At 40.2% G+C, this 72,089-nt stretch overlaps 5 protein-coding genes across 5 annotated transcripts; 1 reads left to right on the top strand and 4 right to left on the bottom strand.

The window, feature by feature from the left end:
• Positions 1-13,408: 13,408 nt before the first annotated feature.
• On the top strand, positions 13,409-15,116 carry LOC121753028 (3-ketoacyl-CoA synthase 5-like). The gene has a single exon (XM_042148163.1). The coding sequence runs from the start codon at positions 13,542-13,544 to the stop codon at positions 14,997-14,999; it is 1,458 nt and encodes a 485-aa protein (XP_042004097.1). The 5' UTR covers positions 13,409-13,541; the 3' UTR covers positions 15,000-15,116.
• A 3,196-nt stretch (positions 15,117-18,312) lies between these two features.
• Positions 18,313-19,155, bottom strand: LOC121752578 (3-ketoacyl-CoA synthase 6-like). Its single transcript, XM_042147703.1, has one exon. It carries the CDS (start codon positions 19,153-19,155, stop codon positions 18,313-18,315), a length of 843 nt encoding a protein of 280 aa, XP_042003637.1.
• Positions 19,156-22,609: 3,454 nt separating this feature from the next.
• On the bottom strand, positions 22,610-24,375 carry LOC121751513 (3-ketoacyl-CoA synthase 6-like). The gene has a single exon (XM_042146260.1). The coding sequence runs from the start codon at positions 24,244-24,246 to the stop codon at positions 22,744-22,746; it is 1,503 nt and encodes a 500-aa protein (XP_042002194.1). The 5' UTR covers positions 24,247-24,375; the 3' UTR covers positions 22,610-22,743.
• A 9,714-nt stretch (positions 24,376-34,089) lies between these two features.
• Positions 34,090-38,937, bottom strand: LOC121750180 (alpha-xylosidase 1-like). Its single transcript, XM_042144660.1, has 3 exons — positions 38,564-38,937; positions 37,820-38,493; positions 34,090-36,172 (listed from the first exon to the last, which is right to left on the bottom strand). The coding sequence occupies exons 1-3, from the start codon at positions 38,884-38,886 to the stop codon at positions 34,302-34,304; spliced, it is 2,868 nt and encodes a 955-aa protein (XP_042000594.1). The 5' UTR covers positions 38,887-38,937; the 3' UTR covers positions 34,090-34,301.
• A 5,138-nt stretch (positions 38,938-44,075) lies between these two features.
• Positions 44,076-64,292, bottom strand: LOC121752577 (glutathione S-transferase T2-like). Its single transcript, XM_042147702.1, has 2 exons — positions 63,293-64,292; positions 44,076-44,179 (listed from the first exon to the last, which is right to left on the bottom strand). Exons 1-2 carry the CDS (start codon positions 64,290-64,292, stop codon positions 44,076-44,078), a joined length of 1,104 nt encoding a protein of 367 aa, XP_042003636.1.
• Positions 64,293-72,089: the final 7,797 nt, after the last annotated feature.

Below are 72,089 nucleotides of genomic sequence, written 5' to 3'. Positions count from 1 at the left end.
TCATAAGACCGAGGACAAGTACGATGAAATTTTTTCGCTAAGCTGTAAATACAGTGTTAGAAGCGAAAACAAAATTTCATTTTTCAAATCTTGTTCGGCATACAACTCAGCTACCCTACAAAATGGCGTTACGCTATTACAAAGGACTATTCTAATGTCCAGGGTTGCTGAAGTTAAGCCACCTATCTGCAAAATCCTCTGGAAGCCGAGTTCGGTTGTTCCGAGCAGATGAAGAATAAGCAGGTCGACGAGACGCTATCCTCGACCCAACACCTCTTCCGCGAGCCCCAGAAGCTCTAGCCCCTCGGCGATGAAGAGTCTCTGCAATAAGCATCTGCTGATCTTGCTCGCTCATAGTCACAACTCCTCGGCGAATTTCAGTCCGTCCCTGTCTTGACGATTCCGGTTGCTCCTGAGCCCGTTCTCGTCTTGACGTTTCCGGCTGTTCCGGAGTTCGTTGTTGACTTGGAGTAGGATTTTGAACAAGGGAACCAGAGGCTTGATCTGGAGTGCGAGCATCTGTTGGCGGGAAATGCCTAAGGAATCTCTCGATTGCGGGACGCCGGGAAAGAATGATGTCGTACCGAGAAGCCCAGCGCCGTAATGATTTCACAACTTGTTGGCAAGCCAAGCTCTCCAGCGCATTGTTCCTCCGGAGTACATGATATTCCTCCCACAGTTCGTCAACTCGACTCTGAACATCTGATATGGTCACTCCCCCGCGCACACGGATGTAATCCTCGTACGCAGTCCTCTCAGCAATGGTCGTATTCAGCTCGGCCTCCAGATCCTTCTTATCGGACTCTAAGTCCTTATTATCGGCCTCCAGCTTCACTAAACGAGCCAGAAGCTCGTCATTCTTCGTCTGATCGGCTATAGCTCTTTTCTCAGCTTCGTCTAAAGCCGAAGAGTACAGCCGTTTCCAGTGAAGTATCTCCATCTCCTTGAGTACAAAGCAGCTATATTAGTTCGGCAGCTGTACCGAGCAGATAGTAAAATACAACAGGAATAAAGGCGAGTACGAAAAGCTATACGAAGACAAGTGTAGAGAATTTTTCATTCACAAGGAAAATTTTTTACACTAGGAGGGCTTCAAGGCCATTTTACAAGGAAGAAACTAGACTAAGAGAAGGGAGACGAAATCATACTCCGCCAGCTTCGTCTCCGGATCCTCGGTCTGGTTCAACTTCTTTCTCCTGAGCTACCTCAGCCTCGGCCTCGCATCCTGCCGGCCTCGCCTCCGCCTCCTGATCGGCTTCCTTCTCCGGATGCCCGGCCCGCTCGACTTCGGCCTCCAGCTCCAGCGGCTCGGCCTCACCCTCTCCGTTGTAAGTCGAAGCGGGTGAAACGGGTCCCACGGAGGCAAAGATAGCCTCCAGGTTCTCGTCCCGATCAGCTCGACAACTCCGGACTCGGTCTGCAGAAAGCAGGACCGAGGATGAAGCGAGCTCCTCAAGGAGCGGCAGATTCTGAAGCCGAGCTGCTATCTCTCGGCTGTACAGAGGCAACACGACGTCGGCCCCCTGCTCGCCCTTATCGGTAATTAGCCTTACCAGACTACCGACAAAGGCCGAGAACTGGCTGCTCAAAAAGAGTCTCTCCGTGTAAACACGGAGAGCCTCCCCCTGGGCAGCCACGGCGGCAGCCTCCTTCTGAGCCTCCCGGTGCTTCGTCTGCTCTTGCAGGATGATGAGCTGGTTTTTGGCTGACCGGGCTTCATCCTGAGCCGAGATCCTAGCAGCTCGGGCCCTCTCAAATTTGGCCTCAGCCTGTTCGGCCAGACTACGAGCAAGATGCAACTTCTTCTGCATCTCCTCGTAGTCGTGGGATGCTTTGGAGAGCTCCACGGAGACGAGCTTGGCTCTCTGAAGATGAACAAGGAAAAAACTCAACAGAATGGCCATCAAAAAATGTGGAAAAGAAGCCAAGTCAGAAAGCTTACCTCCACAAAATTCGTCGGCCATTGAAAAGGCTCAGGGACGTGTTCCGGGATGTCTGCAACCACCTCGGAGATGACCAGGTCTTTCCCCGGCACTCTTGGGGACTCATGAAATTTCCCCTTCCCTTTAGCCGAACACGACTCCGGCTCTTTCGGATCCGAAGAAGAGGTTTTTTGCCTCTTCGGATCCTTCTCGGCTTCAGACGCCGAGCGAGGGGCTCTCTGCCTCTCCGGCTCCACAAGCTCGGAGGACTTTCGGATAGCCTTATTCAGCATGTACACTGCCAAAAAGCAAGAAAACAAGGTTAGTTTTCTTCGTTAAAGCAGCAGAGCATAAAGATAAAGAGAAATCCTCACCCTCGGCCTCTTCGTCCGAAGACGAGATGTCGAACACGACGTCGCCCTTGACGAGCTCAGACTCCGTGTATTGTTTCCTAACTATGGGAATCTTGTTGAGCTCGCCATCGAGCTCGTCCAACGGTTCAGGCCGAGGATGACGGATAACGGACTTCGGCCCTCTCCAGGGAAAACTAGGAGCTGCGGTCCTATCATAGTAGAAGAAGCGGTTTTGCCACTTCGGCCACTTCGTTTTACAAAAGGCCCTAAAGGGCTGTACAGGGATCAAGTAAAACCAAGACCCCTTCCTCTTAAATTGAAAGAATTTAAGGATCGCCTTCAAAGACAAATCCCTTCCTAAATTACGGAGTTCGGCAGCGAAGGCCGACAAGTGCCTCCAAGAATTCGGAGTCACCTGGCCTAAAGGAAGCTGAAAAAAATCTAGTAAATCTATAAAAGCAGAAGGGAGGGGGAAACGAAGCCCGCATTCTAAGCAGGCCTCGTACACGGTGGCGTAACCCTCCGGCGGGGAGTCAGCCCTATGATCACCGTCAGGTACCACCACCTTCCCCCCAGGAAAAAAGTATTTTTCGGGTAGGGATATCACAGTATCCTTACTCAAAATACTATGGAAATACTCTACGGTCTTCTCCCCGGACTCTTTCCGGCCAGAAGACCCCTTACCGCCTCTCCTACCGCTACCCGACTCCGAAGAAGAAGAAGAAGACATTTTTCTTACTTTTTGAAGGTGAAGAAAGTCTGAAGAAATTCTTGAAAGCGGAGAGAGAATTTTCGCAAAAAAGAGAGAGTGCAGAAGAAGCAGTCGCAAAAGTGCTTCAATGATGAAGAAAGGAGGTATTTATCAGATTCGGGAAAGATTTCGAAATCGTTGCGCTGTTTCGAATCCCACCTTTTCAGGATTCAACGGCCGGATTTTACTGTCGCATTTAATGCAGGCACGCGCAAGGCACGTCCCCTGACGTCAGCCTCCCCCTTACCATTATCCAGAATGCCGAAGTGACTCACCTCGCCGAAGTGATTCACTTCGCTTTTCGGGGGGGGGTAGTGATGGGGTACGAACTAAACCCTAATGGCAAGCCCAATAACAGTGACGGCCCATCAGCCCAGAGCCCAAGAAAGAGTATCTGTTCGGCACCAAAGAGTTCGGCACGACCAAAGAGTTCGGACTCAGCCTACAGCTCGGTAAAAGCCGACCAGTCAAGCTCTCCTCTCAGATCGGCAAGAGCTGATCGGTAAAGTCCAGCAGTTCGGTCTCAGCATTCGACCGAACTAGGAGTTAGTGGACTCATGAAAGGCCTCCACGACCTCCACTATGCCCACGATCTATTTAGTGGTACGAAGCAGTTATTGAGTCGTTATTGCTCACCCACGATCTTGTTAGTGGGGCTGCAAACCACGATCCTAGTTCAAGGTATAAATAGAACTTAGATCAGATAGAAAAGGGTTAAGCTCTCTAGAGATAAAATATCCGATAGCAAGTCTGTGTTGTAAGCTGTAATCCCAGATCAAGCAATACAATCTTGCCCTCCCTTCTTCCCGTGGACGTAGATTTACTTCAGTAAATCGAACCACGTAAATTCTTTGTGTCATAGTCTTTATTCTCTACCAGCATTTACTAACATCAGAAATTCGCGGTCTCATCACTGGCGCCGTCTGTGGGAAACGAAGAACAAAATTTGTGATAAAGCGAATTTTTGATCCATTTTTTCCACCCAAAAAATGCATACCAGATCGCAGAGTACCCGTATTCCTGCCCGTGAGAACCAGGAGGAAGCCAATCCATCCCATAGGTCTGGAAAACAGCCTAGGGATAAATCCACCACCAGTTCTCATGGCGAAGGAACAAGCCGCTCCAAAAATCGTCCCACTGAGTCTTCCCAGCAGCCCGATTTGAATGAGGCTGTCAAGCAGTTTTTGGCTGAAAAGCAGGAGGAATTCTTAACCTTCCTGCAAAAAAGCCAAAAGCAGCCGGAGACGAAAACGGCGGATTCCCCCTCTCCCTCCATACGAGATAGTCACTACCGCAGTAGTGTCATGTCTTCCAGGAGAAAGAATCCTCGGTACCGGAATCACAGGAGAACTCCATCTCCTCCATACCGAAGAAATGTCGGGTTCGCCATGTACGGAGCATTGAGGACTCCGTTCTCGGACGATATTACCCGAACTCCCCTACCACAGAACTACCGAACTCCGTCGATAACCTATGACGGACTCGTGGATCCTCATGATTTCTTGGGACGCTATCAATATAACACGGCGAACCAGGGTCTCAACGAGGTCCACATGTGCAAGCTGTTTCCCGAGCTGCTCATCGGGAACGCGAGAAGGTGGTTCGATAGCCTCCCCCAAGGTAGCATTAGATCTTACCGAGATCTAATGGATGCTTTCCACAGGAGGTTCTTTCAGAAAGCGGAAGCCCGGATCACTTCGGCTCAGCTGCTTTCTATACGTCAAGGTCGCGACGAAAAAATCAGCGACTTTATGACAAGATTCCACAAGGAATGCCTGCAAGTAGACGATCTCAACGATCTGCTTGTCATCTCGGCATTCCAAAATGGAATCCTGCCCGGAGCTCTCTACAGGAAGCTCGTTGAGTGCGGTCCGCAGACAGCTCAGGAAATGTGGGACATTGCTGACCAGTACTCCCGGGCCGATGAGGCAGACCGTCGCAAACGGTCGTTAGACAGCTCATCGACCCGAGGAGACAGAAGGAAGCCCGATCATAGCGATCAGGGGCATCCTCGCCGGACTCCATTTGAAAGAATTCAAAGGGCTCCGGTGCAAGACAGATTGGGACCTCGTCTCAATCCCGAGAAGCCGCCCGCTCAGTTCGTACCGCTGAACAAGCCGAGAGCGGAAATTTTCGAACTGCACTCTGACCTATTCAAAAAGCCAAAGCGGATGACGAAATCAGCCGCGCGCCGACCACAGGATAGCTACTGCTCCTACCATCAAGACCACGGTCACGATACTGAGGAGTGCAGAAACTTGGCTGCAGGTATCGATGTTCTTGTGAAGGCAGGGACATTGAAAAAATACCAAAGCAAGCAGCCAAAGAAGAATAAAAAGCAGAGTGGTGCGAACTGCGCTCCTCAGGATCCGAAAAGGCAGCCGGATCCCGAAGACGATGACGAGTCGCAATATGATGGAGTAATCCAGACTATTGACGCGCTCCCTGCCGGGAAGACCAAGTCGTCCCTAAAGTCAGAGCGCAGAGGCTCCAATCGAGAGGAGCCAACGCATAAAAGGCTGAAGCAGGACGAAGTGATTACGTTCTCGGCTGCTGATCCCGTCCCGGCCATCTCTCCTCACCAAGACGCCATTGTCATCCAAGCCGGAGTGGCAAACAAACTGATCCACAGGGTGTTTGTGGATACAGGAGCGTCGGTTAGCATTCTTTTTAAAGAGTGCTTTGACAAACTAGAAGTGGACCCAGCTCGGCTCAGTCCGGCTCCGCTTCCCCTGAAGAGCTTCGTCCAGGAGGACACCCGCCCTGAAGGTATTATCAGCCTTCCGATCACGGTGGGGAAAGCGCCTACTAGCTCCAGTACGATGATTGAGTTTTTCGTGGTGAAAGCTCGGTCCCCGTACAACATCATCCTGGGAAGAGACTGGCTCAACACAGTTCGGGCCGTTTGCTCCACTTATCACCTCACCATCAAGATCCCTACTAAAGGAGGGATAGCGGTCATCCGAGGTGACCAAAAGAGAGCAAAGGAATGTCTGCAAATTGCGCTTAGAAGTGCCGAGCAGTCAGATCGGCACCACCAAGCATAGCAATCACAGCAGCCGGAGTCAGAGGCGATGACCGAAGTCATACCGGAGCCGAACTCGATGACAGTTCAGCTGTACGAAGACGATCCATCCAGAACGGTTAAGATCGGCTTCGCGGGAACGCCTCTACTTCGGGAAAAAACCATCCAGCTCCTCAAGGAGTATAAAGACGTCTTTGCATGGTCTCCGTTGGACATGACCGGAGTGCCCCCCGAGGTAATCACTCATCGGTTAAATATTGATCCTTCGGTCCGGCCGATAAAACAGAAGCAAAGACTCTTTGCGGCAGAACGAAGTCAAGTCATCCATGACGAAGTCCGTCAATTATTGAAGGCGGATGTGTTATTCGAAGTGAAGTATCCTTCGTGGGTGGCCAATCCTGTCATGATCAAGAAAAAGGAAGGAGGATGGCGGATGTGCATAGATTTCACCGATCTAAATAAGCACTGTCCCAAAGATTGCTATCCCCTTCCGAACATAGATAAAAAAGTAGAAGCTTTGATAGGCTTTGAAATTTTTTGTTTTCTTGATCTGTACAAAGGATACCATCAAGTTTTAATGGATGAGATTGACGCTTCAAAAACGGCCTTCATTACTGATTTCGGCATTTTCGCTTATAAAAAGATGCCACTTGAGTCCGTCCTTTGAAACCCAACAACCCAGAAACTTTCCCGAATCTACCAAAAAGGTACACTTTTGGGGATTAAGTTTGAGGTTGGCTTTCTTGAGCACGTTGAGAGTGGACTTGGGGTTGTGCTCGTACTCCGAAGTGCTTTTGCTTTTGACGACTATATCGTCAACATACACTTCGACCTCCTTTCCAATCAGGTGCCGAAAAAGTTTGTCTACCATCCTTTGATAAGTGGCTCCGGCATTCTTTAAACCGAATGGCATCTTTTTATAAGCGAAAATGCCGAAATCAGTAATGAAGGCCGTTTTTGAAGCGTCAATCTCATCCATTAAAACTTGATGGTATCCTTTGTACAGATCAAGAAAACAAAAAATTTCAAAGCCTATCAAAGCTTCTACTTTTTTATCTATGTTCGGAAGGGGATAGCAATCTTTGGGACAGTGCTTATTTAGATCGGTGAAATCTATGCACATCCGCCATCCTCCTTCCTTTTTCTTGATCATGACAGGATTGGCCACCCACGAAGGATACTTCACTTCGAATAACACATCCGCCTTCAATAATTGACGGACTTCGTCATGGATGACTTGACTTCGTTCTGCCGCAAAGAGTCTTTGCTTCTGTTTTATCGGCCGGACCGAAGGATCAATATTTAACCGATGAGTGATTACCTCGGGGGGCACTCCGGTCATGTCCAACGGAGACCATGCAAAGACGTCTTTATACTCCTTGAGGAGCTGGATGGTTTTTTCCCGAAGTAGAGGCGTTCCCGCGAAGCCGATCTTAACCGTTCTGGATGGATCGTCTTCGTACAGCTGAACTGTCATCGAGTTCGGCTCCGGTATGACTTCGGTCATCGCCTCTGACTCCGGCTGCTGTGATTGCTATGCTTGGTGGTGCCGATCTGACTGTTCGGCACTTCTAAGCGCAATTTGCAGACATTCCTTTGCTCTCTTTTGGTCACCTCGGATGACCGCTATCCCTCCTTTAGTAGGGATCTTGATGGTGAGGTGATAAGTGGAGCAAACGGCCCGAACTGTGTTGAGCCAGTCTCTTCCCAGGATGATGTTGTACGGGGACCGAGCTTTCACCACGAAAAACTCAATCATCGTACTGGAGCTAGTAGGCGCTTTCCCCACCGTGATCGGAAGGCTGATAATACCTTCAGGGCGGGTGTCCTCCTGGGCGAAGCTCTTCAGGGGAAGCGGAGCCGGACTGAGCCGAGCTGGGTCCACTTCTAGTTTGTCAAAGCACTCTTTAAAAAGAATGCTAACCGACGCTCCTGTATCCACAAACACCCTGTGGATCAGTTTGTTTGCCACTCCGGCTTGGATGACAATGGCGTCTTGGTGAGGAGAGATGGCCGGGACGGGATCAGCAGCCGAGAACGTAATCACTTCGTCCTGCTTCAGCCTTTTATGCGTTGGCTCCTCTCGATTGGAGCCTCTGCGCTCTGACTTTAGGGACGACTTGGTCTTCCCGGCAGGGAGCGCGTCAATAGTCTGGATTACTCCATCATATTGCGGCTCGTCATCGTCTTCGGGATCCGGCTGCCTTTTCGGATCCTGAGGAGCGCAGTTCGCACCACTCTGCTTTTTATTCTTCTTTGGCTGCTTGCTTTGGTATTTTTTCAATGTCCCTGCCTTCACAAGAACATCGATACCTGCAGCCAAGTTTCTGCACTCCTCAGTATCGTGACCGTGGTCTTGATGGTAGGAGCAGTAGCTATCCTGTGGTCGGCGCGCGGCTGATTTCGTCATCCGCTTTGGCTTTTTGAATAGGTCAGAGTGCAGTTCGAAAATTTCCGCTCTCGGCTTGTTCAGCGGTACGAACTGAGCGGGCGGCTTCTCGGGATTGAGACGAGGTCCCAATCTGTCTTGCACCGGAGCCCTTTGAATTCTTTCAAATGGAGTCCGGCGAGGATGCCCCTGATCGCTATGATCGGGCTTCCTTCTGTCTCCTCGGGTCGATGAGCTGTCTAACGACCGTTTGCGACGGTCTGCCTCATCGGCCCGGGAGTACTGGTCCGCAATGTCCCACATTTCCTGAGCTGTCTGCGGACCGCACTCAACGAGCTTCCTGTAGAGAGCTCCGGGCAGGATTCCATTTTGGAATGCCGAGATGACAAGCAGATCGTTGAGATCGTCTACTTGCAGGCATTCCTTGTGGAATCTTGTCATAAAGTCGCTGATTTTTTCGTCGCGACCTTGACGTATAGAAAGCAGCTGAGCCGAAGTGATCCGGGCTTCCGCTTTCTGAAAGAACCTCCTGTGGAAAGCATCCATTAGATCTCGGTAAGATCTAATGCTACCTTGGGGGAGGCTATCGAACCACCTTCTCGCGTTCCCGATGAGCAGCTCGGGAAACAGCTTGCACATGTGGACCTCGTTGAGACCCTGGTTCGCCGTGTTATATTGATAGCGTCCCAAGAAATCATGAGGATCCACGAGTCCGTCATAGGTTATCGACGGAGTTCGGTAGTTCTGTGGTAGGGGAGTTCGGGTAATATCGTCCGAGAACGGAGTCCTCAATGCTCCGTACATGGCGAACCCGACATTTCTTCGGTATGGAGGAGATGGAGTTCTCCTGTGATTCCGGTACCGAGGATTCTTTCTCCTGGAAGACATGACACTACTGCGGTAGTGACTATCTCGTATGGAGGGAGAGGGAGAATCCGCCGTTTTCGCCTCCGGCTGCTTTTGGCTTCTCTGCAGGAAGGTTAAGAATTCCTCCTGCTTTTCAGCCAAAAACTGCTTGACAGCCTCATTCAAATCGGGCTGCTGGGAAGACTCAGTGGGACGATTTTTGGAGCGGCTTGTTCCTTCGCCATGAGAACTGGTGGTGGATTTATCCCTAGGCTGTTTTCCAGACCTATGGGATGGATTGGCTTCCTCCTGGTTCTCACGGGCAGGAATACGGGTACTCTGCGATCTGGTATGCATTTTTTGGGTGGAAAAAATGGATCAAAAATTCGCTTTATCACAAATTTTGTTCTTCGTTTCCCACAGACGGCGCCAGTGATGAGACCGCGAATTTCTGATGTTAGTAAATGCTGGTAGAGAATAAAGACTATGACACAAAGAATTTACGTGGTTCGATTTACTGAAGTAAATCTACGTCCACGGGAAGAAGGGAGGGCAAGATTGTATTGCTTGATCTGGGATTACAGCTTACAACACAGACTTGCTATCGGATATTTTATCTCTAGAGAGCTTAACCCTTTTCTATCTGATCTAAGTTCTATTTATACCTTGAACTAGGATCGTGGTTTGCAGCCCCACTAACAAGATCGTGGGTGAGCAATAACTGCTCAATAACTGCTTCGTACCACTAAATAGATCGTGGGCATAGTGGAGGTCGTGGAGGCCTTTCATGAGTCCACTAACTCCTAGTTCGGTCGAATGCTGAGACCGAACTGCTGGACTTTACCGATCAGCTCTTGCCGATCTGAGAGGAGAGCTTGACTGGTCGGCTTTTACCGAGCTGTAGGCTGAGTCCGAACTCTTTGGTCGTGCCGAACTCTTTGGTGCCGAACAGATACTCTTTCTTGGGCTCTGGGCTGATGGGCCGTCACTGTTATTGGGCTTGCCATTAGGGTTTAGTTCGTACCCCATCACGTCGCGCCGGCGTCCCGTCTCGACGGGGAAGAGACGCGAGACGCCGGCGAGACCCGTAGTGGATGGTCTAATTTGTCGTTATCACCTTTCCTCTTATTTTGTTGAGATGTTTCAGTCAAAATAGTATCTTTAGCGCTACAACGTGATTCAAGTTTCTCGAGTATGATATCTATTGATTACGATAGTGTCATGTTATGATATTGAGTATATGCAACTTGCATGAAGAACTTAGATTATCACTACAACGAATACATCTTATAAGCACCTAGAATTGCAGACGTAATATTTGCATTGGAAAATAGTTAAAATTTAGGACAAAGAAAAACAGTCTTATGTTAAGGAAATATTTGTCGGTTACACATCTTAATCTATTTACATCTCTTAATTTTAATTAAAACGCCAAAAATAATAGAACTACTTATTTAAAAAATTTAAATTAACATCCTTAAATGAATAAAAAATTCCTTTTAACCATCATGCTTTTGTAATATATTAATACTACTAACTTGTAGTGTCTAAATGATCATCGTACATCGTACTGTTAAGAGTATCCCTCCCTTAACGAATAACTTCTGTCGAATCACACACGAATACCATAAATTCGGAGCCTTCGTCGCGAAGGTCGGCGGCTGATTGCTAATCTGGCGAGGAGAGCTTTCTCCGTCGGTAGAGAGTTAGGTTTTCAAGAGTATTACACAAGTAATTTGGGCAATTAGTTCTTCATTGATGAAAAAGACGGAACAATGAATAGCCCTTTTATAATCTACGGACCTTAGGGTTGGTTCGACCTATCTTAAGCATCGGGAAAGAACCAACAAATAAAACCCGACGGAGCTTATAAAACGCTCGACTCAACATAAGTTTAAAATAATTATTTCTCAGTTTACAATTATATTTAATAATATTTTGAAAAAATGTTCTTTGACTTTATCTTACAATTTTAATGTTTGTTTACGCCTTTAGATACATTATTTTTTAGTCTTAAGTCCAATTATTTTTGTAAACTCTTTTGATAGTTATTTCATTTCAAATATTCGAAATTAATAATAAAAATGTATGTTTGATTGATCAAGTCGCCTCAAATTATACATTCACTTGATTCAAATTTATATGTTACTATTTGAATTTGAATGATATTTGAGATAGTAGCTAGAGGTGGTGGCTAACCAAGTTGTCCCACATTGAAAGTGAGATAAATGATAGAGGACTTGTACAGTATAAATATAGGATATATTCTACTCTACAATTCTAATCGGGTATTTATTCGGGTATTTGGGTATACCGATACCCGGTATACCCGATACCCGATATTTTGAAAATTTTACTACCCTATCCCGACCCCGATCCCGATTTTTGCGGGTAACGGGTATCCAATACCCGATGGGTATCGGGTCGGGTTGGGAAATACCCGATACCCGCTACCCGTTTCGACAGGCCTAGCGGCGAGTATGACCCCCCATCAGGCGCGATGCTGGAAGATCCCAACTAGTCGTGCGGCGCTGGCGGGGTTCGCGCGAGGATCCATCCTCGCGGCGATGAGAATCTCGCCCCCTCTGATTGTCACGCCGCCCACCCCGTGCCTGTCTCCCGCCACGAGTACCGAATTACTGCCTAAGGTTAGAACCCCGCGGCGGTAAATAATTCTCCCGATACGAACGGCACTTGCGATCATCGGAGTCGTCATCATCTTTAGAAAATTCGTCATCCTGTAATGAAGGACCCTCCAAGCTATCAACCCGACGATCTGAATTGTCCATACACATCTCCAACTGATCAAAACGCGACATAATCCGATCAAAAGCCTGCTTGAGAGGGTTTGCGGTCTCCTCCCCATGAGGTCGCCCTACATCGCGAATTATATAGCGCGGTGGTGGCCGCGATTGGCCAGCGGGCTCACGATTTCCACCCACAGGTTGGCGGCGAGAGGAACCGACCGCCAATTCTTGAGCGTTGCCCCCAGTTAGCGGCGGGCGAGGTGGGTTGTTTAAGTCCATCACATCCATGAGTACTGGATGAAAGCACCAGTTTGTTAAGAGTATCCCTCCCTTAACGAAGAACTTCTGTTGAATCACACACGAATACCACAAATCCGGCGCCTTCGTCGCGAAGGTCGCCGACTGATTGCTAATCTGGAGCGGATAGCTTTCTCCGTCGGCAGAGAGTTAGGTTTTCAAGAGTATTATGCAAGTAATTTGGGCAATTAGTTCTTTACTGATGAAAAAGACGGAACAATGAATAGCCCTTTTATAATCTATGGACCCTATGGTTGGTTCGACCTATCCTAAGCATCGGGAAAGAACCAACAAAGAAAACCCGACGGAGCTTACAAAACGCTCGACTCAACATAAGTTTAAAATAAATTAAATTACAATATTGTCTCAAAAATATATATAAAAAATAACTAGAAGAACTAATTGAATTATTCGCCTACTTGGCGACATAATTCAGCAGGCGGTTTGGAGGCTTGAGCCGGTCTCTTGGCCTTAAGTTCCGGCTCGTCGTCGCTGCTGCTACCGGTTCTTCCGTCTCCACTCCAGTCTCTTCTTCCACCGGTTCCTCCTCCTCGGCTGGCGCGTTCATCACCCCCTCGCCAGCCGCCTCCTCTGCTGTAGTCTCCGTCGACGGCGATGGTGTGTTCGTAACACGTACACACACAACTCTTAAATTAAAGATTACAACTCTAAGCGTAGATCCAGATGTCAAATTAAAACTGTAATAAAGAATTGAATCAAAGATTACCAAGCACATTGAAAACACTTTATCCTAATGACCTTTCTCTTTAGAGGACAATATCCCATGACTTATATGGAGTAGTAAAATACAGTTAGCACCTTAAATTAAATTAATAATTGAATCAGTGATATGCATGATTCGATTATCCACATGAGCACAACTTGTGAAAAAAAGCAAGTTCCTGTTGAGTCCATAAATGCAACTAAATCTATTGATGAATGAACCTGAGCCCTCCAACCGTGACCATCCATTTGTGGGGATCAAATCGATCTAACAGTTAAACGCAGCCCTGCATCAAAGTTAGTAGTTAGTACGTACTATTAATTCCCACTATTATGTGAGCAGTGCCAAATCATAACGACTACGATACCTAGCTACTCATCTTCGCAACTATATCCTACACTTCATTAATTATTAATCTCACCTTCCATCTCTCTCTTTAAATAACTCTTTAAACAACTAAATCTCCCTCCATCCATTTCCCACCGCCATGGCTCAATCGTTAAAATTATGCTACCAATTCTTGGTAAACAACTTCTTCATACTTCTCTTGATACCATCAACAATAGCTATTTCATTTAAAATTCTATTCACTAGTCCAGAAGAGATTATGAGTATGTATAATTCCATGCATTTGACCCCAATGGTCTTACTGTGTGCCTCATTCTTCGTCGTCTACATCCTGACCTTGTTTGTGATGTGGCGGCCGCGGCCCGTCTACCTAGTCGACTACGCTCTCTTCAAGCCCCCACGCAGCTACCGCGTCTCCTTCGCCGGCTTCATCGAGCACGTGCGGATGGGCCGCCTCTTCTCCGAGCTCAAAAGCGTCCATTTTCAGATGAAGATTCTAGAACGTTCCGGGCTCGGGGAGAATACGTGCCTTCCCCCAGCCCTGCATTACATCCCCCCGACGCCAACCATGGCCATGGCGAGGGAAGAAGCCGAGCTCATCATATTCTCAGCCATGGACTCTCTGCTGCAGAAAACCGGAATCAAGCCTAGAGACGTGGACATTTTGATCCTGAATTGCAGCTTGTTCTCTCCGACGCCTTCGCTCACGGCGATGGTGATCAACAAGTACAAAATGAGGAGCAACATCAGAAGCTTCAATCTCTCCGGGATGGGGTGCAGCGCCGGCTTGATCTCCATAGATCTAGCGAGAGATCTCCTCCAGCGCTACCCCAACTCCAACGCCGTCGTCATCAGCACAGAGATCCTCACCCCAAACTGCTACAAGGGGAAGGAGAGAGCCATGCTCCTCCCCAACTGCCTCTTCCGAATGGGCGGCGCCGCCCTGCTTTTGTCCAACCGCCGCGCCGATCGCTGCCGCGCCAAGTACCGTCTCGCTCACGTGGTGAGGACGCATAAAGGAGCCGATGACAAATCGTACGGATGCGTGTCGCAGGAGGAGGACTCGGAAGGCAACGTCGGAATTAAATTGAACATCGATCTAATGGCCGTCGCCGGAGAAGCGCTGAAATCGAATATCACGACGATCGGGCCACTCGTTCTCCCGGCGTCGGAGCAGATCCTATTCGCGCTCTCTCTCATCGGAAGGAAAATCATCAATTCGAAATGGAAGCCGTATATACCGGATTTTAAGCAGGCGTTTGAGCATTTCTGCATCCACGCCGGCGGAAGGGCGGTGATCGACGAGCTGCAGAAGAATCTCCGCCTGACAAACGAGCAGGTGGAGGCGTCGAGGATGACGCTGCATAGATTCGGAAACACTTCGTCGTCATCGCTGTGGTACGAATTGAGTTACATTGAATCGAAGGGGAGAATGAAGAAAGGGGATAGGGTTTGGCAGATCGCATTTGGGAGTGGATTTAAGTGCAACAGCGCGGTTTGGAAATGTAACCGGACGATCAAGTTACCGGTGGAGGGGCCGTGGGCGGATTGCATTGATAAATATCCTGTTCATATTCCTGAAGTTGTGAAGCTCTAGTATTTTCAGTTCGTCCTAATTATTATTTCACTCTTCTTTGTCATCTTAGTTTTTTTATTCTGTTTTATGTTGTGGTGCTGTAATTTACAAGCCAATAAACACATTATTTAATCTTCATTTGTTTAATAAGCTTACAATTTTAGGTATATTCATGGAATTTTACTTTTAAATGTATAATTGGTTGAAAAAAATTAATGACATGCAAATCTCATTAGCAGCATTTTTTTAGTACTCCAGTTAAATGTAACTAATAGAATGAGTTAATGGAATATTATATCTATATACTTAAATAATAAAAGTGAAATTAGATATTCAAAAAAAGATACACCATTTTAAAATTAACAAAATTAAGTTATGAGTAATTAATTACTATTTGGAGGAAGTAAACGTTACAGGTGTCCAAGGCATCATGAATATTACAGCGGAGGGATCGATGAAACCTAAGTTGCACGGAGAATTAAATGGAAATGATGACTGTTGTTAGGGGCAAAGTTGTAATAGCTAGAAAGACAACAACTGTGGAAACGGGTCAGGAATATATGGATTATCCTATTCATTATTGCTATATTATCGTGTTACTATGGTTGACGTGGTCGTCTATCTATTAAATAAGTATCACTATTACCCTAAGATGGATAATCATAATTGCATTAAACTGACAAAACATTATCTTGTTTAAATAAGTTCATAATTAGACTCAATTATATTTCCATAAATCATAATAATGTAATATTAAGTTTTTTATTTATTTTTACAAGGGTATTAAATTAAGAATTATCCTAATACTAAAATTACGACTTACAGTAGATTTTTGTCAACCGCACGGATTTTAAATAAAACAATTATATGTATAATTCTCATAATCATGTTTGTTAGTAGTATTATAGTTGACAATAAAATTAAAAACTTAACCCATACTTCATTATAAATAAAAAACACCAATATATGAATAAAATCTCACATTAAATTTCTAAGAGATTTTTTATAAACTAAAAATATAAATAAAAACATAGTAGGAGTAGTTGTTGGAATTCCACCTTTATTTTTAAAATCAAAATAAATATTGCTAACATGGACTGATGAAAGTGATGCTTAACTATAATAAGTAATTACATAAAAAGTATGCAGTGTATTTCTCAAACTCTGTATAATCATATACGTATGTAAGATTATATAAATAGCCAACGTACAATTTTGGCAATGGTATTTTGGTGGGAAATTGATTTATAGTAATTAGTTTGTCGCTTCTAATTTGATACGAAATCTAACTGCAGATTATATACATTCAAACTACATGCAATGTTTGGTATAGTTGTTTTTCAAAGCACTTACGCACGATTATATATTTTTTTTACAAAGGGAGCCATATAAATATGTATATGTGTTAAATCCCAAAGCAACCATTTAATAAATCTAATTAGAAGAGTCTTATTTTTAGTTATGATCAACGTCAACAAAACCTTTTGAAAAATCTAATTCGAATGAAAGAGACGCGATCAGAACTCCTTTTTTGTCTGATTAGAAGAAAAACGCCAAACCCTAAATTAACAAATAAAATAAAGAAACAAACAAAAGAAAGCTGCATCGTAAATTACCTAGAAAAGAACATCGACCTCACGTTAATTATGAAGTCAATGCATTAAGTGTGAAAACTAGGAAATTATTCCCTCCGTCTCATAATAATTGTCACTCTTTTTCATTTCGATCTGTTACACAATAATTGTCACACTTCATTTTTACCATAAATATCAAGTAGGTCACACATTCTACTAACCCACTTAACTCACATTTTATTATAAAATCAATATAAAAAATGAGTCTCACATTTCACTAACTTTTTCAACCAACTTTATTATAATATCAAGTAGGTCACATATTCCAACTAACTTTTCCAAATCGATGTTAAAAGAATTAAATTTAAAGTACAAAAATGCAAGGTAAAAAATTTTGTTCTCTATATCCATTCATCCAAAAATAGTCCAATTGTTGGGCGATACGGTTTTTTAATATGAAATTGATAAAGTATAAAATAGATAAAAAAAATTGGAAAATTTAAGTGAGAAAGAAAATTATGGATAAAATAGAAGGAAGAAATAAATAAATAAAAGTGAGTAATAATTTGGGGGTAATTATCTTTAGTTTGGGATTAATGAAAATTGAAAAAATGATATGGATGTAAGGACTAAGGAGTAAAGAGTACGGAGTATGAGTTAAAGTAGAAGTATATTAAACCATAAAAGGCCTTTGGTGGACTCATATTTTTAATTCATCAGAAAAATACATATCTTGAAAAATACATTTGCAAATATTTAATATAACTCATCAGAAAAAAAAAACAGAAAATTAGGTAATATTGTCATTTTCATTATTAAACTGGAAGATGATAGAAGTGCATTATTAAATTTCTGAATTGGATAGGCTGCTAAGTATCATTTATTAATAGCTATCTTTCAAAATAAATCATTCTCAGTTTTCTTCCCCACATATGTCATTACACTACGTGATAAGTGGGTATTGAGCTAAATTTATTTAAAGAGGTTCTAAGAAAGAACATATTATGAAATATACTAGAGTATAATGTTTAAACAACTCATAAGTTTGTAAAAGTAATTAAATATTAAATTTATTACGTAGAGAGAGAAAATCATAATAAAAAATTAGCGACTGTTACAGCCCGCTGAAACAATTATTAGTGGAATTAATTCGTCCATAATTCGTTCAGATTGGGCTCTACTTTTGTAATTGGGCCTTATTCTATTTACTGGATATTTATAAATACAATCAGCCCACAACTCATGGACCGGCATATAGCTTTCATTTCGTGTTTTATTTATTCTTATATTGTCTTCACATCCACAATTTATTAGTAAAGCTCATATCCAATTTATGCATGATAAGTAGGAGTATAATCCTAAATTTGTAACTAAAGCTAGATCATATGAGGAATGTGAACCGGATATTATTTATCAATGCAATCGGACCACGGCTCTTCTGCAGCTCGTCGATCACCGCCCTTCCGTCGGCGTGGATGCAGAAATGCTCAAACGCCTGCTTGAAATCGGGAATGTACAGTTTCGATTTGGAATTACAGAGTTTCCTTTTCATTAGAGAGAAAGCGAAAAGGAATTTCTCCGATGCCGGAAGAAAAGGAGGTCCGGCTTTGGCAATGTTCAATTTCAGAGCCTCACCGGCAACGGCAACCAAATCTTTGCCCAATTTAACTCCGAGGATTCCTTGAGAATCTTCTTCTTGTGATATGCATTTGTATGATTGGTCATCTTGTCCTGTATGTGTTCTCTCGAGTCGAAGCAGTTTATAGGTGGAGGCGGTTGGATAATAACACGGCGGCGCAGCCCATTCTGAATAAGCAGTTGGTGAGGAGCATGGATCTGTCCTTTCCCATATAGGTGATCTCAGCGCTGATCATCACAGCATATTTATAGGGATAACATTCCAGAAGGCCTTTAGCCAGATCAAGAAAGATCAACCTGGCGCTGCAGCCCATCCCGGAGAGGTTGAAGCTTTTTATATCTCTCCTGAGTTTGTACTTGTTGATGACCAACGACGCCAGAGACGGGGCCGGATAGAAGAGGCCACAGTTCACTACTAAAACGTCTATGTCTTGGGGTTTTAAGCCTGTCTTGATTAGAAGAGAATCCATGGCGGAGAAGATGAGGAGCTCGGCTTCTTCTCTGGCCAGCGCCATGGTCTGTTCAGGAGGGATGTGATTGGTGGCGTGAGGCATGGCGGCCTCGTCGCCGATACCGGAGCGTTGGAGCATTTTCATCCGAAAATGGAGGCTTTGGGGGTCGGTGGGAGGAAAAAGCGTGGTGTGCTCTATGAAGCGGGCGATGGGGAAGCGGGGAGGCTTGCAGAGGGCGTAGTCGATGAGGTACACGGAGTGCCGCCGCAGCATGAGGAAGTGGTAGATCAAGGCGGAGAGGGTGAGGAAGATGATGAAGCATGCAATGAGGAGTGATGAGGTCATCAAATTATGGATGATTGCTTCTGGCTGAGTATGTAGGGCTTTGATGGTGAGAGAAAGCATGATTGGTAGGATGAGGAATACAATGAAGTAGTTTGCCACAAATTGGTAGCACAGTTTCAGGTGTCTGAGCTTTGCCGATTGAATCGGTTCCGGCGGTGGAGGATCCATTATGGGAGAATTAATGAATTGTTTTATATTATTAGTTGAACTTCGTAGCTACAAATGTTGATATTTATAGACGATACTATGTCCACTTTCTTTGTCAATGACTTTGATTTTCAAATGTTCTTCTTAATTATCTCATCTCATAACACGGCCTATCTTTCTTGTCCATTGTTACTTCACTACTTTACTCACCTAAACTTGTATTGGAGTTGCATTTATAAAACAATTTTAATTATTTACTCTGAATTTAGTGAATAGGTGTATAGTCCATGTCGGAATAATGATACTTAAAACTACTAGTAGTTCGGGAGTCGAATTAAAATTAAATTATGGCCTTTTTTCTGATGTCTAAATAATTATGACCATATAAGTTACATTTAATATACTACGTAAGACATCTTAACTGAATCGCATGCAATTTACCTTTTAATCATAATTATTGTAAGACATTTATAAATTTTTAATGTCATAATCAGCTAGTCAAATACTCATTCCGTCTCATAAAATACACAGTTTTAAAATGATACGTATTTTAATGTACAGTTAGTAAAGTATAAGAAACATAGAGAGAAAAAGGTGCATGATTGTAGTAACGCTAATGGAAAATAAAATCCATTATTTGGGATAAAATAAATTATCAAAATAAAAAATGATTATATTTATGGATTATATAAAAATGAAAAAATTTGTCTATTTTTATGAGAGAGCATATGAGTAAAAACATATGCGTGGGCCGTGGGCGTGCAAAATCATGTATTATTAGCATCATTAAATTGATGCTGATGAGACGAAAGTTTATTGAAAAAGTTAGCAGAATGTGAATTCTACTTTTATATACTACTCCTATTAATTTAAAATAAAATGTTAGTGTGAATGAGTTAGTGAATTATGACGTCCACAGTAAAAATTTGCAAGGAAGTAAAAGATGATAAATTTTTAGGATGATGGATAAATATAAAAATATTAGACAAATTTTTAGGGTTGGATGGAATACCAATCTTAATGAACTATCATATTGAAATAACATATTGATTCAATATAGACTATAATTAAATTGGCCATTTAGGTTGGTAAACAACTTCTTGCATTTATACATTCACACTTTAGCCCATGCACTATGTTGAATATACTTCCTCCGATCCCTATTAAATATCCCATATTTGATAAATGCAGGTTTTATGAAATTGTTTGACTTTATAAAATAATGCTAGTGGAAAAAATTATTGAAATGTAGACTCCACTTTTATTTTTATAATAATTGTGAATAAAATGAATTTGTGGAATATAAGTCCATTACCACAAGTAGTAAAAAAAAATGAGACATTTTTAGGATCGTGCAAATAAGAAAATATAAGACATTAATGGACTAGAGGGAGTATATGATTGATACAACAACACTACCCACCTCATTAACTCTACCCCTTATTCAATTTTTCTACTGGTATATTATTCTTGTTTTTTCAGATTCATTATTTCATATATTATTATTATTACTACTACTACTATTATTATTATTATTATTATTATTATTATTATTATTATTATTATCTCATTTTCCGAACTATTTTAGTTTTTTTATCTACACCACGCCCAAAAAAATATATTGTATTGTATTCTTAATTCAGTGGCGAATCCAGGATTTTTGGTTTGAGGGTGCGAAAAATTATCACCACAATATAGAACTTCAAAATCCGAAAGATCAATTTGCTTCTCTTTATTTTGATTTTGAACAAAATCTTTGTTTTTAATTTTTTGCTTAAGAAAGTTCATCACATATAAAAATGGATTAATGAAAAATTTATTTTAAATTTTGCAGAATGTATTTTTAATTAAAAATCATCTTTTGACTTATTTTAGGCAAAAACTTCAATTACTTAAAAAAGCGACATAATGCATCCTTGCCATTTTCTATATAATTTATTTCTCATGTTTTACGTCAAATATATTTTTCATAGTTTATGTATGATCATAAACGAGCATTGAGGAAAAGTTTGATTTTAAAATATATATTCTTCAACAAAAAGTAAAAGTTGAAGAAAACAAAGTCATAAGAGAGCTACAAATGAGTGTAAGAAAGAAAAGTGTACTATAAAAGAAGTGTGCAGAAAATAAAAATCAAGTGATTAGAATATGAAAATTGAAAGAAAGTTGATTTAAATCTAATGATATTAATAATTAAAACATAGTCATGTAAGAGAGTAAGAAAGATGATTAATAACACAGCTAGCATGTAAAAATATGGGCGATGGGAATCAAACCCATGCTTTCAGCCATATCATTGGAGATTCCAACCGCTGCACCATTTTAATTACATATACATGTATAAGATTTCAATATACCAGTTATAGAATTTTAGGGGTATAGTTGTACCCTTGTTTCTTGCTGGATGTGCCGCTGTCTTAATTAACTTTGTTGCTGTTTTTAGTTATAAACGAGAATTTTCCCCAGAACACAACCATGACAGCTTGAACCGCACAATTAATTCTATAATAATAATTTAAATATTTTATCATATAATGCGACAAGGTAAATAATATTACCCAAAATTCTAACGTGTATTACTACTGAAAGAACTGGTCGCTGGGTGTAATTTTTTTCCAAATTATTCAAATTAAACATGTATATATAGTAGTTTATTGTTAGTATACCTGCTTTCTGCTAAAAAAAACAGAAGACTTTCCCATTTCACGAAACTATTTATACAATAAATTGAAAACCTGAGACATTTTTGCGACTTTGATAAATCGGTGCAGCAAAGTAATTTTTTTAGACCGACACCATCTATCTTTTCATATTGACATATACGAGGTACATATATGGTCAAACACACAACATCTATCTATATCCATGTATAATATGAGTAGAATCATATACTAGTATTTTTTTTTTCCTTAAATGGAATTAACTACGAAAATAAACACATACATTATCATAAAATTAGTTGCATTATTGTATATATAAAGACAATGATGCACTTTGATATCCCCAATAATAGAAAAATGAAACCACATAATAGAATGCATATGCAATGCCTTAAATATGGTGTCGGCAGATAGAGTCGGAGATGACAGAGACGCATAGTTATGAAGGAGGCAGTGGTAGAGAGCATGCATCTAATTCTCCAACTACACTCTCCCTCTATCTCCTTTAATGCCCTCATCTCATATCCTTTACATGAGTGATTAATATTCCATGCCAAATGACTCATGTTTGGAATCAATTGTGTGTTAGTGTTTCAATTACTAAAAAACCTCACGAGATAATCGAGTCTCGCTTAAACCCTAGTCTCATTACAAATAAACATATATGGTCTATCTTGGAGTTATAATAATACAGTAAAAAAAATGAATAAATAAGGCAGTGCAGTGCCCCATTTGCTACTGACACAGGCCGAAGTGTGTTAAAGCCCAGGACCACAGCATTTATAATTTCTTGTACTATAATTATCCTAATTCAATTAAAACCCAAAGCAGCATCAATTTCATTAGAAATACATAAATCCGGAAACATCGTACATCAATAATGGAAACCATATCCGTGAACAAATTAAATCCATCAAACTTAGGGCACTAAATATAATTAATTGAAAAATTAAATCTTAATAATTTCAGGAATGTAAACCGGATATTTGTCGATGCAATCGGCCCACGGCCCATCCATCGGCGCCTTGATCGTCCGGTTACATTTCCAAACCGCGCTGTTGCACTTAAATCCACTCCCAAATGCGATCTGCCAAACCCTATCCCCTTTCTTCATCCTCCCCTTTGATTCAATGTAGCTCAATTCGTACCACAGCGATGACGACGAAGTGTTTCCGAACCTATGCAGAGTCATCCTGGACGCCTCCACCTGCTCGTTTGTCAGGCGGAGGCTCTTCTGCAGCTCGTCGATCACCGCCCTTCCGCCGGCGTGGATGCAGAAATGCTCAAACGCCTGCTTGAAATCGGGAATGTACGGCTTCGATTTCGAATTGAAGAATTTTCTCCTGATTAAGGAGAATGCGAAGAGTAATTGCTCCGATGCGGGGAGGACGAGCGGCCCGATCGTGGTGATGTTCGATTTCAGAGCTTCGCCGGCGATCGTCATTAGATCTATGTTCAGCTTGATTCCGATGTGTCCTTCCGGATCCTCCTCCTGCGCGACGCATCCGTACGCTCTGTCGTCAGCGCCTTTGTGCGTCCTCACCACATGCGCGAGGCGGTACTTGGCGCGGCGGCGATCGGCGCGGCGGTTGGACAGAAGGATGGCGGCGCCGCCCATTCTGAAGAGGCAATTTGGGAGGAGCATTGCTCTCTCCTTCCCTAGGTAGCTGTTTGGGGTGAGGATCTCAGTGCTGATCACTACCGCGTTGGAATTCGGATATCGCTGGAGCAGATCCTTGGCTAGATCTACCGAGATCAAGCCAGCGCTGCACCCCATGCCGGAGAGATTGAAGCTTTTAATGTTGCTCCTCATTTTGTACTTGTTTATCACCATCGCCGTGAGAGAAGGCGTCGGCGAGAACAGACTGCAATTGAGCACCAAAATATCGACATCTTTGGGCTTGAGGCCGGTTTTTTGGAAGAGCGAATCCATTGCCGAGAAAATGACTAGCTCGGCTTCCTCCCTCGCGAGCTGCATAGTCGGCCGCGGAGGGATGAAATGCATCGCCGGAGGAATGCAGGTCTCCTCGCCGAGGCCGGAGCGCTGGAGGATTTTCATCTGAAAATGGACGGATTTGGGCTCATCGGCGAGAACGATGCGGGCGTGCTCCATGAAGCCGCCGAAGGAGACGCGGAAGCTGCGGGGGGGCTTGAAGAGGGCGTAGTCGACGAGGTAGATGGGGCGGGGGCGGGACATGAGAAAGAAGGTGAGAGTGTAGATGATGAGGAAGAAGGAGCATAAAATGTGGAGCGATGTGAATTGCATGGAGTTCCATAGGTGGATTAGGTCATGAGGGTTGCTATGGATGAGTTCTAGGGTTAGGGCGACGATCACGGGGACGAGGAGGAACACCAGGAAGTTGTTCACTAGGTATTGGTAGCCCAATTTCACGTACTTGAGCTTCACGGACTGCGAAAAGTCAGGGAGCGGTGGTGGCGGCGGCTCAGCCATGGCGATAAGAAGGGGGAGAGGTTTTTATGGATTTTGGGGTGAATTGGGTGTGGTGAAGGACGAGGACATTTATAGAGATTGTTGCACCGATGGTTGAAATAGTTGGAAGGGCTATATCTATTTTGTTAGTTCGAATTATAAAGGATAGTTATTCTCTTTTATTTCGAGTTTGGTTGAGTATTTATGGTCGATTTCTTGTTGGTGAAAAGTGTTTTTGGCCATTGAGTATTTGTTTTTTACATTAAGTTTTTTGGGTTTATTCACGTGGTTGTGGAAAATTTGTAGGGTTTCTGGCTAGTTTAGGGGAAGTGGCGAGATCCAAAATTTGTCTTTGCTCTCATTTGTCTTTTTTTTGTGTAGTTTGTGATTTGGGGAGTTTTTTTTGTGCTTGTTAGAGAAAGTCAAGAAAATTGTCTTAATTATTTTTAGCAACTATATTATTTTTGTAGTGTGTAAAATTAGATTGTGTTTTATCTCGTTTCCATAATTTGTCCCGTAATTTTATGCACATTGCTGTGTGTTTAACTTATTAATTAAAGATATTATTTTAATCATATCATATGTAATGTAAAAATAAACATTACTACTATTATATATGTGGCATTAGGAAATAAATTAATAAATCTACGTGATCACGAAGAATAAAAAAACATATGTTTACGAATTCCTAGTATTTCATTTAGGCCCAAATTATTGGATCACCATCGTCCGATGTTTGATCCATTCAAGCTTCACACTTCAATATATTAAACCAAAATTAATAAATTAATACTAACAGAGATTGATGTTTAGCTTCACACTTCAACATGTTGAACCAAGCTTGATAGTACTATAATTTATTAACAGAGATTGATGTTTTAAAACAATTATATCCTGATTATTGAATATCAACTACACGAATAAAGTATTAAGTTCGAATGACTAGACCTGGATCTGGAGTTGACGACGGTCTTAGAGTGTTTAACTAAATTCAACCAGAATAATAAATTGGACGATATATAGTGCATAAATAGCCAGCTACAATATCAATCTCAAAATTCATTCTACTACATACACCAAAATGGAAGAGTTTTAATCAACCAAATCACAACCACTCAAATTAAAGATATCTTGTGCTTATTCAACCATGGAACTTTTTGTTAATTGGTTGTGACTTTTGATCTTTATGAAGCTTAATGAAGGTGATAAAGAAATAGTAATTGAATAATCCCGTGTTTTTTTGTGTATGTATTTTCCTTTTTATGTGCCCATTTTGTTCAAATAAATACTACTAGTACAATATTTGTCTCGAGATTTATCCAAAATGAATTTAGAATCAAAATAAAATTATAATACTACTTCCTATCTTTATTATGATAAGCCTGTAAGCTAGTACGTATAGTACAGCAAGCTGGCATATATGTTGTGACCAATTTAAGTCGGATATTAAATTCAAGAATTACTCCTTCCAACAAGCTGGCATTGACCAATTTAAATCGAATATTAAATTCAAGAATTACTCATTGCAACTACCACATGAGAGGCTTGTAATGCATTACACCTTTTTCAGACCCATACATTACACTTATTTTAGACCCACAAATTGGCTGCAGGAGATTATAACAAATAATCCAAACCGTAAGGAGAGAACTGCCAAACTCAAACTCCGATTAATCTAAACGATCGTATTCAGTGGTGGATCTAGGATTTTCGGTCAGGGTACGGTAATATTATACTGATTTCGAGCTTCAAAATCGATCTTTTATCTTCAATTTAATATTTCATTATTTTTTCCGTAAGAAGATCTACTATCCAAAAAATGATAATAATTGGAAAATGATCAAAATAAATAAATTAAAAAGAAGTAAAAAACACTTTAAAAAATTTAATGCATGACAAATTGAAAATTTTAAAAAATTAAATATATTAAAAGAATTAAGCTTTATAAGTAATTAATGAAAAGATAAGAAAATATATTATATTAATAGAATATTTTAAAAGTTTATATAATAAAATATTTAGAGGTTTGAACCTGCAACTAGTAAAAGTGAGGCGAGTGCGATACCACTAGGCTATTACCTTCAAATTGTTGAATGCATATCCTATATATTTTTAGGATTTGGTTGTACCCCTACTTCTATTCTCCCTCCGCCACTAATTGCATTGATGTTCGGTTACAAATCCATAATACATCGGATAATAGATAAAAGTTGGAAACAATATATAAATATTATCGAACTCCAATTAGTTTGAGTTCTTTTTGGAGTGATTCAAAATAAATCCGTGAAGTTGGCTCAAAGCGGACAATATTAGTAATAAAGTGCGATCGACGATCGTGTCAATTGCAAAAACTGTGAGCTTGACCCAAAGCTGACAATTATGAGGCCAATGATTTTAACAGTTGAGACAACGTTGGCAAAAGAATTTCCTTGATAATATTTGTTTGAGTCTTTGAGATCTATGCAAGACTTTCTAAATACCATAATTACCCTTACTTAACTGTATGTAACCAAGCATAATGTGCAATGTTTAAAATATGTACTTTACATCATTTCAAACACAATACTATAAGAAATTACATTCCAAGTTGGAATCATACTCCCTCCGTCCACAAATAGGAGTTCCATTTCTTTTTGGCACTGGTTTTAAAAAATGTTAAGAAAAATGAGTGAAAGAAAGTTAGTGGAATATGGGTTTCACTTGTGTATGAGTGGAATGAGTTAGTGGAATGTGGGGTCTCTTTACCATTTACACTGATTATGAACCGTGACTCCTATTGGCGGATGAACCAAAACGAAAAACGAGACTCCTATTCGCGGACAGAGGAAGTATTCAACAACGCACGTAACTACAAATTCTTTTTTAGTTAATAATTAGTGCTAGTGATTTGTAGGCATCATTCAACTAGTAAATTCTAGTGGAAAAGTGTTACGGACTCAATTCCCACATCGGTTGTGGGAACAACTGATGTGGGGTATATAGACTAAATGGGCTCTCTCTTAACATGTTAGTCTTTTGGGATGAGTTCTCATGTTTGGTATGTATCAATTAGTGCTTTCATTGAGAGCCCAGTCAGCTCGGAGTGGTGGTCGGGCAACGAACTCGCCGTGACCAACGAGTGCGTTTGGGACCGCTCGGGTGGTGACCTACGGAGTGGAGGCCGGACAAAGAATCCGATGTGACCAACGTGGCCGTGACAAATGAGAACTCGGAGTGGTGGCCCACGGAGTGGTGGCCTGGCAAAGAACCAGTCGTGACCAACAAGGACGTTGGCTCTTAAAGGAGGGTCGAATGTTACGGACTCAATTCCCACATCGGTTGTGAGAACAACTAATGTGGGATATATAGACTAAATGAGCTCTCTCTCCTAACAGGCTATCATTTTTGGATGAATTCTCCTGTTTGGTCTGTATCAAAAAGCCCCTATTAAAATGATTGATAAATTCTGGTGAGGTGCTAAATTAAATAAAAAATATAAAAAATATAAGTTCCTTCATCGGTTCATCAAATCCATATTAGCAGTTTATTAATGGCTGAAGGATCTAAAAGAGTGAAGAGGAATTTAAAGGGATTATAATGGAATGGTTAATTGCAATCAACTCCTTGTTTGGAAATTTAAAAATATGGCCAATCAACCCTCTGGCCTTTTGGGCCATAAATCCAAAACTTCAACGAAATTAGTATACAACAATGGGCCTTCCCCCAAACTCTTTAACCACGACCTTTTCCATTTAACTGGAGGAATAGGAGTTCATTGCACTACAAGCAAGCAATTTTTTTTTCTCAAGTCAGCATTATAATCTAACTTAATCATAGTAACTAGAGTTCGAGCTATGAATAATTATAAATTTATTCAGAATTCGAATCACAGATGAATCTCTTAAAAGCATCTCCTTGTTCACTTTTTTGAATAAACAAACCTTCAAATCAATTAAATCAAATTTTACCAGTTGCGGATAGCAAAAAATCACTTTGCCGTACGATTTTCTAGCACTCGAATCATGCATGCTATGGAGATTCCTGTGAAAGAGAGTATCCAAGGAATTAATTTTTTAAAGTTAGCCCACATTATTAAGTTTATAGTAAAAATTAAAGAAATTCAAGAGTTGGTCAATAAGAAATTAAAAAGAAATGATTCTACCAGTTTATACGAGACAATAAAGAAAATATATTTGAAAAACCAATTCTAAGTAACCGACCAACAATGATATTGGGCCAATCAAAAGAAAGTCAGCCTACAATTGCGCCAATAAACTCAAAAGCACCTAGAAAATACATAAGCTATGTAATTTATTTTCACATACTCGTTTAATAAAAAATTAAATCGGCTAAAAGAGAATGTGAAGCTATGACTTGAATACTATTGTCAACAATACATGTAACCAAATAAAATCATAATAAATGTAAAGGTAGAGAGAAAGTAAGGAGGCATTATGAATTAATTGGATAGTCGGTGTCACAGTCCACCATTACAATAATTCACTTTATAATTTCTTCACAAACCCCACTCTCTGCCTGCATTGCATGTGTTATTCCAACATTTAAACGCAATAATAATTTTCACAATTATACCAACTTTGCCATACCCACAATATAATACTATTGCATATTGGGCATGTCCCATTTTGTTGAAATACTATTAATAGAGGACCGGATTTTCAACTCAATCTTATATGCTGTAGTAGTAGTATTTATTTAAAATAATAGTCAACTCACAAGTCAATATATAAGATGTTCCGCTCTCACTTTGACCGAGTTGACAGAGAGGTCAAAAGTTTTGCGCCATCTACAAGAGTGAAGCGGCTCATTACCAAAGCGCACGAAGTGAGTCTACTTCGACGACACCGACTAACAATTCAAACATGTCGATGTTTGGGAGGTCGTCAAAGACGAGGAAAGGTGGGCCGGCGGTGTCCGGTCCAGCTCGGGCTCGACCTCGAAGCGCACGAAGCACACGACGGGTGGCTAATACTCGTCTAGTGAGGGCGGTTCAGGCAGCGCCGCACAAGAGTTTGCCTCGCAGGAGGTTCAGGGCACGACAGACGATGTCGGGGGGTCCTCCCATGGGCGCCGTCGGCCGCAAGGGAGAAATGCGGCGAAGGCGACTAGAGGGAGGAGGGCCAGAGCCTAATCAAGCCAGGCGGGCTCGGGGGCACCCTCGAACTCCCTAATGTCCATGTACATGAGCTCCACAATGGCGGACACTTCCCGCATGACGCTTCCCCAATACTAAGCTTATCTTGCCGGAATTGAGTTTATGGCAAGATGATTCGCCGGCGGAGTAGTATTTTTATTTTCTATAAAATTGTATTTTGAATTATGTAATTTTTATTTTTTTAGGATTTTAATTGTGTTTTTTTTTATTTTTTTGAATTTTAAGTTGTAATTTTATTTTATAATGAAGTGTGTTTTTATTAATTGAATTTGTTGGAAATAAAAATAAAAAATAAAATTGAATGAATAATAATTTAAGATACGGTTAAGAGACGAATAAGAGATGGAGGGTTGCAGGTTCCGTCCCATAGTTAATAAATGGAATAAAAAAATACAGTGGGACCCAAGAATAGTAATTTAAGAGACGATTAAGTGACAAATAAGAGAGCAGATGGCGCATGCACAATAACAAGGAGTTCAAGTAGGATACCCAATTAGAGGAGAGAAGGGCGCCGAAAAGGGAGGTTGTTTCGTCTTCCCGCCAAATAGGCTGCCGCCTGACCCCCGCCCTTTTTTCCCGCCAAGAAAAAAATTATCAGCTGACACCTCAGCAAGTCCTAGACACGTGATCAACGACGCATTCATTACACTTACTTATTCAACTCTATTTATTTTATTCAATTTACACACTAAAACTACTACAACTCCCAATAGTCAATTCTAATCAACATATTTTGTTTTCCCATAAAACTCTCATTGTACGTCAATTTTATTGGTTGATTTAATTAGGGTTAGATCGGTACGGTATACCGTATCGAAATGGGCATACCGCATATAGTATGAGAAAACATGATACTGTACCGTACAAATTTTTTTGGTATACCGCATTTTGGTATACTGAAAATTTGGTATATGAAAATATGAAAACTGTTACCGTACCGACATTTCAGTATACCGTACCGTGCTGCAGTGTACCGCAAATCATACCTATTTGATATATAAAAATATAAAATATTGAAAATAACATTTTATCTTAAATATAATATTATAAATAATAAATATGTTAAATATATATAGTTATTAACGGTATATACCGCAAAATTATGGTATATACCGTAATTGCGGTATGATGCGGTATACCGCGGTATATACAAAATTCATACATTTGTCGTACCTAAATATGTCGGTAAGGTATCATACAGTACCGAAAAGTGAGGCATACCGAAAATTTGGTATTTTTCGGTACGGTAAGTGAGGTATTTCGATATTTCTGTATATTTTACCAGCCCTAAATTTATTATTTTATAAATTCTTAATACTATAAAAAAAAATTTTTGAAAGTGTTCTTTGTTGATGGTTTTTATTGATCATGAAATGGACCGTGATCGACTTATTTCATGGATAGTTTAACAATTTTTATTTGTACATTAGTATTAATTTTAATGGTTATTTTAATATTTCAACTTGATTTGCAATGTCTTAAATATGAATGAAATTTTTTTATTGTTAGTTATATTGGATGAGCAAACACAATGAAGCAAGAAAGCAAGAAGACCGTTAGGAGCAATTTGTGATCAGCTGGGTGTTGAGCTGAACTAGCCGTTGATAACTGATACCAGAAGAGAAGTTAGTTTGTTGCGGAGCTCCTAGAGTGTGTATATAACACATGATCAGAGATATAGTTAGTGACGAATGAGAGTAGTCTTTTTCAACCAAGTGTAAACAATTAGTGTGAATCGAGGGTTTTTCATCATCTAGTTGTCATCAAAGAGTTGAGTGAATCTCTATTGTTTAGTTTGCTATTGTGTGTGTTTGTAAGCTTCATCATTCTCAGCTCAAATCAATAAAGATCATCGTCGTTCTGCCCGTGGACGTAGGCGAAAGCCGAACCACGTAAACTCCTTTGTTTTCTCTTCGATTATTGCTTTGTTATACTGCCATCCATTGTTCACATTTATATTCCTGTATTTCTTTCTTAAGATGGAAAAAATATACTAACTCATTATTTCGTATTCCAATATTAAAAAAAAATCAAATCTCACTATCAAAGTGTTCAGGGAGCGTGAAATAATCCCAAATATATTGCTAGGATTTTGTGAAATCAGAACCTGGTAATGCAGTAACAGCGTCAAATCTCATTTGAGAGCAAATTTGCCGAGAATGAATATAATAACAGGAAGAATAAACCAGAAATAACAAAATTTCCATTTTTGAGATATGTATAACTTAGAGTGTAACGAAAGGATATATTTTTAGCTAGTAATTTAGTTGGTGAAGTGTACAAACAACTCAATGATCAATTTCAATTTTAATTCCCTTTAAATTTTTACATTTCAAGTGGCATTACTATTGTTGAGATGTGATGGAACCTTTTAACATCCATGGTTCTAGCCAATGCTAACTATGAGCAATGATGATAATTTGAGATCCAATAAAGTTCACATTTTACAGTTAAATAATGCGACTGCTTTTCAATTTATATTCTTCAACAAATTATTACACCTCCCTTTTTTGTGCAGCGTAGAAAAATAATATATATCATGGAGTAACATATTATCATGCTGCCATTGCTTTGGAATGAAGTGTTTTTGTTAGATTTAGTCCATAAAATTTTTAAAAAATTACAAAATGATCTACAACGTACAAAGTGCAAAGTCCGTATAATTCTCATAATTTATTGACTAAGAACCGCGAATATACATAAGTGGTGTTCGGTTTTCAAGACATAATCTATGATTGAGTTGTGAGATTATTTTAGTCATAGAGGGTTATCTATGACTAATTATCTCATAATTATCCATATAGAATTGAGTTGTGAGATTGAATCTTATGAACCAAACACACTACATATTTAATCTCTTAATACAATTTTACAAACCAAAACCCTCATATTATTTAGATAAAAGTTTATAAGCTGAGACCATGTAGTTCATTCTTTATACTGTACTACAAATAACCCCAATTAAATGAGCATATGTAACAAAAGCTAAAAGCTACATGCCTAATTCTGATATCTGGATCATTTCGAAATGATTTTTTTTTGCCACTTCTTAGTTTTGTCGCTTTTCAAATACTACTACTCCATATTATCACCCATATAGCTAATCTCATCAAATACTTTATACTTGAAACAACACGATTCTTTTACTAAGACTATAGTAAAATCCTGATTGCATAAAATAATTGAAAATAAATAAAACCTAAATTCTTATTCAAAATTTCAAGAAAAAAAAAAGTACTAGCAAACATGGAAATATGGAATAGTGAGAAGCGCCCATGCATTTTTTATTACTCCCTATATAACTTACAAAAAATATCATGAAAATTGTAGGGTAGATGCATGCAGATTGCAGGTCAGGTTAAGTGTATTTGACCTAGCATATGGGCTTCGAATATTCATTCATTCCTCTATCTTCATGCATGAGTGGACCCACATAAGAAGTTCCTTTCAAAATCTATATAAATTTGTATATTTAATTTCTGATGGGATCCATTAATACTTACTTTTTGTTAAATTCTTCAAGAGATGCTCATCCCTTTCAATAGACCCATTCTACAGATTCTATATGCACTCGCAAATGAGTAAATTATTTTGTAAGGACATATAAGTACCCTTCTTCGAACTTTTCTATTTCGGGACATCTCATACTAATTTTTTACTCTATTTCTTTATTTTACTCTTATTTTATTATTAAATTTATATACTATAAGAGATTTTGTAGATTATGATAAGAGATTAAAAAAAATATTAGAATATAACTATTTTTTTTATAAAAGTCAAGAAAAAATACAATGTTGTCAATTAGTATATTACAATATCACTTTTATAAAGTGTGATATACAAAATTTCCAACGCTACATTAATTGCGGATGTGTTGACATTTGATGAGGTGAACAAGAAATTCACATTTAGCTAGGCCTATTTATGAACGACTTCCTCAAAATTTATTTGCATTAAATTATTTTTCTCCGCTTATTTATAGTAGACAGTTTAAATCATAAAGAAGGCAAACAATACAACACCATTGTATTTGTCGGTGCTACGAAGATAAAAATATATGGAATAAGAGTAAAAGTGGTATTAGTATGTCAATAACTCTTCAGTTTCGTCACTATTAAATGTATGCTAAAACAAGTAAAGTCCAACTTTTGCACCTTCACATTTACTTCTTTCCTTGTCCGATCCTTTTGTTTCTTAGTAGTATTTTTAGTTACAATTTATACACTCTATGACTCTAATTTCTCTAATGTACTCCTATAGTTTAAACTCTCGACTTATTGATTTGAGAAGAATTGTCTTACTAACTACGTAGTAGTTTTTTTTTTTTACTTTCATGTACATTTAATTATCATTTGTTGGCTTAGTTTTCTGTTTTTATTTATTTATTTTTTTTGCTATTTATCTGTTTTACTTTTAATGGGGAAAAGTATCAGAATATATACTGGGTAGAATAATATACTCCATGTAACATTGACAGCAAGGGAAAATTAATGAATAAAATGAATTATCAAGAACAAAAACATACTCCTACTAGACACTTACAAAAAATTTGTACTTAAAAAATTGGACTTTAAATTATTAAGCCAATAATCAACAAATAATTTTAGAGAGATACTTTTCCAGATTATGGTGACAGAAACAGCAATTAATTTTTGTGTGTTGAATCTCACTGGAGAAATTTGAAGACATTATCAAACCGCATCATAAAATTGAGCAAACAATGACCAGAACTTCCAATTTCCCTAAAAATTAAGGTACAACATTTATAAAAAAAAAGAAGCATCATTGCTCTTCCACCACAAGATAAAAATCACTCCTGGATGAAGAGGGATGAACAAACTTTATATGCCATCACCTCATCGTTCACAATAACATTAAAAAAAGGAAATAACAGCAAAATAAACAATGATCTTTTTCATGCTTAGTTTCCCATCTTCCACGATACAACAAACTTCTTCCCAATAGACAATTCCAAGCCTTTAATCTCCACCATCACATGCTTCATCTCATCTTCTCTCTCTTCATCCATAATTTCATGTTCAATTGAGCTCATTTCGATCTTCGAATCATCAACAATTGAACTCCCATCAACTTTAGTTGCAACTCCTTTGCCAATCCCTTTTAGTCCTAAAACAATCAGTTTCTCAACATACCACCCTTTCTCTACGGCAAATTCGCCCTCTCGAACATCCGACCACACCTTCACCGCACCCTGATTCACGTGCGCATAGAATTCAACGTACGTGGACTGGCCATTCCCAAGCCCCATATCGGGATTCTCATCATTGTCGACAAAGAGATTCCCCCTGGCCTCCCCCTCCGCAGCCCCCAGCGGGAGGGAGACCACTAGGGTATAAGGCGTGGCCCGAGCCTCCTTAGAGACCAGCCCGCCCCTCTGCATCGGTATAATCTTGTTTTGGTACAAGTGCACATTGATCACGTGCAGGGGTGCGTCGAGAGCGCGGTAATGCGACATTTTTGACACGACAACCTTAGTCATATCAAAAATATCGTACCACGTGCCGGGCGGGAACAGAGCATGCACTTTTGTCTTTTTCTTGTCCAAAATAGGGGACACCATCAACCCGGACCCGAGCAAGAACTGCGTGCTTAGCCCGTACGTCCGTGTCTCGTTCGGGAATGAGAAGAACAGCGGCCTCGCGATCGGGGCTCCCGTCACGTGCGCCTCATAGCTCAACGTGTAGATATACGAAAGCAACTTGTACCGCATACCTAGCGCCCTCCTAGCGGATACAGCCACAGATTTCCATTGGTAAAGCTCCTGCCTCGGCGAGTAGAAATTGGCGTGATCCCTAGAGAAGGGGTAAAATGCCCCGAGCTCGATCCAGCGATTACAGAGCTCCTCGGTTGGGGCAGGGTAAAACCCGCATATATCTGCCCCGACCATTGGAACCCCAAATATACCAAAATTCAACATTGTTGAAATCGAGTACTTTAGATCGGCCCATGTCCCCTTATTGTCCCCTGTCCAATGCGCAGCGTACTGGCCTGACCCCACGTACGTTGACCTGGACAGGATAAAAGGGCGCTTTCCACCGGGAAGTGCCCGTAACCCTTTATAAGTCGCAATCGTTTGCGAAAACCCATATAAGCTATGAGCATCATACTCCAACACCCCATTGTAATGATACGCACTCGTAGCTATAGTCTTGTACCCGATCGGAACCGCCGTGCCAGACGCGTTGATTTTATAGGGTGGATCGTCCCATCTCGTCGCCGTCAAGTTCTTGCAATCGAGGCAGCATATCCAGCCCGGCCCAGTCCCATTCGGGCAGATCCGGCCCACAGGAATCTGGCACAACCCGTTGCAAAAATTGGACGCCTCGTTCATGTCAATCCAAAGCCCGTCGACAGGGACAAGCTCGTGGAAGCGGCGTATCTCGCCGCCCCACCAGTCGACCGTCTTGGGATTGAGGAAGTCAGGGAAGTTGACGGCGCCCGGCCAGACTTGAGCTAAGAAGGGCTTGCCCTTGTACTTGATGAAGACGTCGGAAGCGAGGCCGCGGGTGTAGACGCCGTAGGAGGTGTTGACACCGATGCCGGGGTCGATGATGACGATGTATTTCATGCCGCGGGCGTGGATCTTTTCCAAGAAGTGGAGAAGCTTGTGGCGGGGGTAGTTCTTGGGGTTGAGGGTGAAGTCTTTGTGGCCGTCCATGTGGTCGTCGTCGTTCCATATCACGTCGAGGGGGATTCGGGCCTTCTTGTATCGCTCCACCACGTCTTCCACCACCGAGAGGTTGCGGTACCCCCACCGGCATTGGTGGAACCCTGTCCGTTTCAGCACAGCTCATTACTCAATCATTTTATCATCATTCAAAATTTCAAACAACAAAATGCATGCTGCTGCTACTACTACTACTATTCAAATCTTGAATTGTGAATTTGAAAAATACAGGATCAATGTGTGATTTGCAATGGGGTTGATGTTAATAGTACTATAATGATAATGTTACTCTCCATTAATCAATTTAGAAATGTTAAACTTGGATATTTGGAAAGTGAAGCAGGGGAGGGCCTCGGTGGTTTGTCTAATTAAAATGTGAGATGCTTTTTAATGTTTTGTGGCCTACTATTAATGTCATCCACCAAATATATAAATGGGGTTGCAAAATACAGCTTTTATATATAAATGGGTGTTCAACTTGTTTCTACGTGGGCCTTCAATTGGTCACGGGCTGAATAGCACCATATGCACCCACATTGGGTGTCTTATTGTGTCCCACTTTTGTTTTTCTTTCTCATTTTTTCCGTTCATTTCTTTTACTTTTAGTAGTATTACAGTATGATTTTTAGATTGTTAGCCAGGGTTCACTAATCTAGAATTTAAACTCATTTTATGTTTATTTTCTATTTTTCGAATTAATTATGGATTAATAGGATTGATTAATCAAAACTTAGGGTACATAACTTGTCTAAGTGTTGATTTTTAATACTATTACTATAATTCTTTATACTCTACAATCTCATCACGTGACTCAACTTTTTTTTTCGTATCTGTAAATTAAAACAACCCTACTTATTTTGGCGCCTTTTTTGATTTTGTCAATGGCCTCTAAGCCTTGCTAAATGCAGCAAGGGTATGAGAGTAGTACTCCTGTCCTCGTCTCCACAGGGTATAAATGTTTGATTTAGCACAAATTTTAATACATAGATAGAAATAATTTTTTATAAAAATATTGTTAATGGAGAATGAGTCTGATCTCATTATAGAGAAAGAAGTTTACAAAATTAGAAAGTTCATATATCATTTAAGGATGGACTAAAAAAAATTTAATACTCCACTTTTCAGGGAGAATTACTTTTGAAGGAGTACTAGATATTTACAAAAAATAGTAGTAAAACATATAAGGGGCTGGGAATTGCATTTAGAACAATTATCAAAGCTTTTAGTAATAAAATTTAGAAATGCATGCTAGCCTAATAAAGTGATAAATAAGTAGAAGTATTAAAATGGCCGCAGTATACACATCTAAATTAAGTACTACTAAAATGTTAATAAAAATAACAGGCCGCTGCCCACCTATCTGTTTTTAAGGATACCTAATGGCTAATAGTAGTAATTTCTATCTAATGTAACCCAACAATAATTTTTGCTTATAATTGAGAGCCGAAATTAAATCCAAAATTATTAGCTATGCTTATAATTCCAATCCAACAATAATTTCCTTTCAGCAAGCCGCATTATTGTATACTAGTACAAAATTTTGTACTAAAAATGTTTTTTATTTACCAAGTAATACACATACTCCGTAGTTTTAACATAATTCGACAATATGAAAATGCTCCATTTTATTACGTTAATTATAATTTATATAATAAGGTCAATTTGAGAAGCCAATTCATTATTTCGTCGCCAAAAACTAGAAAATTGAAACGCATCGAATTTAATAGCGAGATGGAGACAAAATAAATTACCGAAAGCCCAGTAAGGCATGCAGGCCGGCCGGCCAATCAACGCCGTGTACTGATCAACCACCGCCAGCGGCGACGCTCCGGCGAAGAAGTAAAGATCAACCACACCCCCAATCACTTTATACGTCAACGAATCCCCTCTATAGAACACATCCATCCCATTGCTATTCAGCAGCAAAACGCCGTGCGCCGCCGCAACGCCGCCGCGATTCCTCAAATCCATATACACGGGGTGCGATCCGTACAAGTCGGCATTGAGATTAATCGCCGATACATCCGTCGTGTACAGAGTGTAGGGATCGTTAGGAACGATCTTGATTCCTCGCGGCTGCGTGTTCTCTCCCAAACCGTACAAAGAGGCGTCTTTGGGCAGCTTCGTCGAGATTTCGATGTATTGATCCTTGAAGACGAGGTCGCTGTAAGGGTCCGAGGGCAAGGAGGTCGTGTCGAAGAGGGTTTCGCCGCTGGATTTTCTCGTTATGGAGAAGCTGAAAGGGTCGGTTTTGTAAGAGAAGATTAGCTCGTTTCCGGCGTAGTCGGATGGTTTGTGTGATTGCACACCAAGTGTTTGTTTAAATGCCGGAACGGTTTGTCGTGGTAGAAGATCGTATGGGACCTCCCACCTTTTCTTCTCTGCGTCAGTTATGTGAACCCGCAAACGATTCTCCGTTTCATGCCTGCAAAAACCGATAATTAGCCAAAATTATTTTCATGCAATTAATCCTTTTTCTTAGTTAGAAAGCTTACTTGACATAGAGCTGGAGGAGGGGAATGTCGGCGCCGTAGATGTAGTTTTTGTGGATGACTTGAAGGAGGCCGAGGAGGCCGCCGTCGGGAGACTCTTGGACGGAGATCAAGCGGTAGCCTCTGCCGATTTTGGTTGCAGATGATAGAATGAAGAAGAGTGAAAGAAATGCAAGCAGAGTTGAGAGCGAAGGAGATGAAGGAGAGAGTGGCATGATTGGGAATTTTGGGAGTGTGAAGAAAAACAGAGAAGTGGCAATGGGATTTTTATAATGGGTGAGAAATTGGGAAAGAACAGTGTGGTATGGAGAGGTTGACATAAGCATGTGGCTATCTAGTTAGTTTGGGTCCCTCACAAATTCAGACTGTTTTCTTGGATACTTGGTCCCATCTCCATGTTTGAGTAATGGCTTGTTTTCCACTTGGACTGATATTTGAAGTTTGAGTGATGGCTTGTTTTCTTCTTGGACTCATTTTAAGTATACAATTTCTTTTGTAATTACAACAATTTGAGACTCCACTCAACTGAACTCTCACATATACTGTAGTATTTTTATTGATCCTCTTCAAGGAAGAAAAAAATAGCTAGAAAAAAACATAATGTTTGGTCAATAAAACATTCAACTATTTAAACAATGTTGTTTCATATACTTAATATGTCACGTTTTTTATTTTTACACATGTATGTGCCACGTCAATAAATTTTAGGTATGCCAGCAATTTTCGCCATGGAGAATTAAGGATAATACCAAAATTATATTAATATAATTGCCCATTTTAAAAGTTACTCCTAATTGACCGGATTTTAAATTTATGACAGGCCTTTCTATATGAACAATGTATCAAAGACCCAGGCCCCCCAATTTAAAAAAAAACAAGCTTATTATTTTATTATTTCAATAATTACTTGACCATTATTTATTTACTGATTATACAATTATGGGAGAGAAAGACCACGAGGGCCCATTTTTTTCCTTTTTCGCCTAGGACCTGTAAAATGTGACCTTTGGTAAAAGGAGGGGAAAATTTGATTTTCAGAGTATCATATTTTGAAGGCAAAATTGAAATATAGTACATCAAAACCTCACTACTTTGCATACTCACTCTTGTGATTCAGTTAAGATTTCATTTGTGTCAATGTTCAAATGCATTTTGCAGTCGGTGCCCAAGTGATGTACCCATCACGTGACAGCAAATCTCATATAAATGTCTAACACGTTTAACCAGTCTAATACTACTATTGCATTTACAAGCTTCGCAGTTTGGATATGAAAATTTTGACACAGTGCATAAAATAAATAGACATGTGTAAATATCACTATCTGCCGACAACTTCGTAAATGCCGTATATTATTCACAACTACGTTGCATCAGAAAATTGATTTTAATGTTACTTATTGTAGTATATTTTTATAAGAGTTTGGAAGGGATTTCGGTTTTATTTTATGTGAACATAATTATCCTTTAAAAATAGCCCAGCAAGCGAATGCGCCTCAGCCCAGCTTAAGGAAATAATATTAGGATGCAACTGCGGCCCATTCTGAAAATAGTGGCTAAATAACTACACACTCAAGCCCAACCAAAATTTCTCCTATTAAAGGTTAGCATCTTCGAATAAATTCAACCAACCACACAAAATCTATATGCTAAGAAATACTCCATATTGAGTATCCTAAATTAGTGCATCCTAATTCATAACATTGCATTTGACTATGGAGACGGAATTAGGATTTTAAAATAGAATAAGGAATAATTATATTTTTTTTATTTAATAATTAGTTGAGACGGATAAAATTACAATGATCTTTTATAAACAATGACGAAAATGTTAAAAACATCACGAAAAAATTTAAATACAAAATATAATGGCATTTCATTAATTTTTTCTACTCCTCCATATTTATTTAATATCCGTGCTTCACGCGACCACCTAAATAATGAAAGGGGTGAGGTGACTGCACCCACCCACCAACCTAACAAATATTCCCTCCATCACTTACTTTTACTTTTTCATTTTAGGCAATAAATTTAAGATTAATTTTTTAGTATAATTAAATTAGAATTTTAAATGTAATAGACATCATTTAATAAATGAGCTTTTAACTTAAACTAATATATTAATTAAATGCATTAATTCTAACTTAAACTATAAATAGTGTAAGGAGTTTGTAACGAGCCGAAAAGCAATAGTGCAAGAGTATGACTTTTCTCCCCTAAAATAGTCTATTTTCGTCACACGTGTTACGTCACCTTATAACGTCATCTCCGTTGAAGTCCTCTTCAAATTTATTTAAGTCTTTTTCGAACCTTAAAACACCATCATCTAACAAACACCGTTCTCTCCTTCTTCACAGAGCATCTGCTTTTAATTGTAGTATTCATTTTTCTACTTCTTTTTTACAAAGAAAAAGAAGAAAAGTCGATCCCTTAATTTCTGCTTCAATTCCGCCATGTCTTCCGTCCAAGTGGAGAAGAGAAAACGCGAAGGCGAAGGAAAAACCAACGGCAAATCACGGGAAGATAACGGCGGGCACAAACGGACGGCGACGGCGGTGGCGGCGCCGCCGGATGAAGAAGTGGAGGAGTTTTTCGCTATAGTGAAGAGAATTCGGGTGGCGCTCAAGTATTTCGAGAAGCGTGACGGCGTCAGAGGTGGCGCGGCGGCGAAGACTGCGTGGACGTTTGAGCGTGAGGACTTTGACGGAGTTAAGACAGAGACGGAAGGCTGTCACGGGCATGAAACTACGGGTCTGGATCTTAACTCCGACCCGGTTTCGGATGGATCTGATTCCGTTTAAAGGCGTTGTTGGTTTCTAACGCTAGCATTTGGAGTAGTAATTGTTCGATTGTTGTGAACTAACTCATGTTTCAAAACCCTGAGATTATCTTTGAAACAGACAGATGCTTCTGAGATTTGTTTTTGGATTATTTCTAGCATTTCTGAATTAAAACTGGAGAATCAATGATTTTATACTTCTATCATTTAGAATTCTAGACACTCGAGATTACGATGCATCATTGTGAATTGTGATTGTATCAATTTATTGCTATTAATTCTGGAAATAAGTGATTACAAATTAATAGAAATAAGTATTTACAACAACGATTGAGAAGTTCAGAAAATTTATGATCGCCAACGGAAAGGATTCTTAAAAACAATTATGATAGCATATTTCTGGTAAATCGGCTGGTTCGAGGTAAATACCATAGGAGTTTCTCTATACTTGTCATCAAATTAAAATATGAGTAATTTTACGTGCTAGATTTCTACATGCCTGTAACCTTTTAATAAAGTAGTGACTCGAGTAAGTATTGAAATTTCTCGACTCATGCATATCAATAATAATAATAATAATAATAATAATAATAATATTATCATCGTCACGAAATTAGTAGGTAAGTGTTCATAGAGTGGTCATCGTCGACGTTCTGTAGCTGATAAAATTGGAAATGAATTAGTACTATTATAATGTACTTGTCCGTTAGCAGTTAGCACCAGTTGCAGTATCGCCATTATTATGTTCTAGGGAGAGCTTTTGTCATGCAAATCAATTTTGAAATTGTCAGGTGTTTCACATGTGCATTGAATAGAAATAAATGTATACGCAGTATTAAAGTATTTAGAAAATGTTACAATTATGTTGTATTGGTCAATAGTGAAAGGCTGCATTAGGTTGGCTTTTGACTATAAACAGATTAGTGCCATAGACATTATATACAGTTGACTCGACAATGTGCAGTCATCAACACATAATATTCTTTACTTCATTTTTAATAAAAGTAATAGTGTAATGGATGTACATTTATTATTATGTACATATCCCCACGTATTACTTTTGGAATTAGAATACAAAACGGCATATGAGAAATAAGAGAAACTCCACTAATCTAACAATATTTTAATATGAGTTGGGGTCTGTGGCGCTTGGACATCGAATATTACTTATCCTTAACGTTATTGATAATTAATTAATTGTATCCGTTAGTTCATATAAACGTGTGAAAAAACAACCATAAATAATTAGTACATCTACAGGCATTCACATATGCTACAATGTGCTACTCCTTGCATCGATTATTACTTCTTCTACAGCCAATTTTATAGCTGGTCCTTACTCCTTATTTAATTACTATCACAATTGACAATACTTTCAAATATTATCAAATTAATCAATCTTTCGCAAATAGATATTTCTAAAAATAAAAAAATTTAATCTTCCTGTCTATTACAACATACTCCCTCCATTTATTAAAAATAAAAACTTTTGAAACGACATAAATTTTAATATAAAATTGATAAAGTAAGTTATATGGAAAGAAATTTTTGAGTTTTAATATAAAATTGATAAAATAAGAAAGAAAAAGTGTATTTGTGAAAAATAAATTTTACTTCAACAAAAAGTTTTCTAAAATAAAAAGTTTCTGAAAAATAAGCAGTAACACGTTATCTCCCGTAACGTCATGTCATGTTCCGTCATTGGCGTAGAATCCTGATAAATAAAATTCAATACAAGTTGAACAGACTGAGGTGAATTTGATAAGCTGAAAAAAATATGATTGAATAGATGCAATTATTAAAAGTTAGAGATAAAACTGATGAATTTGATAATGGATCTAAAGGTCTTAGATTGAATAGTCAACCCTTCATTCTTTTCCTGAATTGACACAATTTATTTCTGTGAAGCAAACATAAGTAGAATTGTCACAATTAATTTCCAGAATTACTTCCATAAGGAAAATGCTTATATTTTCTCATTACAATTACTGTTTTGTTACTACTAATATGATTTAAATGTTTATCCGCATCAGTGTTAAAAAAAATAATTACCAATCCTTCTCCAAATAAAAATGATGAGTACTACAACATAATTAAATATTCCAAAAATTAATGGGTCCTGGAATTCTGCCTGATTGAGATTTTTATACAACGGGCTGCCGCTTGCTTTTGTAGACGGTTCAGTATATATGGGCCTTTTGAGCTGTCATGTTCAATAAACTTTTTAAGCCCAATTTTTGGCCAGTTTGAAATTATCAGTATATATATACAGAGGAGAGAGGAGTGATCAAGGTCTAACTAATTTTAAGTGTATAACTACAAAATAAATCACAAACATATAATATGTCAATCCAAAGGCTAAAAATAAAGGCAACAAATCTTTCATATTTAATTAACAAAAATAGAATAAGCGCATTATTGGAAACCAAATTTTATGGTAGAAGCATTTAATCTCACCCAGAATTGGTCACACAAAATCAAACTCGGCGACACCGTCCTCCGCTCTGCCACCGCTCGCAACACCGGCAGACCTCCATGCCCGTGACCTCGCCTCCTCCTGCTCCTCTTCCGCCTCCTGCAACTTCATATCCCTCTCATCCATCACTTCCAGCCACTAAGAGGTCTCCGACGTCGTCGATGTGGAGCGGCGTCACAACAATAGTAGAACCCCTCTCTTCCTCGACAAATTCCATCGCGTCAACAAGACGTAGCAAGACTCATGCTGATTTGCTGCAATCTTCATCGTTTACGCTCATTATCAACAATCTCCATTGTTAATTGCAAAATCTTCATTGCAAGAGTTGATTTCTCCTTCTCACTTGTGATTTCGCGATCAACTATATCTGTATATCATCTCAAAAGATGATTTCTCCATCGTCAATAGTCGATTTCAAGATCTGCTAATTCAATATTTCATCACAAGAGTTGAATTCACCATCTCATGAATTGAATTATGAGATGATCGAAGATGGTGCATTTTAAGATAAAATTAGTTCATTTTGCTTCACTAAAATATCAAACATCATATTTAATTCACTATAAACAGCATTTCATTAAATATTATATGCATCACTATATGCTCAATATACTTCACATAAATGGAAAAATATTACACTATAAGACATGCAGAATTTACTTCACTGTATATACAACATACATCACTATATACTCATTATACATTATAAGGCATGCATAATATGCATCACTATATGCTAAATATACTTCATTAAAATGAAAAACTATACACTATAAACAATATTCTTCACTGAAATATCAAATATCATATTTACGTCACTATAAACGACATTTACTTCACTATATACACAATATACATCAATATATGCTCATTATACTTCACTGAAATAAAAATCAGTGCACTAAAGTGATGTATATTGTTCATAAATTGAAGTATATTCTCCATGCCTTATAGTGTACTGTTTTTTCATTTCAGTGAATTATATTGAGCATTTAGTGAAGTATATTGTGCATATAGTGAAGTATGTACTGCGTGCCTTATAGTGTATTGTTTTTCCATTTTAGTGAAGTGATCATATAGTGAAGTATGTTCTACATGTCTTATAGTGTACTGTTTTTTTTTATTTCAGTGAAGTATATTGAGCATATAGTGATGTATATTGTTCATAAAGTGAAGTATGTTCCGCATGCCTTATAGTGTACTGTTTTTCCATTTTAGTGAAGTATATTGAGCATAGAGTGATGTATATTGTGCATATAGTGAAGTATATTTTGCATGTCTTATAGTGTACTGTTTTTTTAATTTCAGTGAAGTATATTTTGCATATCTTATAGTGTACTGTTTTTTTAATTTCAGTGAAGTATATTGAGCATATAGTAACGTATATTGATATACAGTGAAGTATATTCTCCATGTCTTATAGTGTACTGTTTTTTCATTTCAGAGAAGTATATTAAGCATATAGTGATGTATAATGTGCATGTAGTGAATTATATTGTACATATAGTGATGTATATTGTGCATATAGTGAAGTATATTGTGCATATAGTGCAGTATGTTCTGCATGCCTTATAGTGTACTGTTTTTTTCCATTTTAGTGAAGTATATTGAGCATATAGTGATGTATATTGTGCGTATAGTGAAGTATATTCTGCATGTCTTATAGTGTATTGTTTTTTATATCAGTGAAGTATATTGATCATATAGTGATGTATATTGTTCATAAAGTGAAGTATATTCCGAATGCCTCTTTTAGTGTACTTTTTTAATTTCAGCGAAGTATATTGAGCGTATAGTGATGTATATGCTTTGCGTCTAGTGATGTATATTGAGCATATAGTGATCTTTCTCCACGTCAAGCTCTTTGAAACGTTGTCAACAGAAATACCCTGCACAAGATCACACCAAATGAATTTTCAAACCTCACATTTCAATAAGAAAAAAACAGGCAGTGATACTTTTTTTCCGATTCTCCAACTATTGCTCAAAGAAAAAAAAAACTTATAGAGATTTTAATTTTACAAACTAGATTAGAAGAAAATGCAATCGCAACGATCATGAGACGGTGAGGAATGGAGGACACAACGCCGGAAATTGACGGAGGAAAGCACGGTGATGAGCCCTAACTATGCGACGACGAGGAATGGAGGAAATGGCGGCTGGAATGGAGGAAACATGACGAAGAATGGAGGTCACGGTGGCGGAACCCTATGTATTCGACGGAGAGAGAATGAGGTTTAGAGAAGAGACAGACGGAAGTGGAATGTTCAAATTAGGGAAAGAGAAGTCCCACCTCATTTTAATTCAGCAAAACGACCAATATACCCCCGAGTGAACTAAACTATTCATATAATGAATCAAAACCTGAATATAATGCTAGAATTCTAAAAGTAATCTTAGCCCTTAATTTCTTAATCTTGTGGCTGAAATTTATTCTCTAGTTATATACTTAAGGAGTACTTGCCCCAAATCACTACTCTTAACAGTATCATTTCTACACTCCCTCTCTTTTACTTTAAATAACGAGGGGTAAATCTAGCTAAATCTCAAGTCTCTTTCTTAAGGAATCGGAAGCCTCCACACCCGATCCAATAAAATAGAGAGAAGTGAATTAAGGTAAATTTTAGTCAATTTTATAAAGAAACAGTCAAATATTATGATGGGTACAAGGAACCACCATAATGGATGACACTCGTTGCCACTTGTTTCGAACCCAACACCTTATAATCAATTAATACTCTCCAGTTAAGCTACCAAAATATTAATTTCCCTTTTTCCATTTGGAGGGTGAGAGAAACTACCAAGAAATTTGCAGGTAAAGTTCCGTCAAATATTAATGGGGATCTACATTGCAGGACCATTATGAAAACTTAACACTCGTCATACGTGACTGACATCTTATTTTCTTCGTTTCTGAGTTTCCTAACCGATTTCATTCTAATCATTTTTCCTAAATAAATACTCTATTCGTCCCCCAAATTTTGTCATAGTTTGATCGGACACGGGTTTTAAAAAATGCAATAGAAAGTGGTTGAAAAAATTAATGCAGAGTAAGCTCTACTTTTATATATTAGTTTTATAATAAAATATGAGTGAGAATAAGTTAGTGGAATGTGTGGTCCACTACCAAAAATAGTAAAAAGTGAAATGTGACAAATTTTATGGGACGAGCGGAAATGAAATAATGTGATACAATTTCAAGGACGGAGAGAGTAGTAAAAAGTTAAAACACACAATTCATTTCACAATCTTACCCACTCTAGATGGTTAAAAGTACTTTTTCCCTCATTTAAAATTCAAATTTGTTGCTACGGTCGCCATTAGAGCACCCGCAACGCGTCGCGCGGGTGTCTCGTATCTCGTCCCTCCGAGACGAGACGGCAGCGAGATGCGTTGCAGCTTTCCATCTCTTCCCGGTATCGCCGAGACGCCCATCCCACCGAGACGGCTGGCGCCAGCTCGCCACGAGCCTGCGCGACGTGGCGTGCGCTGGCGCTAGGCGTGACGCCCACTCGTCGCCCCACGAGTGGGCTTCGTCATGCTGCCGCAATAAATCATTTTTTTAAATTTTGAATTGAATTAAAAAATTTTAAAAATTCAAACGGTAATGTTACCGTTTTCGGCCATTTTTTTTTTCTTTTTTTACTCTATAAATACTCATATTTCATCCTCATTATACACACAAACACACATCTATTCTTCCCAAATCATCTCCATTTCCTCTCTAATTTTCATCTAACCTCTCCAATTTTCATCAAAAAATGTCCGACGACGGAAACTCTGGCGGCTCCGGCGGGTTTGACATCAATGCGTTTGGCGACTGGGGGCACGTACAATGTCTTGGGTGGTTCCGGTTCCGGTTCATCGACGTCGGGCACCCAAGGCTCGTCGACGCCGGCGGGGTACCAATCACCCCATTTTGATGTGGATGCATACGCTCGTCCCTCCGCCCCAAGGTATTCGCAGGGATTATCCCAAATTAAGGAGGATTATCCGGATGAATCGAATCCGGAAGGAGGACGAGGCGGTGGAAGCTCCAGGGCATTCGACGCCGCGGAGGAAGAGGAGGAAGCGGCCGAGGAGGAGGATGTAGGTCGTCATCCGTACAGCCGCAAGGACATTATGGCTCTGTACAACGCCTGAATCAGCGTCTCGTACGATCCCATCGTCGGGAATCAACAATCCCGGAAGTGCTTTTGGGAAAAGGTCACCGAGGCCTACAACGAGATTAAGCCGAAGAGGTCCCGCCGCCGCACATTGAAGATGCTCCGAAGCCATTTTGACCGAGTCGACAGAGAGGTCAAAAAATTCTGCGGCATCTACAAGAATGAAGCGGCTCATTACCAAAGCGGAGCCACTGGAGCCGACATTTTGAGATCGGCTTTGCGAGTCTATTTCGACGACAACGGCAAAGAATTCAAACATGTCGATGTTTGGGAGGCCGTCCAAGACGTCGAAAGGTGGGCCGGCGGTGTCCAGTCCAGCACGAGCTCGACCTCGTCTAGTGGGGGCGGTTCAGGCAGCGCCGCACAAGAGGTTGCCTCGCAGGAGGTTGAGGGCACGGCAGATGATGCAGGGGGAGTCCTCCCGTGTGCGTCGTCGGCCGCAAGGGACCAAGGCGGCTAGAGGGAGGAGGGGCCGAGACGAATCAAGCAAGGCGGGTTCCCAAGGGACACCCTCCTCCCTAATGTCCATGTACTTCACCGCCACGATGACGGACACTTCCCGGATGACGCCCGCCCAATATCAAGCCCTTCATGCCGGCATTGTGTATCTGGCGGGACAACTTGGTATTCCGCCTCCATTCGGTGCACCGCCACCGCCTTCGGGGGATGATTCGCCAGCGGAGTAGTTTTTATAATTTCTATAAATTTGTATTTTAAATTATGTCTTTTTTTATTTATTTTACCACGGATTTAATTATGTATTTTTTAGGATTTTAAGTTGTAATTTTATTTTATTTAATGAAGTGTGTTTTTATTAATTGAATTTGTTGGAAATAAAAATAAAAAATGAAATTGAATGAATAGTTAAAGGATGAAATGGTTAAGAGGCGGATAAGAGATGGAGGGTTGCAGGTGCTGTCTCTTAGTTAAGAGATGAAGTGAAAAGTATAGTGAGACCCATGAATAGTTAAGAAATGAGACGGTTAAGAGACCGCGTTGCGAATGGCCTTAGAGGCGTCGATGTACTAGAAAGAAAAGTACTACTTACAATACTAATTTCATGTTACATTAGCCAAATGAGTATGAATTTAGCTTTATTTCATTGTCGACAATTTTGCAATATTTATATCTTATCAAAAGGTATACCATCAATCCAATTAACGGCTTAAATTATCAGTTAATTTTTTTAAAATTATTGTTGACCATTTACAATAATATTATTGAGCGAGTATACAATGGATCCATCTTCTAATGTAGAATGGCTGATTAATTCGTTATTGTGCTACTATACGAAGTTGTTGGTTTAGAAGATTGAATAATTGGATACTCTTTATTTCATTACATGCACCGACAAAACTTTAAAAATTGATTAAGAAATTTAAAAAATAAAATATCCAACTTGGAAATGAAGTATACCGTATAGGCATTTATGTTTTATAATGCTACATGCGAACCAACACACCTATCATTTTTTCTTTCTTTCTTTCTTGTTTTGGAGGCCAATTTTAGGAAAAATATGTAAGATTAGAGAAACAAACACTCAATTTACAAAATTTTCATTATTTTACATCTCCAACTACTCCCACGTGACGTTGATATCTTGATATTTTCATTAAGACAAGTTTTGGTTGGAAAAATCTCTGCAACTACTTAATTGTACAACAGGTCACCATATCAACATCTCTAAACCTAACAACAATAGTGCTACATTTTAAATTTTTTTACTTTTTAAATTTGTATATATGGCGTCTGAGTAACATATTGAGTGCATTTATTTTATTATAAATGTTATCATACGTCTTGTATGAAAATTAAAGAAATAAAATAATGTGTGCCATGGTTGATTCATCGTTAGACTTAGCAGCCAATAAATATATTGACCAAATTATAGAATTACTATTACTTATGTTATTTAATAATTGCTTCTGTTCCCTACAAGAATGAAAGGTCAAAATTCAATTTTTTTCATTTTTTTTTCAATTTATAAATTTGACAAAAAACCCAGCTAGCTATTGTACTAAATGGAGTACGTTATTGAAATACATGTTGCTTGCATTTTAAATTTCAAAACTACATATATTGAATAGTACTACTAAAAGATAGATGATACTAAAAAATTGTTTATTCAAACAAGGACTCTAACTTTACTTATATTACAGTGACATGATAAAATTATTCATTAGCTTTCGTGGAGTAATATTCTTGAATAGGCACCTCAAATCTAACTTAGAGATAGAATTTCAGATTATAATTGGTGCTAATATATCATATATATACACACGTTATCGTGATAAATAAATTGGAAACCTTGACATTTATTCAAATACTGGAAGTTATCAACTTTTGACAAAGCATAAAAAAGGAAGAAAAAAACACACAATACACACAGAAAGAGGAGAATAAGAAATACTTTTCGTGAAGTGATAAAAATTTGGACCAAACAATTTTAAAAAAGATGCCTTCTGATAAATGTGTGGCCCACAACAATTTTAGGCAGTATCTATCTGGTGAATATTTATCTTTGGATTTCAAAGTTCATAGTAGTAATATTTATTGAGCTTGTATTTCTCTTCCATATACATATATGGAGTATATAGATTATAGATACATGTATGTTAGTACTTATATTCGTTGTGATAATATTAATAATATACTAATTTTAATGTAGTGTTCTCACAATTAGAATTGGTAATTAATTTCTTACACGTCGTATTAATACTGTGTTATTTACTGCAATTAAAGTGGAGTATCAAATTTGATGAATCGGCGAATTTTCGATGATGATGAATGCTCGTAAAAATAAATTACGACACAGAGAATTTTACGTGGTTCGATTTACTGAGGTAAATCTACGTCCACGGGGAGAAATGAGGGCAGGTTTGTATTGCTTGATCTGCGAAAATACAGCTTACAACACAGACTTGCTATATGCTATTTTATCTCTAGAGAGCTTAACCCTTTTCTATCTGATCTAAGTTCTATTTATACATTGAACTAGGATCGTGGTTTGCAGCCCCACTAACAAGATCGTGGGTGAGCAATAACTGCTCAATAACTGCTTCATACCACTAAATAGATCGTGGGTATAGTGGAGGTCGTGGAGGCCTTTCATGAGTCCACTAACTCCTAGTTCGGTCGAATGCTGAGACCGAACTGCTGGACTTTACCGATCAACTCTTGCCGATCTGAGAGGAGAGCTTGACTGGTCGGCTTTTACCGAGCTGTAGGCTGAGTCCGAACTCTTTGGTCGTGCCGAACTCTTTGGTCGTGCCGAACAGATACTCTTTCTTGGGCTCTGGGCTGATGGGCCGTCACTGTTATTGGGCTTGCCATTAGGGTTTAGTTCGTACCCCATCACTACCCCCCCCCGAAAAGCGAAGTGGATCACTTCGGCGAGGTGAGTCACTTCGGCATTCTGGATAACGGTAAGGGGGAGGCTGACGTCAGGGGACGTGCCTTGCGCGTGCCTGCATTAAATGCGACAGTAAAATCCGGCCGTTGATTCCTGAAAAGGTGGGATTCGAAACGGCGCAACGATCTCGAAATCTTTCCCGTATCTGATAAATACGCTCTTTCTTCATCATTGAAGCACTTTTGCTGTTGCGTCTTCTATACTCTCTTTCTTGCGAAAATTCTCTCTCCGCTTTCAAGAATTTTTTCAGACTATCTTCACCTTCAAAAAGTAAGAAAAATGTCTTCTTCTTCTTCTTCGGAGTCGGGTAGCGTTAGGAAAGGGGGTAAGGGGTCTTCTAGCCGGAAAGAATCCGGGGAGAAGACCGTAGAGTATTTTCACAGTATCTTGAGTAAGGATACTGTGATATCCCTTTACGAAAAATACTCTTTTCCTGGGGGGAAGGCGGTGGTACCTGACGGTGATCACAGGGCTGACTCCCCGCCGGAGGGTTACGTCACCGTGTACGAGGCCTGCTTAGAATGCGGGCTTCGTTTCCCCCTCCCTTCTGCCTTTATAGATTTACTAGATTTTTTTCAGCTTCCTTTAGGCCAGGTGACTCCGAACTCTTGGAGGCACTTGTCGGCCTTCGCTGCCGAACTCCGTAGGTTAGGAAGGGATTTGTCTTTGAAGGCGATCCTTAAATTCTTTCAATTTAAGAGGAAGGGGTCTTGGTTTTACTTGATCCCTTTACAGCCCTTTAGGGCCTTTTGTAAAACGAAGTGGCCGAAGTGGCAAAATCGCTTCTTCTACTATGATAGGACCGCGGCTCCTAGTTTCCCCTGGAGAGGGCCGGAGTCCGTTATCCGTCACCCTCGGCCTGAACCGTTGGACGAGCTCGATGGCGAGCTCAACAAGATTCCCATAGTTAGGAAACAATACACGGAGTCTGAGCTCGTCAAGGGCGACGTCGTGTTCGACATCTCGTCTTCGGACGAAGAGGCCGAGGGTGAGGATTTCTCTTTATCTTTATGCTCTACTGCTTTAACGAAGAAAATCTGACTTTGCTTTCTTGCTTTTTGGCAGTGTTCATGTTGAATAAGGCTATCAGAAAGTCCTCCGAGCTTGTGGAGCCGGAGAGAGAGAAGGCTACCAGCTCGGCGCCTGATGCCGAGAAGAATCCGAAGAGGCAAAAGACCTCTTCGGGTCCAAAGAAGCCGGAGTCGACTTCGGCAAGTAGGAAGGGGAAGACCCAGAAGCCCCCGAGAGCGCCAGAGAAAGACATGGTCTTGGCGCCTCCTTCGGAGCATATCTGTGAGCCATTTCTATGGCCCACGGACTTCGCCGAGGTGAATTGTCTTCTTGATTCCTTGGCTTGGCTTCTGTCCTGTATTTTTGGAGCCCTCTGTTAACTTTTTTCCTTATCCATTTTCAGAGGAATGATATGCTCTCCAAGCTCGTCGCCGTCGAACTCTCCAAAGCGTCCAACGACTATGCCGAGATGCAGAGGAAATTGGCGGCTGCTTGTCACCGGGCCGAGCAGGCTGAGGCAAACTTTGAGAAAGCCAGGGCTGCTAGGATTTCGGCCCAGGATGAAGCTCAGTTTGCCAAAAACCAGCTCGTCATCCAGCGAGAGCAGACGAAACAGAGGGATGCTGCCGCCGTGGTTGCCCAAGGAGAGGGTCTCCGTGCCTACACGGAGAGACTCTTTTTGAGCAGCCAGTTTTCGGCCTTTGTCGGTAGTCTGGTAAGGCTAATTGCCGATAAGGGCGAGCAGGGGGCCGACGTCGTGCTGCCTCTGTACAGCCGAGAGATAGCAGCTCGGCTTCAGAATCTGCCGCTCCTTGAGGAGCTCGCTTCATCCTCGGTCCTGCTTTCTGCAGACCGAGTCCGGAGTTGTCGAGCTGATCGGGACGAGAACCTGGAGGCTATCTTTGCCTCCGTGGGACCTGTTTCACCCGCTTCGACTTACAACGGAGAGGGTGAGGCCGAGCCGCTGGAGCCGGAGGCCGAAGTCGAGCGGGCCGGGCATCCAGAGGAGGAAGCCGATCAGGAGGCGGAGGCGAGGCCGGCAGGATGCGAGGCCGAGGCCGAGGTAGCTCAGGAGAAAGAAGCTGAACCAGAGCGAGGAGCCGGAGACGAAGCTGGCGGAGTATGATTTCGTCTCCCTTCTCTTAGTCTAGTTTCTTCTTTGTAAAATGGCCTTGAAGCCCTCCTAGTGTAAAAATTTTTCCTTGTGAATGAAAAATTCTCTACACTTGTCTTCGTATAGCTTTTCGTACTCGCCTTTACTCCTGTTGTATTTTACTATCTGCTCGGTACAGCTGCCGAACTAATATAGCTGCTTTGTACTCAAGGAGATGGAGATACTTCACTGGAAACGGCTGTACTCTTCGGCTTTAGACGAAGCTGAGAAAAGAGCTATAGCCGATCAGACGAAGAATGATGAGCTTCTGGCTCGTTTAGTGAAGCTGGAGGCCGATAATAAGGACTTAGAGTCCGATAAGAAGGATCTGGAGGCCGAGCTGAATACGACCATTGCTGAGAGGACTGCGTACGAGGATTACATCCGTGTGCGCGGGGGATTGACCATATCAGATGTTCAGAGTCGAGTTGACGAACTGTGGGAGGAATATCTTGTACTCCGGAGGAACAATGCGCTGGAGAGCTCGGCTTGCCAACAAGTTGTGAAATCACTACGGCGTTGGGCTTCTCGGTACAACATTGTTCTTTCTCGGCGCCCCTCCATAGAAAGATTCCTTCGGCATATCGTGCCAACAGATGCTCGCACTCCAGATCAAACCTCTGGTTCCCTTGTTCAAAATCCTACTCCAAGTCAACAACGAACTCCGGAACAGCCGGAAACGTCTAGACGAGAACGGGCTCAGGAGCAACCGGAATCGTCAAGACAGGGACGGACTGAAATTCGCCGAGGAGTTGTGACTATGAGCGAGCAAGATCAGCAGATGCTTATTGCAGAGACTCTTCATCGCCGAGGTGTTAGGACTTCTCGGGCTCGGGGAAGAGGCGTTGGGTCGAGGATAGCATCTCGTCGACCTGCTTATTCTTCATCTGCTCGGAACGACCGAACTCGGCTTCCAGAGGATTTTGTGAATAGGTGGCTCAACTTTAGCAACCCCGGACAGTAGAATAGTCCTTTGTAATAGTAGGGTAGCGGAGTTGTATGCTGAACAAGATTTGAAAAATGAAATTTTGTTTCCGCCTCTAACACTGTATTTACAGCTTAGCGAAAAAATTTCATCGTACTTGTCCTCGGTCTTATGAAGTATACTTCTTTGACCGGACTCGTCTTTGGTCTGATGAAATAGACATCTTTGACCGGACTCGTCTTTGGTCTGATGAAATAAACATCTTTGACCGGACTTGTCTTTGGTCTGATGAAATAAACATCTTTGACCGGACTCGTCTTTGGTCTGATGAAATAAACATCTTTGACCGGACTTGGTTTGTGTTCTAATTTGGCGATTTTTGTCGCCGGGATCGAACTTTCCCTTGTCCTAATTCGGCGAGTTTTATCGCGTGGATCGGACTTTCCCAGTTAACCGAAGTGGTCTTATGCAGTAAACCTCTTTGACTAGACATGGTCGTCCTCGGTCTTATGAGGTAAACTTCTTTGACCGAACTCGGTCGTCCTAATTCGGCGAGGTTTATCGCGTGGATCGGACTTTCCCTTATTGCAGTTCGTTTCAGACGAAGTGCTTATTAAGCTGAATTGCGGTCTTGTATCCTCCTTGGAAGCTTGGACGCACAATCGTTGGCTTATTGCAGTTCGTTTCAGACGGACTGCTTGTTAAGCTGAATTGTGGTCTTATATCCTCCTTAGAAGCTTGGACTCGCAATAGTCTTTAATAATCGATCTAAAAAGGGGATCAGTCTTTAAAGAACGATATACCTTGGTACCATTTGTAAGAGACGACAAGCACATAGAGACAAAACACATAGAGAAAAAAATGAAAAAGACGAAAGAAAAAAACTTTAAACTTTTCATAAAACGACAAGTAAAAGGTACAAGTAAAAAAACAAACAAATAAAAACATGTACCCCTATGACCGAACTAGACACAAGACAGACTGACCGGACTTTGTCTCTTACAAGTGGAACTTCTTGAGGTTGGAGACGTGCCATGTTCGGGGTACTTGTTCTCCTGACATGTGAGTCAATTTATAAGACCCTTTGCCGAGGACTTCTGACACCCGATACGGACCCTCCCATGTGGGCTCGAGTTTGCCCAGCTTTTCTGCTCGGCTTACTTCGTTGTTTCTCAAGAGATCTCCCACTTGAAATTGAAGCTTTTTCACCCTTTGGTTATAATACCGGGCTACTTGCTCCTTATACTTGGCTGCTTTTATGCACGCCAATTCTCTTCTTTCTTCGGCGAGATCTAGTTCGGCTCTCAGTCCGTCGTCATTCATTTCTGAGGAGAACTTGAGTTCGGGGACTGGATATGCCGATCTCAACCGAATCACGGCTTCAGTGCCGTACACCATCGAGTTCGGCTCCGGTGTGACTTCGGTCATTTCGCCGGCCTCTGATTCCGGCTGCTGTGATTGCTATGCTTGATGGTGCCGAACTGATTGCTCGGCACTTTTAAGCGCAATCTGCGAACACACTTGCTCTTTTTCGATCACCTCGGATGACCGCTATCTCTCCTTTAGTGGAGAAGGTGTTCGGCGAGGATGCCTCTGATCGCTATGACCGGGCTTCTTTTTGTCTTCTCTAGATGAGCTGTCTAAAGACCGTTTTCGACGGTCTGCCTCATCGGCACGAGAAAACTTGTCCGCAATGTCCCACATCTCTTGAGCTGTTTGCGGACCGCACTCCACGAGCTTTCTGTAGAGAGCTCCGGGCAGGATTCCATTTTGGAATGCCGAAATGACAAGTAGATCATTGAGATTATCTACTTGTAGGCATTCCTTGTGGAATCTCGTCATAAAATCGCTGATCTTTTCGTCGCGACCTTGACGTATAGAAAGCAGCTGAGCCGAAGTGCTTCTGGCTTCCGCTTTCTGAAAGAACCTCCTGTGGAAAGCATCCATTAGATCTCGGTAGGATCTAATGCTGCCTTGAGGGAGGCTATCGAACCACCTTCTTGCGTTCCCGATTAGCAGCTCGGGAAACAGCTTGCACATGTGGACCTCGTTGAGACCCTGGTTCGCCATGTTATACTGATAGCGTCCCAAGAAATCATGAGGATCCACGAGTCCGTCATAGGTCATCGACGGAGTTCGGTAGTTCTGTGGTAGGGAAGTTCGGGTAATATCGTCCGAGAACGGAGTCCTCAATGCTCCGTACATGGCGAACCCGACATTTCTTCGGTATGGAGGAGATGGAGTTCTCCTGTGATTCCGGTACCGAGGATTCTTTCTTCTGGAAGACATGATACTACTGCGGTAGTGACTGTCTCGTATGGAGGGAGAGAGAGAATCCGCCGTTTTCGCCTCCGGCTGCTTTTGGCTTCTCTGCAGGAAGGTTAAGAATTCCTCCTGCTTTTCAGCCAAAAACAGCTTGACAGCCCCGTTCAAATCGGGCTGCTGGGAAGACTCGGTGTGACGGCTTTTGGAGCGGCTTGTTCCTCCGCCATGAGAACTGGTGGTGGATTTATCCCTAGGCTGTTTTCCAGACCTATGGGATGGATTGGCTTCCTCCTGGTTCTCACGGGCAGGAATACGGGTACTCTGCGATCTGGTATGCATTTTTTGGGTTGAAAAAATGGTCAAAAATTCGCTTTATCACAAATTTGGTTCTCTGTTTCCCACAGACGGCGCCAGTGATGAATCGGCGAATTTTCGATGATGATGAATGCTCGTAAAAATAAATTACGACACAGAGAATTTTACGTGGTTCGATTTACTGAGGTAAATCTACGTCCACGGGGAGAAATGAGGGCAGGTTTGTATTGCTTGATCTGCGAAAATACAGCTTACAACACAGACTTGCTATATGCTATTTTATCTCTAGAGAGCTTAACCCTTTTCTATCTGATCTAAGTTCTATTTATACATTGAACTAGGATCGTGGTTTGCAGCCCCACTAACAAGATCGTGGGTGAGCAATAACTGCTCAATAACTGCTTCATACCACTAAATAGATCGTGGGTATAGTGGAGGTCGTGGAGGCCTTTCATGAGTCCACTAACTCCTAGTTCGGTCGAATGCTGAGACCGAACTGCTGGACTTTACCGATCAACTCTTGCCGATCTGAGAGGAGAGCTTGACTGGTCGGCTTTTACCGAGCTGTAGGCTGAGTCCGAACTCTTTGGTCGTGCCGAACTCTTTGGTCGTGCCGAACAGATACTCTTTCTTGGGCTCTGGGCTGATGGGCCGTCACTGTTATTGGGCTTGCCATTAGGGTTTAGTTCGTACCCCATCAAAATTCAAATGACTCCACTTTCTTGAAAGCAAAGCAATATCATAATCATGCTTTATATGTGAATATATGTCAACCAATGAGAAAAGTCTTCTTTCCCCATCCCAAACGTTGTTACACAAGAAAGGGTCATTATTTATGAGGTGTAAACCATGCCATTTATTTTATTCAATTACTCCGCATTTAATCTTTTGCCCCAATAAATACGGAACTTTGATAGTGATTGTATTTTTGGTGTGGGTATATATGGTAGAATATAAATAAGAAAGCTGACTTGAAAAGAATTTATGCCCACAAAGTAATGCTAAATCAAAAGTGGTAATAATGTTGGTCTAGTGGATCTAATTATTGTGTTTGAAGTCTAACTATTAGAAATGAGACACTCACCCCTTAAAAGGCCTCATAAGGGGGAGGGTTATCCACACTTATATAGAAGAGAATGGATCTTCACCAAGTCGATGTGAGACAGAATTTAGAGGATTTAACACGCCCCCTCACGTGTGGGCCGGAAAGGACATCGGTCTTCCATCACGTGGGTAGGCAATGCAAGAGAAGCCATCATCGATGTTGGCCGGAAAGGACATCGGTCTTCCACTCGTGAGGTAGATAAGAGATAAAGAGAAAACCATCATCGACTTGGGCCCGCTCTGATACCATATTAGAAATGGGCCACTCACCCCTTAAAAGGCCTCATAAGGGGGAGGGTTATCCACACTTATATAGAAGAGAATGGATCTTCACCAAGTCGATGTGAGACAGAATTTAGAGGATTTAACACTAACAACTTTTTACTACTTGTTATATATAGTCAGCTATCTCTATTTCATCAAGACTAACTCAACTTGTTTGATGATCAATTTCACTTGATTTACCGTAAAATGACTTATTTAATATTTTCTGTTTGAATATCATCAATGTTGGAGTATAAAACTTTTAAACGATCATCGATGAATATATGTGGTGACTGGTGAATCTACTGGAATTGGTGATAACTTGAGATCATCAAAATGAAATTACACAAAATCTTATCTTGAATTTTATTTCAATTGAAATTCACAATCAAATTGTGATGTTATTGTAACTTATTAAGTAATTGTCATCAACTTGTTAAACCAACTCAAATAGTAACAAATAAAAACGGTTCTACTACTTTATATATAGGGGCTTTTTTGTAATTATCTGTTAATGAAAACGTAACACGAACATAGTTTATGAGTTTATTCAGCAAGCATCTTAACTAAAAGTTGGAATTTTTCACGCCAATTAAGAAAATGTAGTATTCAAAGACAAAAAGAAAGTTATACAGAAAAAGAAACACTAATTAGTGGAAGAATTAAAAAATAAGTGCATTGTCTAATCAGAAATCTACATCCAAAATTTTTGTATAATGCACATAGATTATATTCTTCATTGCAGGCTTCGATATATATAGAAATTATCAATTCACCAATCAATCTACTTAGTTTGTAGCTAGATTTTTTTTTCGTGAAAGTGGACCGTAAGGTTGTATACTTCACATAATAAGGTATCGTCCTTTCGTGATGTAGAATAATTGGTGTTGTTTAAGTGGGAAAAAAGGCAAAAGCAAATAAATTAATTTGTGGTTGTAATTAATTGGTAAAGTTTGTGGTTTTATTCGGATTTTGAGCACATTTTTGTGGGCTGGCTGGAATTTCTAAATTATTGCTCGAATATGGGGCATCCAGATAATTATTAGAGCTACAAAATGACGAATTTACCACTTGGGTTGGATTAATAAAACAAATAATTTATCATCCTAAACCGGTGCACTATTTTAGAACCACTTTTGCAGCATAGAAAATGACGTGGGTCCAACCACGTAGATTATATATTCACGTTTTAAGTACTGTGTAGTTGAGATATTTTTTTTATATGTTAATATTTTAAAAATTGATATGTTAAAAGTTAAAATAGACAGAATAAGTAAAAGAGGAAGAGTAAATAAATATGAGAAAAAATAAAATTTTTGCTAAAAGAGAAATGTCTTAACTATTTTTAAATATTCTAAAAAAAGATATAACTCACCTAGCTTGACACAGAGGGAGTATAATAGTATTGTAGTGCAACAACTCCGTTTATATAAATTGTATGTTACCTAGTCATTTACAGCCCCAAGTCACAAATTCATAAAACAGTGTCTATATATGAAATGCGTCCTATCTTTATTATATTTTCGTTTATTTTTACAATTTTAAATTATTTTTTATTTATATTAAATATTTTGTGTAGTAAAATAGTTACTCAACAACATTCCTCAAACTTTTATTTTGATTTTTAGCATAATGAACAGGAGTACAATTTAAATTTGTGATGATTTTTTTATAAAATAGTACTTCGTATCATCTCTTGCAACACAACTTTACCGCAACATACTGCTAACATGAGCGATGCGCTAACATTTTATTTTATTTTAATGCTCCCTCCATCCCAACTTAATTGTCACTCTTCTCCATTTCGATCCGTTTCAACTTAATTGTCACACTTCATTTTTACCATAAAGGTCTCACATTCCACTAACGCACTCTACTCACATTTTATTATAAAACTAATATATAAAAATGAATCTCATATTTCACTAACTTTTTCAATCAACTTTTCTTTATATTTCTTAATATCCGTGCCCACTTCAATAGTGACAATTAAATTGGGACGGAGGGAGTATCTATCAAATAATTTGGTAGTTTTTTATTAAAAAAATAAATGGCAAACAGTAAATTTAACAGAATACATATAGTGAGACCATCCACAACGCGTCTCGAGCCGGGCTCGCGTCTCGTCTCGGAGAGACGAGACCCCCGCGAGACGCATTGCAGCGCCCAGCTCGTCTCCAGCTCACGACCGTCTCGTCGCGTAGCTCGTCTCGGAGAGACACGAGACGAGCTGTCTCGCCACGCGCCAGGGACACGTGGCACGTCCCCATGCGTGCGTGACGCCCACTCGCTGGCCCGCGAGTGGGCGTCGTCACTGATGACGCAATAATTCATTTTTTTTAAAAAAAAAATCGATTTTTAATAAAAAAATTTTTTTTTTCAAACGGTAATATTACCGTTAAATATTTATTTTCATTTTTTAAATTTTTAATTTTTTTACTCTATAAATAATTCTATTCCATACTCATTTCAAACACAAACACACATCTATTTCTCTCAAATCCTCTCTATCACTCCAATTTCCATCTTCAATCAACTCAAACAAATGGATCCTTTTGAGCAAATGCGCCAATTAATGGAACAATCACTCGAAGAAGGTCGACGACGAGAGGCGGAGGAAGCCGCACCACCCCCACGACGCTCCCGGAAGTACATCAATCGGAACCGGGAGGAAGCCGCCGCACGGTTAGTACGCGACTCTAGCGCCCACACCCAACTCCAAGAGGATCTAATTGAGCACATTTGGGAAAACTTTGGCGGAGAAGATTAAATTATGTCATTTTTATTTTTTTAGAATTTTAATTATGTCTTCGTTTTTTTTAATGTTAAGTTGTAATATTGTTTTAATTTTAATAAAGTGTGTTTGTTTAAATTGAATTGGGTTTTAAAAAAAATTATAAATTAAATTGAATGAATAGTAATTAAGAGATGGTATAGAGACGGTTAAGAGACGGAGCGTTGCAGGTTCCGTCTCTTAGTTAAGAGATGGAGGAAAAAAGGACAGTGGGGCCCTCAAATAGTGCTCAAATAGTAGTTAAGAGACGGTTTAAGAGACGGTATAGAGACAGCGTTGTGGATGGCCTGAGTATAAATTATATGGCCAACTCATGAATCACCTACATTGGCCCATTAATCGATTATCCACATTCATCTCGTGATAATAACAACTCTTTTGCTTGCTACATCTTTCAGCTGGAGCATTTTTTTAATATAAAATCCAGCTTTTTTTAATATAGAAACATTAACAATATCAATGCTAAATATAATAAACATCTCATACAAAAAATTTATCCTTATACTACTAAGCCATCAACGTGTTAAATATATTAGTATACACATCAATAATATACTAATACCAATAATTAATACTCTTATTTCCTTACTGATCCATATCTCTCCATTATTTGTTAGAGAGCATGACATATTCATTTAGATTATTAAGTTTGATCTGAGCATTACTTATTAGGGTAGCGGCATGTAACACACATTCATACAACTAAATTTTATTAAAAAAGAGAAGAAAAATACTATACTATATTTTATTAACTTGAGTTAGTGTAAGATTATTAGTGGAATGATTTTGTGATTTTAGTTTAGAACAGCAATTTGTGGTTTTTAAGGTTAGGATTTTTGTTTTGTACCATCATTTTGTTTATAATAATTATATACTGAACGATTTAAATTCAATACATTATTTAATTCATTACACGTGGCGAAGTTTGTTAAATGGAACAAGTTTAGCCTCACCCGTAACGCTGAATAAATTGAATAATAAAATTAAATCAAAGAATAGAGTTATCTAGATGGTTTGAGTTTGGACCATTATTTATTGAGGCAGGCCTATTGTATCATGCACGGTTGAATAATTGACAAACTGCTTTGCAAAGAGAGCCACCTTTTATGAATAAGCAAATTGCATTCTTATAAATATATTAAGTATTGAGCTATCTCATATACGTACTAAATACCAGTAATAATACCATGCTATGTATCTAGGATGGGTGTACTACATGTATAATTTATATACATTTATTTTTATTCATACTAACAAATAACAATACCTTGCTATGTACTTTAGGTTGGGTACTTTGGTATGGGGGGTTACGTTACCTTAGAAAACATTTGTAATATATAAAAACATTTTTAAGTTGTATTAGTTATAGATTTTATGAATGGTTCCGGCTAATTCAAAGCATAACCATACTATATTCAATTGTAATGTATTTTCTGTCATCATTTATTTCAAGAACATTTCCTATATTTACCTTCAAAGTGATTTTGAATAATAGCCCACAAAATGTAAAGTAGAAATAAAAATTTGTCTATGATACTCTTAGTATAAGATAATTAATTATTGATAAGACACTAGGTATGAGTTAATTGAAAAAAAATGTTCAATTTATAAAGAAATGACGAGAAACTTGCTATTTTATGGAAGCAAGAAAAAATAAAGAATAAATATGTAGTGCGTAATATTGGTTGCCGGAAATACATCTGATAGATTAGATTCAAAGAAAAATTCGCAACCCACTTTCCTAAAACCAACGCCCAAAAACAACTAAAATTAAAAAAACAAAAGAACATCCACTATAGGCGACCTTCCCCAATAGCCCGGTCCCTTTTTTTTATCCACAGCCCCAATTTTTTGTTCATAGCCCCAATTTTTTCCTCCACTGCCTCACTATAGGCGGACACTTCCAATAGCCCCAAAATTTTATAACCAATTTTTATTTTAATTTTTTCGTTTCGTTTTTAAATCAGCTGAATTGAAATAATTATAAAACGAGGTAATTGAGACCGAATATTCGTTGTATTGGCAAAGGTAAAATTATACAACGAACGTAAAAAAAAATACAAATAAAAACGCCGCCACAGTCTAATCGGTGGCGTGTCCGATTCCTCTTCCTTGTCCACGTCGCCTTCTCCATCGCCTTCAACGTCTCCCTCGCTGCCGCCGGCCGCCGCTGCCCCAGGACCCTCATCAGCCAAGCGCAGACGGCGCTGGATCTGACGTATGAGGTCGGAGTATATATTCTTGATGTACGGGTCGGTTGCCACCTCGTATTTGCTGCAGGCATCATTCAATTCGTGCGCCAGCTGCGCATATACGTTATCCCTCAAGACCTCGCTGGCAAAAGGGGCCCTTGAAGCCGGTAGAGGCGCGGGCTGCGGGGCGCACGATCCAGAAGCCGCCGACGATCGTCGGGAGGAACCGCCGGCTTTTCTAGCCCGTCGGATAGAGGCACGTTGTCCCGGAGGGCGGGCGCGCCTAGAGTGTGTAGCGGAGGGCTCTGCGGCTTGCTCTTCGTTCATGTCGAACGATTGCGAGCCGGTGCCGCTGCTGTAGTCCCCAAAAATGTTGTGTCTTGTCCGCTTCGTCGCCGGACCCTGCTCTTGGGCACAAATGGCCTTGAATTTCGGGCAGTCCTGGAGAACTTGAAACTCCTCCCACATTGTGAACTTTGGATGGCCGAGCGTGTGGTATTGCTCCATCGAAAGTTCTTTCACGTCAGCCTCGCTTCGGCCACTCTCCGCATGGAGCAGGTTGTTCTGGTATATGCCCGCGAACCGCCGGGTCGCCGGCAGAATCCTAGACCACTTCTTGCGGAGCTGTTCCCCGTCACGCGGGAGGGCGTCGCGAGGTTTGAACTCGTTGTACGCCTGCACGACGCGCTTCCAAAAGCTAAACTCGGTCTGATCGGTGCCCACTACGGGGTCTGATGTGGCGGCATCCCACGCCCTCGCCACAGCAACAGACTCCGCTTTGGTGTAGTGGATGGGCTTTTTTTTCGACTTGAACTGAGCCGCTGGCCGAACCGCCACCGGAGCCGACGCCGCTGCCCGATCCGCCGGCTCCGCTGACATTGCCCGATCCTCCACCGCCACCGCAACCGCGTTCGGACCCTCCGACTCTCGTCGCAACGGGCGTATCCGGTATATCGGAACTAAGTAGATTGAACATCGTATCTAGTGTGTCTTGATCTGCTTCAGTGAAAGGAGAGCTGCTGGATTTGAAAGGGGTATCCGGACGCGCATGGTGAAGGGCGTCGAGGTTGGGTCTGTAATCTCCAAACGCCGATCGGCTCAGATTCCTCGCCAAAGGTTGGGTGGGAGAAGACCTCCAAAGCTGAGATGGTGGCGGAGTTGGACTCGATGCCCATGGCGGGGGAGGTTGATTCCAACTCCATGGCTGAGACGGAAAGCCGCCATATCCCGACGGTACGCCGCCATATCCCGACGGCTGGGAAGGATTGCCGCCATATCCCGATTTGTGCGAGCCGGGGGATTCGTCATCTCCACCGTGCATTTTTTTAGAGTGAAAGTGTAGATAGTGAATGTGGGGAAAGTGTGTGAAAATGAAGTGTGTGAAAGTGTGTAAAAATGGATGTTGGAGGAGGAGTATTTATAAATTTAATTTTTGAAAAAATTTATAAAAAAAATAAAAAACTCAAACGGGGCGGACGTCCATAGCCTGTCGCCCCACTATAGATCGCCCCGGATCGCCCCGCCGCCACCACCATCGCCCCGTCCTCGTCCCGTAGGAGGCGAAGCCTCTACCGCCCCACCCTCGCCCCATTTTTCTTGTCCGCCCCGGGGCGGACGTCCGATCCACTATAGACCGCCCCAGATTTTCGTCCGCCCCCTTTCCTCCTATAGTGGATGCTCTAACTACCAATAAAAAAAGGCCCAACAATTCGACCGTGCCGTATCGTGGTCCCTACTCCATTCCGGACGGATCCCAAACCAAAATTCAAATCCAGTTAATTACGCAATACTAAATTCCACACACAGAAAAATCGAGTAGACACGGCAAACCAATAGCTTCAAAGATGTTTACGATTGACGAGACCTCCGTCGCTTTCATCATCCCATCTTACCTTTAGAGTGTACACAATGGGGGAGCCGCGGCCCGCGGCTCGGTGCGCGGCCCCCCATTGCAGAGAGCCAAGAGGCGGGGCGCAGGGCCGAGAGCGGAGGGCGAGCCGCGGCCGTGACCTGCACACGGCAGAGCCGTATGAGCAGCGGCCCTCCATTGCAGCGGGCCGCGTTTTGCGGCTGGGCCGCGGATTTAATTTTTTTTTTATAAATTTCGAAAATTCTTTATAAAATACTACACTTCCATTCCATTTTGCCAACTCCATTTTACTTCCATTTTCCTCCAATCTTTCCAATATTTCCTTCCTATTTCAATTCAACCTTGCAACTATGGATTCCGACGATGAACAATTCCAAAAAACGGTAGATCTGGAGTTTCAAAACCTTGTTGCAGCGGTGCAACGTAAAGCCGACGAGGCGGAAGATGCGGCGGAGGCGGCGGCTGAGGCGGTGGCGGTGGTGGCAGTCCCTCGGCCATTCTATCATCGGCGGTATTTCGACCGTGATCATGCCGGGGATGACCGCCGGTTGATGGAAGACTACTTCAATGAGAACGCCCGTTATCCGCCAGAGGTTTTCCGTAGGCGGTTTTCATATTGTATTACCCGGGCATCATCCCGGACATCAGTGCACTTCCGCCGGCATTTTCCCAACTCTAACGGGAAAAGTCGGCGTTTGTGACTCGCTCGTGGTGGGGGAATCACTATGGTGGTGCTCCATTTATCTTCAAAAGAAATGAAAGTAGAGAGATAGAAACTCGTTAAAACAAGTGGTGCGAATGAAATGAAGTTCAACAAGCTGTATATATAGAGTTTTTTTTTAAAAAAAAATTAAAAATAGGGACGTCCGTCGTGGCACCGCAATGGCGGACGTCCTGACGGACGTCTTCGGAAAGTCGCGGAACTCCGGTGTCCGCAAGCGATGTCTGCGTCCGCCGGGTTTACGCCTAATGGCGGACGTCCGGGACGCCCGCCGCTGCGGATGCTCTTAGGGTCAGTCGAGGAACATTGTTAAGATCATCCACTGCCGTGCTCTTGCCAGCGAGCACGGTTGTGGGCCCGGCACCACTATTCCTGCCTGCTCTCTGGCAAGAGCACAACACCCACAGTTGTGCTCTTCCGCAAGGACGGGCACAATTCAATTTAAAATTCAATTAAACAAAAACATTTCCATAATATTAAAATTCATTAAAAAAACCACAATAAATATTACAAATTACAAATAAAATAAAAAGACATAATTAAAATCCTAAAAATTAAAAATTACATAATTAAAATACTGAAAATTAAAAATTACATAATTAAACTCTTAAAAATTAAAAATTACATAATTAAACTCCTAAAAATTAAAAATTATATAATTATTGGCTAATATTACCCGTGGAAGACTACTGATCCGGTGGCACTAACCCCAATTGTTTTTGGAGACCCAATATCATGGCATCGTGCGTTTGAAGTTGCGTGGGGGTCATAGTTGACCTATCGGCCATATTGAGTTGGCCTAAGAGCATCCACAGCGAGTTGTTCGGGGGGTGGAGGTGGCGCATTGGGAGCGGGTTCGGGAGCGGGTTCGGTGCGACGGCGGTTGGCCGCCGCCTTCTTCCTTCCTTGCGGTCGGTGTTGGGAACCGCTCCGTCCGGCATCGGGGCTACCCAAGTTAGCTCCGGCGAGTTGGCTAGCCACTTCTTCGGAGCCGGCGTCGGATAGGGATACCGACCTTGACCTTTTGGAGGAGCCGCTAGAGGAGGATGTTACGCCTCCCATATACTTTGGGTGCGTCCTCGTATCCTGCCAAACGTTGAGGTACTTGAACGACTTGCAGTTCATGGATTGGTAGGTGCTCAGCGCGGCAATGATGATGTCGACCTCGCTTCGGCCGCTCCAGACATTCCGCTGTTCCGGGAGGAAATAGCCATTGAACTTGCCAATTTCATCGTTGGCCCGGCCAATGGCGTTGCACATCATACTCTCGTTGCGCTCGATCGTTCCCGGCGGCCGGTTTTCATTGTACCGGCGAGCGACGAGCCACCAAAAGTGCTCGCCGGATTGGTTCGTGCCAACCACCGCATCTTCGGAGATTTCCAAGTACGCCTTGAACAATTTATCCAACTCCGCCGGAGTGTACGGTGTGCGGACACTACGAGTAGGAGGAGTCGGAGTTTGGGAGGGGGCGGTCGGCCTAGGCTCTGGTGTCCACCCGTATCGCCCTTCGGAGGCACCTTGATCGTCGATTGGGTATGGCCGGTAGCCACCCGGAACGCCCGAACTTTGGGTTTGAGGAGGAGCCGAATATTCCGTTTCCGGACTAGGAAACGGTTGTGAACCGAACCATTCGGGGTTCGAACCGTGAGAGGGCAAGTGGTCATCGCCTTGGTCGTGCATTGTTATGTTGTATGGTGGAAGAAAGACTGAGAAAGGATATGAGAGAATGAAGATGAGAATGAATATGGGAGAATGAATATGAGAATTGTGTTGATTGATGTGAATTTTTTGGTGTGAAAGTGGGGGTATTTATAGATGAAAGTGTGTATTTTGGGGGGAAAAATAAAATAAAAATTTTAAAAAGTGGTAAAAAACGGTAATAAACGGATATATTTTTTTTGGGAAGTGAGATTTTTTTAAAATTTTTAATCGGTTTTTTTTAATTAAAAACCGATTTTTAATAAAAATAAAAAAATCTTCAAAGGCAACGGCTATGCCGTTGCCCAATCGCCGTTCGCCACGTGTCCTGCTCGCTGGCATGGCGCTGTTCGATGCATCGAGCAGCGCCGTGCCAGCGGCGACGAGCATCGTCCTTGCCAGCGGCGCTGACGGACGCGGGGCCCGGCGCCACCGTTGTGCATGCTCTAATAGTAGTATTAGTACATTTGTTAATATTTTACTTTTATTTGTTTGATACTGGTAAAAACAAATTAAAAAAGTGACGAAATACATATACAGATTTGAAGAAATTTGTTGAAACTTGAAACTATGTATTCAGACTCTCCGTTTTGATATGAACCATGTATGGTCATAATTTTGATATGAACGATGATGTAATTCTTGAAAGTACTACCGTCTAATTAGTTCTACGAAAAACATTGAACAGAGATTGTTGAGAATATATTTATGCAAACCATGTTTTATATAGAACCGGAGCTAAATAATTTTTTCTAGCATTTCAAATCAAGTTAATATATGTAAAATATGACGTGAAGTTTTCATTATTTTAGTGAAGTTTCACATGGAAGATTTTGTGATTGGCGGAATATTTTTTAAAAACATAAAAATATTGACATTTAGATGTAATGAATTTAACGTAGATAAAAAAAAGTAATTTAATTATTATTGTTGGTATATGGGCTCATGTTATTAGAGGAAAAAAAACTATCAAAATAAAAATGCTATTTTTATTAAAAAAAAGTTACTAAAATAAAAAAATGCTATTTTTATGGAACTGATAAAAATGAAAAATATCATATTTTTATAAGATGGAGGTAAGGACATCAATAACCCCGTCCCCATTTCCGGCCCCAAGTCCCCTCCACGTCAAGATTCCTCTACAGTTGCGGCCCAGGCCCCAACTGCTGTAACCCTGCAGGCCGCAACTCTGGCCGCAACTAATAAATGACACTATTCACAACTCCAACCTATTTTGAACGTAAAATAAAAAACGCCGGAAAGTTATAACACGGAAAATCTAATTTCACCGAATACTGCAAAATTACAACATATAAATTTTAAAACTAAATTTTTATAGAAAAAATTTTTGAATTTAAAAAAATAAAAATAAAAATCGGTTGCGGCCCGGCCCGAGGAGCGTGTAACGTTGGGCCGGGACTCGCCAGTTGCGGCCCTTCACCGTGCAACGCCGTCCCAGGCCGGGACGCGGGACGCTCGCCAGACCGGGAACGCGGCCCCAGGACCGGCCTGGGCCGTGACTCTCCTCCGTGTAACGCATGGGACTGGCCGGGACTCGCGACTTGCGGCCCGGCCCGCCGCGTTACAGATGCTCTAACAGAGTAAAACATATTTTGACAAAAATATGTATGATAGTAGTAATACACATAAATCAAATGCTTATGCAAGTAGGCGATGTTTTTATTGCGTTTACTTTTTACTTCCTCCAACCATCAAATATTATCCATATTTGGTTCACATGAGTTTTAAGAAATGTAAATAAAAGAGTTGAAAAGATTAGTGAAATGTCCGTCTCACATATATATACTGATACTATTAGTTTTATAATAAAACGTGATTATAATGAATCCTTGAAAAAATGAGGTCCTCTTGCCAAAAATGGGGGGAGGGAAGCAAAGTTGAAAATATGTTGTGGATAGACCAAACTAGCAAATGTGGACAATATTTGATAGACATAGGATAAGTGGAGTAGGTGATCCGCTCTAAGTACATAGTGCTCCATTCGTTCTTTATTTGTTGATTGAGTCACTTCCTTTTTGTACAAAGATTAAGAAATTGTACACCCTCGTCCAACTTTATAAGTCCCGGTCACTTTTGCGCACTTGTGTTATAAAAATGATACTAATAAATAGTTAAGTGGAGAAATGGTAGAGTAAGAGAGAGAATAATGAGAAGAGTGACCGAGACTCTTAAAGTGGGATGTGGGGAGCATACGGAGTAGTATGTTAAGTGGGAGAGAATAAAATATAAGAGTATGTTAGTAACATTTTACCAAAAATGGAAATAACTTAATTATATTGGAACTTTCCAAAAATAAAAAATAACAACAAACGAAAGTAAGGTGTAGTAATTTTTTACCACATATATCCCTTAAAAATAGAAAATATTGTATTTTGGTCCGTTCCTTCAAAATAGAAAATTTCTTAACATTTTATTTTAGGAAGTGGATCTCACAATCCACTAACACTACCTCCAATATTTTTTTTATCTTCTTCTCTATTACTTTATCCATTTCTCTCTCCCTCTCTTTTACTTTATCAATTATTCTCTCTACTAACAATTATATATTAAAACTTTGTCATTTTTTTCCAAAGACGAGGTAGTGGAAAATTTACGTTGCACTACTTCGATTCACCTTTTAAATATTTATGTTACAATATCTTTAGCCCAATTATAGTTGGCAATAAACAGCCCAATAATAATTTAATATCGCCCAACTTTTCTGTTCAAAAGGTTAAAATATTATATTAGGCCCAAGAGATGACCCAATAGCCATTGACAATGTATGTGCCCGTTTGGTTGCCGATACTCACGTCACCGGAATAGTCCGACGTTCGGTTACTACGACAGAGTTATCACTCGGCCCGCCGGCTCGCGTCTCCTTTATCATGGCCCGTCTCGACTGATTGTTTTTCACCCTAATCCCACAACAATTCATCTGGACCCAACCCCTGCCACTAAAATTGTCGCATCTCTCTTCTCTCTCACATCTGCCCCACCCCCGCCGTGCATCGCCCTATGCAGTCAGATTTTTTTACCGATTCATTCTATGGGTGTGGATTGTTGTTTCCTAGTATGTGAAGGAGGGCTATGAAAATTTTGGGGAAATGGGTAGTCGTGATAAATGGTAATTAAATGAAATTATATATGTATGTCTAGGAAATGGTGTTGGAGTAGGATTTGAAAATTAAATAAGTACTAATGTTTGTGCTATATTTATGCTTTTATTTTCTGTATTGCAGTAATCCAATTTCATTCTATTTTTATGGTTTTGAGTTTTTCCTCCATATTTTTTATCAACGAATTTAGTATTATTAATTAGCTAATTACTAAATTAATTAAATAAATAAAATTTGATTCATAATTTAATAAAATGTAATTATAATTAATCAATTTTTAATAATATATTAAAATGAGATAAATATTATTACCTACCAAACATTATACTAAATATCTTACACATAATCTTGTCATCCAAACAACATTTAATCTCATGAACCGAATAGCCATTAAGTGTATAGTTTAGTTTGAAGGTTTTAAAATTCATAAATAATAGGATTATTAGTTATAAGAATAAAAAATCTTGAATCTAAAGGGTGTAGTCGAATAAAATGAGACTTGTCCACCTTAACTAAATGGTCAGGGATAGATTCATGTCTTTAGATATGAAGCAATCTTGAATATTTGAGTGAGTTATCTATTCTTTCAACATGCCTAAAAATAAGCACAATGAATAGTTATTGAATCCTACAATAAATACCATTGATCTAATAATAATAAATCATGTTACATGTATAAATAATAATATTAATAAAGCATGTTACATCTAAATAATCATGTTAGTAATAAATCATACCATTTTCCACATATTTGATGCATATACATAGGCCCAAGAATAAATCAAATTTATTTTGCAACATAGAGAAGCATGCATAAATAAAAGAATCATTCGTTCGTCACAATATTAATTTAAATACATTCATAAATTACTACTACCTAAGTTTGTCCCAGTTTACTATTTCAGTCAGTTTCTGAAAGTTTGTCTCATTTCATTTTTTACCGTTTTTTATAGTGGACCTCATATTCCATTAACTAATTCCTACTAACATTTTATTATAAAACTAATATATAAAAGTATGGCTCATATTCCACTAACTTTTTCAACTCACTTTTCATTACATTTCTTAAAACTCGTGCCGGGTGAAAGTGAGATAATATTTGGGGGATGGAGGTAGTATTAATTAGTATAGAAAAAACATTCCAGGAACACGATTAACATACAGATAAGCCTGTGGTAAGTCTCATCCAGTTGTTAGAGCATCCACTACGCGGCGCGTCGGCGTCCCGTCCCGGAGAGACGGGTTCGTCGCGCGCCGCGTTGCAGCAA

This window comes from Salvia splendens, chromosome 10 (assembly GCF_004379255.2).
Source record: "Salvia splendens isolate huo1 chromosome 10, SspV2, whole genome shotgun sequence".
Classification (NCBI taxonomy): domain Eukaryota; kingdom Viridiplantae; phylum Streptophyta; class Magnoliopsida; order Lamiales; family Lamiaceae; genus Salvia; species Salvia splendens.
Note: the sequence above shows the minus strand (reverse complement) of the source record. Positions and strands in the feature narration are given on the sequence as shown.

What these genes read in the sequence shown, in the direction of transcription:
- LOC121750180 (XM_042144660.1), bottom strand. Translation starts at nt 38,886, where the DNA reads ATGCTTATGTCAACCTCTCCATACCACACTGTTCTTTCCCAATTTCTC. An exon ending in CTCCTCCAGCTCTATGTCAA is followed by an intron (nt 38,494 to 38,563) that starts GTAAGCTTTCTA and finishes CGGTTTTTGCAG; the next exon opens with GCATGAAACGGAGAATCGTT. An exon ending in CATGCCTTACTGGGCTTTCG is followed by an intron (nt 36,173 to 37,819) that starts GTAATTTATTTT and finishes TGAAACGGACAG; the next exon opens with GGTTCCACCAATGCCGGTGG.
- LOC121753028 (XM_042148163.1), top strand. Translation starts at nt 13,542, where the DNA reads ATGGCTCAATCGTTAAAATTATGCTACCAATTCTTGGTAAACAACTTC.
- LOC121752577 (XM_042147702.1), bottom strand. Translation starts at nt 64,292, where the DNA reads ATGTCAGCGGAGCCGGCGGATCGGGCAGCGGCGTCGGCTCCGGTGGCG. An exon ending in ACCGATTAGACTGTGGCGGC is followed by an intron (nt 44,180 to 63,292) that starts GTTTTTATTTGT and finishes GATGATATACAG; the next exon opens with ATATAGTTGATCGCGAAATC.
- LOC121751513 (XM_042146260.1), bottom strand. Translation starts at nt 24,246, where the DNA reads ATGGCTGAGCCGCCGCCACCACCGCTCCCTGACTTTTCGCAGTCCGTG.
- LOC121752578 (XM_042147703.1), bottom strand. Translation starts at nt 19,155, where the DNA reads ATGGATCCTCCACCGCCGGAACCGATTCAATCGGCAAAGCTCAGACAC.